General features: G+C 35.2%; 3 protein-coding genes across 3 annotated transcripts; 1 reads left to right on the top strand and 2 right to left on the bottom strand.

The window, feature by feature from the left end:
• The first annotated feature begins 148 nt into the window (after nt 1-148).
• On the top strand, nt 149-2,257 carry LOC111407771 (proliferating cell nuclear antigen). The gene is made up of 4 exons (XM_023037432.1): nt 149-711; nt 1,209-1,361; nt 1,598-1,695; nt 1,787-2,257. Exons 1-4 carry the CDS (start codon nt 393-395, stop codon nt 2,009-2,011), a joined length of 795 nt encoding a protein of 264 aa, XP_022893200.1. The 5' UTR covers nt 149-392; the 3' UTR covers nt 2,012-2,257.
• Nucleotides 2,258-20,340: 18,083 nt separating this feature from the next.
• On the bottom strand, nt 20,341-22,571 carry LOC111408504 (probable S-adenosylmethionine-dependent methyltransferase At5g37970). The gene is made up of 4 exons (XM_023038252.1): nt 22,418-22,571; nt 21,684-21,703; nt 20,827-21,492; nt 20,341-20,688 (listed from the first exon to the last, which is right to left on the bottom strand). The coding sequence occupies exons 1-4, from the start codon at nt 22,569-22,571 to the stop codon at nt 20,341-20,343; spliced, it is 1,188 nt and encodes a 395-aa protein (XP_022894020.1).
• Nucleotides 22,572-26,467: 3,896 nt separating this feature from the next.
• LOC111408503 (probable S-adenosylmethionine-dependent methyltransferase At5g37990) lies at nt 26,468-28,504 on the bottom strand. Its single transcript, XM_023038251.1, has 4 exons — nt 28,412-28,504; nt 27,695-27,823; nt 26,951-27,616; nt 26,468-26,812 (listed from the first exon to the last, which is right to left on the bottom strand). The coding sequence occupies exons 1-4, from the start codon at nt 28,502-28,504 to the stop codon at nt 26,468-26,470; spliced, it is 1,233 nt and encodes a 410-aa protein (XP_022894019.1).
• Between the last annotated feature and the right edge of the window lie 29,150 nt (nt 28,505-57,654).

Raw genomic sequence — 57,654 nt, 5'->3', positions numbered from 1 at the left:
GGGCCCGAGCCTAGGCTCGATCCCTACGAGCCACGAGCCGGGCGGGCTCGGGCTTTTTCCGAGCCGAGCCCCGAGCCGCCCGAGCCGCCGAGCCTTTTTGACACCCCTACTCACGAGCCATGCATGACCTAAGACCTGAAAATTTGTACCGCCACGAGACCTGAAATTTCCAAATCAATGGCGGCAATTAAAATATTTCCAAAACAGCATAATTCTTCCATTTTAACCTACTCCCGCCAATAACCTGACTTAGATTCCCGAGCACTCTTCTTCATTTTCAATTCCCAATCTTATATAAACCCTAGTTCTTTTTCCCTCCCACTTCCTGTTTCATTTTTCTCCCCAATTTGGAACCCTAACCCCTAATTTCCTCCGCTAAATCAGAACCCAACATGTTAGAACTGAGGCTAGTACAAGGAAGCCTGTTGAAGAAGGTTCTGGAATCCATAAAGGACCTTGTCAACGATGCGAATTTTGATTGCTCGGCGACTGGTTTTTCCCTGCAGGCGATGGACAGTAGTCACGTGGCGCTGGTGGCGCTGCTACTACGATCCGAGGGCTTCGAGCATTACCGATGTGACAGGAACCTTTCCATGGGGATAAATCTTGGCAATATGGCGAAGATGCTCAAGTGTGCCGGAAATGATGACATCATAACCATTAAGGCTGATGACGGCAGTGATACTGTCACTTTCATGTTTGAAAGCCCCAGTATGTGTTACATTTAACTTGAGTTTTTAATTTTTTTTCCTCAATCGTGTTCTTCTGGTTTCGTAATTCTTTGTTTGTTATTTTGTTGAAGATTGGAGTATTGCTTTAGAATTGATTTATATGATACGAATAATTTTGTAATGTCGAGGACAGATCAATTACTAATTTGGTTAATTGAAGAAAATTATGGCATAAATGCGAATTTTAGCATGTAATTCAGGTGCTTTTCTTACCTGTTTTGAATTTTCTAAGTTTTCAACTTTTAACAATGATTTTTTTTTTTTGCTCTAGTTCTTTTCTTGTTTTTTTCTTTTTGGTCTCAATTATGGTTTTGAATATACGAATTGTTTTTGCCAATTATGGTTTCTGATTATGAATCTAATTGATGAGAGGTCCTTGTTTTGTTCTTGGTTCGGGATCATGTTTTTAATTTTCTTTTGACATTCTGATTTTTAATATGTTGACTGATTTTTGGTATTGCAATTTTTGGATTACAGCGCAAGATAAGATTTCAGATTTTGAGATGAAGCTTATGGACATAGACAGTGAGCATCTTGGAATTCCCGAGGCTGAGTACCATGCTATAGTTAGGATGCCTTCGTCTGAGTTTGCGAGAATTTGTAAAGATCTGAGCAGTATTGGTGACACAGGTGATCATCAGTGATATTTACTGATGCACTAGTTGGTTATAAAATCCCCTCCATCCCCCTGAATTTTTCTCGGTTAATACAATACAGAAAATATTTAAGGCAGTCACGAGTTAGCCTCATGCACTACAATTTATATACATTGGTGATATACAAGGGCTAATCTATGATACTAATAGCACAATGTTATGATGTGCCTTCTGGATGTTGTTGACCTTTGGATTGATTGTTGATTACAGTGTTGATATCTGTGACAAAGGAAGGTGTAAAATTCTCAACAAGAGGTGACATTGGGACTGCAAACGTTGTTTGTCGTCAAAATACAACAGTGGACAAGGTATAGTAGTTTTAGGTCTCGGATATTGTGAAATTATTGTAATTCCCTTGTTAATGGCATGATGGTGAATGGTTTATTTTCTAATACACAGCCGGAGGATGCAACAATCATAGAGATGAACGAGCCTGTATCACTGACATTTGCTCTAAGGTACTTGAACTCTTTCACCAAGGCAACTCCATTATCGAACATGGTTACTATCAGCTTGTCTTCAGAACTTCCAGTTGTAGTTGAGTACAAGATTGCAGAAATGGGTTATATCAGGTTCTACTTGGCACCCAAGATAGAAGAGGATGATGAAGACACTAAGCCTTGAGTTAATATTTAGGGGTTTTTAATCTCAACACTAGTTCTGTACAAGTCTTGCGTTTTGTATCATTGTTTTTTCTTCTCCTGGTTATGGCTTTTCCTCTTTGAATGCTGACCCTTTGTCCCCATCTCTCTTATTTTTATTAACAAGAATGAGCAAGGAACTAAGAATACTACAATTAGATTCCAATTACTTTTGTTTTTTGACGAATGGATATTGATGAAAAGTTAATGAGACGTGTAGTTGAAGGTTTGTTGGTTTTATGAAATGTAGTTACCATTTGAGAAGTTCATGAAATTTGTGCAGCCTGTGCTCATATCTCCCTAGCAAATGCTCCATAAGATGATCAAAATGAGCTTCATAACAATATACCTTCGAATGTATTTATTACATACGAATATTTTATTCTCAAGCCACAACTAAAGAACTTGAACCTGTAAAATGATTGATTGACATCAGAGGACTCTTTGTAGAACCAAAATTCCTTATTCTATATGCACCCGAAGCAGCTCTTTCTGGTATTCTCCATTCTATGGTTGCATGACTTTGAGGAAGAAGTTTAGCAAGTCGACCAAATGAGTCGGAGGCAGAAATCATCATTATCATAAGCAGGAATCCATGAATTCTTTCCCCGAAGAATCTACACGAGAGCAAATGTACCATCGGTCATCAAGTCGTTTCTTGGGTTTGTTGATCAGAAAATGCCTGTCACATATCACCTATCTCAAAGGCAGGGGTGGATTTGGGCTTGGAATGGACTGGGCTACAGCTCGTGCTAGCTCTAGACTAGATCCAAGTAAAAGACTGGATACATTTTCCTTTTTATTTTGGCCCATGTACATAGTTCCAACCAGCTCGTACTCAAATCCAAAAGAAAAAAGGGAAAATTTCATAAGTAAGAGTTTAAGTATCACACATTTCAAAATTAAGAAAACAAGTTTCGAACTTACAAATCAAAAAATTAATTAGCCACGGATTAATTTTTAGTCATAACTTATCTAATTATGGTCACAATTTTTTTTTATCACAAATCAAAAATTTTATAGATTACATATTATTTTTCGATTACAAATCATAAAATTTATGGGTCACAAAATTTTTATTGGTCACAACTCATTCATTTATTGCGAATTATTAGATTATTTGGTCACGATTAATTTTTTTTGTCACAACTTAATCACTTGTGAGTTACAGATTAACCAATTTAATGATCAAAATTAACCAGATCATTTGTGACAACCACCAACACTTGTGACCACCACCTCGCCATTGTCACTAGCCGCACTGCCACCAAAACCACCACTGCCATAACCACCCCACCAAAACTGGAAGCACTGGCCGCCAAATACATCTCCACCAACTCTAGGTCTACCATTAGCAGTGTCCGATCCACCACCACCACTGTCATTAAACCTATCCCAACATTACAATACCATGGAAAAAACCACCACCAACAAACAAAAATCAACCAAAACCATTGCGGATCCAAAACCATGGCGAATCCATAACCACAAAAATCACTGGTACTGTCATCCACCACCAATGCCAATGCAAATGCCACCGCCACCCAAACCACCTCCACAAAACCAACATAAAACCGCCACAAGAACAACATAAAAACCTAAATCCATCACAAAACCACCAACCCATCACCCTTTAGAGATTGCCACGCACCGGCGATCAGAGCAACGACACTCTGAGCTTGTTGCTACACAAAGCGGAGGAGAAAGGCGATGGGTTCGTCTTCACAGTAGCTGCTCAACTCAATGGATTTGCCACCGCGTCGCCACCCACAAGTGAGGAAGAAAATGGGTAGAAGGCCTATGCTTGGTAGTGGACGAGTCGCCGAAGAACGAGAGACGGGAAAAAGCAGATGTAGAGAGAGACAATATAAAGGAAAGTGATTAGGTTTAGATTGAAATTGAGTTAGGGTTTGGAATGAAAAAGGTATATTAATTAATTACTAAAATATCTGATTTTTTAACGATGAAACATCCAATCTGATTTTAGAATTATGAATATTAAAACTAGGCTCTGGTGTAATTTTCGCAAGAAAAAAAAGGCTTAAACCCAATTGACAATCTTAAGCATCCAAGCCCAATTACCATGTATCTCTCAAATACCCAAACCAATACAAAACATCCCCAATTTACCTCTCATGCGTCTCTTAACTTCCTTAATTTCTATGCGTCTCTAATTTTGTTGATTTCCATTATGTCTCTTTCCATCTCTAAGCAACACTTTCTGGCCCTCCTCGGATTGGACATGGTATTCTCAAAGTTAAGGTTCTTCTTCTTCTTTTCTATGTCCCTCTCCATTATTCTACATCCTTTTTATTTTTTTATTATCATTTTATGTAGCCGAATATATTATCTATATAATTATGTATTAGTCAGTAAATTAACAATGTCCAAAAGTCTATTAGTTGGGTAATTTAGGCTAATTAGCAAAAAAAAATGTCCCCATCATTTGCATTCATTGCTAAAATAGTCCCTATCGTTTCAAATTTGGCATTTGTACCCTCATTTCAAACCTTTCTTGTGAATGTGGTCCTTTCCGTTAATTTCACCGTTAAATAAATGCATAAAATTCACTCACATTATTTGAAAAGGGTAAATTAGTCAAGTCACTATAATTTTTTTGGGGGGAAAGTTCTTGTAGTTTGCATAGAGTTTACACTGTGGCCAACAAAACTCCCCAAATCGATTAAACTACACCAAACCTCACTTTTCCAAAATCTTCCAAAGAAAAGAAGTAGCCCTTTGAACCCATTACACTACCACCTTCCCTCTACCAGACACCGGCAATTGCAATGTCGATGCCGGTAAGTTTTATTTCCTTTCCAATGAATCAATAAACTACTGCCTACATTCGTTATATTGTTCTTTCTTTGTTTTGATTGATACTCATCAGTATATGAAGGGATGATGAGTGTTATAGTGTCTATTGATAAGAATAGAGAGATTTCTTGAAATTCATGAGTCACGACACCTACTATATTTGTTATAGTTATTTCTCTGCCATCCCGACAACTACTATATTTGTTTCACATTCACGAGTCCTTGAAATTCTAGGATATTGTAATGGTAAAATGGATGTTAAGATAGTGTCAAGAATGCGACAGAAATGATCTGTGAAGATGGGTGTGTTGCTGGTCTAGATATGACATGGATGGATCATTAATTATTTTCCATTTAGCTTAACATATTTTCATAGTTGAATTGCAATAGTTATTGAAATTTTATAAACATTTATTTTACATTCTTATTTTATAAACAGATTTATAAATAGATTTGTATAAACAGATTTGTATGTTTATTTACATACTTTTAAATTGAGTGAGTATGAAATGTTTATTCACCAGTTTAGTGAAATCTAGCATACTAATATTGTCTTTGTTCTTTGTGCTAGAATTTTTAGTGTGATGCTTCAGATCAACCTCCAAATGAACATGCTGACGTTGATAGTTGTGGGAGGTCTGATCCAATCAAAGAAGGATGTTGTGTGCCTGATATTGAATGCAGAGATAAGCTAAACCAAGAATATGATTAGGATGATAGTTTTTCTTATGCAAATCAAGATATAATTTGGTCACAAGTGGAGGAAACCATGACATATCATGTTGGATGAAATGTAACTACTTCTGATGTCAATAATACAACTGAATCACATGATGGTGTAAATGAAGTACAAAACGAAGAGCAGCAAGGAGTAGAACTGGATAATGTACTTGTCGATTCTAACTATGAAACAGATGAAGACCTCGTTGACAATGCTGGAGTTGATCATCCAAAAATGAATGTGGATTTTGGTTTTATAAACGAGCAGGAGGTAAGGGATTCAGACACAGACTATAGCGACTCAAATGAACCAAACATTGTGTGGGAAATTTATCTAGGTGAATTTTTAAGAACATTTCCAAGATATTCTTTTTTAGTCTCATTCTCTCTATTCTAGAGAGTCGATTTTTATTTTGTTGTGTCCAACAAACTCTACATGAAAAATGTACTATGTTGTTTAAAATTTTTTCATGTATTTGTTTAAAGGGAAACCAATCAAACAAAGTGTAAATGTTGATCAAAATTTTCTTATGGAAAAGAGCAAAATAAAGATTAAAGTGTTGTTGGACTTGTACAAAATGTCCTGCTCTTTATTTTAACATTCCTAGAGATGTTCTTTAAATGAGGAAATATGCTCTTTAAAATAAAGAGTTTTGTTGAAGATGCTCTAATACTTCTTAGCAAGATAATAAACAAGAGGAATACATATTCAGGTCTCCAAAATGTAATACATTTTTCATTTTTCTTTTTGGGTTCCATTCCCATAGTTTTTAACAATTGACACTAGCTCTAGGTATTATAGGAAACCCTCCAGTCCTCACGACATTTATAATATCCTGCAGTGACGAATCCAACATTGGATTTTAGTTAGGGTGACGTTGAACGTTGACCATTGACTGATGATAGTCAAAGTCCATAATAACGAGGTCATGGACTCGACTAGAGGCAGTGGGGGGATTAGGTGCACAACTAAAACTAGAAGAACTAGGTAGGGACTTTTGTTTTGGTTGAAAAAATTGTTCCATAATCTGCAAAATGACCCAATTTATGGTTCAATTAAAATTAGTTAAAAAACAAAGAACACATTACACCTTGAAAAACAAAGCCTCAATAATCATTTTTCAACTAAAATTAAATAAACAAGCATCAATATATTAACAAAATAAATTAAAATTGGTTCCAACTTATCAATCAAAAATTTTCAAATTACTTATAATCTGCAAAATTCTCCAATAATCATTTAGGTAGGAATTTTTTCTTGAATTATTTATCACAAATCATATTTATAACTCTTAAAACATAAATCATAACTCATAAATGATAAATTAAAAAATGAATCAAAAGAACAAAAATGAGAGAGAGAGAGAGAGAGAGAGAGAGAGAGAGAGATCAGAGAGGCCGACTGATAAATATATTTTATACACTTATTTGGGAGTTTAAATAATGATATTTATAGTTTTTTTTGATGAAATATAGTCTAATTCATATTATATTGTGTCTAATAGGTAAAACTTATGATTTGATGAAGAACTGGAGAAAACAAGTGAAAAATAGAGAAAATGGCGTTATAAAAACTATGGGACTAAAATGTAATAATTCAAAAGTTGTGCAGATTGCGAGATGGTGATTCATGAATGCCAAGAGTCAATTAGGATTGAAGAGAAGCAAACAAGATGAGAAATTATTGAAAAGGATCAAAATGCGCACGTTAAAAAGTTCGGCAAAAATTTGTATCATGCTTAAGTATAGGCCTGCAACCGTTACTTAAGCAATGTGGCAAAATTAATTACTGAGACTAAATCACCTGTGCTATGCTTATGTACCACATGAACCATGCTTAAGCATGGTTCAATTCCAAAAAAGAAATTTTATTTCCTTATTTTACTTTGGAGACTTTTGACATGCGATCTTTTGACAATCTATATATATCATAGCCATCCAAAATGTGGGCAACCCCCCTATTGACCTAAAAGTCACATATTTTACGTATTTTGGAGGTGAAGAACAAGGCGAAATCATCAACCAAAGGCAAATTATACAAGTTTATTGAAGAACATTCATAAATTTTTCAAGATTCAAGCAAAGAAATTGGATTTTTCCACTTTCTTTATTATTTCTTAGTTCAGGTAATGTCCTTTCATTATTTCTTATATAATTTAATAATTAAGAAGATTGGCTAGGTTTTTCAATTATATTGAATGAATGTTTGAACTTATTTTCATTTATTTCAATTCAAGACTTCAATTTAGGAATTTCGTGTTATTGTTTGATTGATTTTACATACCCATTGCACTACTTATTGTTTGATTACCAATTAAGTAGTTAGTTGCTTGTTGTAGTGTATGAATACTCACAATGAGTTTAGAACACGATGAAATCACCATGTATAGTTAGAATTAGGAATAATCTCTCTGACATATGCAATCTTATTGATAATCTAAAATAAATGCATGACTTTTATATGAATTCGGACTAGAAATAGGGATCGTCTGGTGTTAGTAATAGGTTGGGTATTCTTGAAAAAGAGCACTAAACATATTAGTTTTATGGTTGTAAAAATGCATGAATTGGATAGAATGATTATTGAGAATTGAAATAGATGAAAATAGGGAGATACATGAATTCAATACAAGCATTAATATTAGGTTTAATCACTTTTTGTCACTTTCTTAGAATAAAATTAGAACAAATAGTAGCCAAATCACAACTCTTTTGATGTCACCAGACTTTGAATTTAATATATAGTAGCTATTGAACTACAAATTAGACCTTATTTCTCATGAGAACGACAGTCTTAGCTCACAAATCTTATTGTACAATAGTTCCGTATGCTTGCGAGTTTTATGTGAACAAGTTTTTGACGGCATAGCCGGAGAATAACAATTTAATTTTAGTTTAGTAGTTTACATTATATTCGATTTTTAATTAATTAATTAATTAATTATTATTATATATATTTTTTGTGTTTTTATGTTGATTTTGGCTACCAACCCTAATCTCTCTTGTTTGGTATTCTTTTCAAGTACCATTTAGCAGTGCATTCGGGATTCTGATGCTGTCATGATAAAAAGATTTTCACATTGTCACATTTGGGACCCTATCATGTTCCATCTTATACAGGACATAGGATCTTTTTAACCTTGGTTGATGACTATTTTAGATTCACCTGGGTTTACCTATTAAAACACAAATCTGAAGTAGCTACTATTGTTCTGAAGTTTTTTGATATGGTAGAAACTCAATTTAACGCTCAAATAAAAGTGTTTAGGTCGGACAATGCTCCAGTACTTGCCTTTAGTAAGTTTAGGTTGAGAGGCCACTGCAAAACTCAGTTATGGAGTACAAACATCAGCATCTTCCAAATAAAGCAAGGGCTTTATATTTTCAGTCTCAGGCTATTGTCAAGTTTTGGGACCAATTGTGTCTTGACAGCTACCTTCTTGGTTAACAGAACTCATTCCCTTCTGTGGAAACACAAAACCTGATATGAAGTCCTATTTAATAATTTTGCAAATTAGCCTTACCTCAGAGTTTTTGTGTGTTTGGCCTTTGCATGTACTTGACTACTCATAGGACTAAGTTTTAACATCGAGCTAACGCGTGTTTTTGGGTTATCCATCTGGAGTCAAGGGTTACAAACTGTATGACGTTACTTAAAAGCAAGTGTTTATATCTTGGGATATTTTTCATGAAGAGGTTTATCCTTTTCATACTGTTGTAGAGGCAGACGAGCTTATTAATCTATTCCCTGATTGGGTCTATCCTATTCCTTCATTAATTCCTAATTAGGATACTCATGATAGCCCCCCTGACTATGAATCTCTTCCTGCTCCTTTTAATGGAGTTCATCATTCTGACCAGGTAGAGCTACAATCTCGAGTTTCATTCTCTCGGAGCTACAATCTTGAGTTTCATTCTCTCGATGTTGTTCCAGCTTTTCTTACCCCTAATCATTTTTATTCACGTCCTGTTGTTTTGACACCTACTGCTGATCTCAGAAAGTTACAAAGAGTTGTTAAGCTTCCTGCTTATCTCAAAGACTTTCACTGTAACTTGATTGCTTAGAGTTTCATTCCTTCTAGTAGTTCTTATCACATTAGGAATTTTGTTTCTTATGTAGCCTTGTCTTCTTCTTATAGACAGTTTATGTTGAATTTTTTTTTTTCTCAGTTTGAGCCACAGTTTTTTCGTCAGGCTATCAAGTATCCTTAATGGCGTGCAGCTATAAAACTTGAGTTGAAGGCTATGGAACTCAATAACACTTTGTCTGTTGTCTTGTTGCTGCAAAGAAAGCTTTCAATTGACTGTCAATGGATTTATAAGATAAAGTAGAAGTCAGATGGTTCAACCGAAAGACATCAAACACGTCTTGAAGCAAAGGGCTACACACAGCAAGAAGTCTAGATTATTTTGAAACATTCTCTCCATTAGCAAAAATAGTCACTGTTAAAGTCTTGTTGGCTCTTGCAACATGTTAAAACTGGCATTTGGTGCGGATAGATGTTAACGTCTTTTTAAATAACGATTTGTTTGACGAAGTCCACATGGATGTTCATCTTGGATATGATATTCACAACAAGTCTGCCAATCAGGGGGAGAAGGTGATGTGCAAATTGTACAAGCCCATCTAGGATTTAAACAGGCTTTACAATAATGGAACTCAAAATTTTCTCAGGCCCTTCTTCAATTTGGTTTTACTCTGTCTAAGGCTGATTACTCATTGTTCACCAAGGGTTCTAGAGTTAATTTTGTGGGCTTATTAATGTATGTCGATAACATCAAAGTAATTGGACCAAATATTCAAGTATTTGACTCTTTGAAGTTTTTGTATTCTTAGTTCAAGTTAAAGACTCTACGACGTTTGAAGTATTGTTTGGGGATTGAAATTGCTTTATCCAGCTTAAGCCTAATGCTTTCTTAGAAACATTATGCTTTCAGCTCCTTAAGGATATAGGTTACTTGGAGTGTAAACTTGTACCCACTCGGATCTTAAAGTTTCTCTCAGTCTTCATGAATGGGATCTCTTACCGATGCTTCTCATCACAGAAGATTTATTGGTCAATTGATTTACTTTACCTTTTCTCGGCCCGATATTAATTATGCTATTTACAAATTAAGTCAATTCCTCTCACAGCCGAGGTTGCCACATCTCAAAGCAGTGTATTATCTTCTTCGTTATTTGAAGAAAATCCTGGCCAAGGCTTGTTCTTTTCGGCATCATCTTCTCTCGCTTTAAGGGCCTTTTCAGTCTTTTTTCTTCCATAGCGAACTCCAAGCATTTTCAGATGCTGATTGGGGATCTTGTGTTGACAAGAGAAAGTACATAATTGGTTTATGCATCTTCATTGGCTATTCTTGGTATCTAGGAAGTCCAAGCAAAAAGCTACCGTGTCTCATTCATGTACGGAAATAGAGTATCAAGCACTTGCCGCCACAACTAGTAAACTCCTCCGGATTAAATAGTCGTCATAGGATTTTCAAATCCAAGTATTCTCTTGCTCTCCATTTTTGTGATAATCAAGCTGCCATTCAAATTGCTTCTAATCACACTTTTCATGAGTGGACTAAACATATAAAAATTGATAGTGAGTTCATCTGTGACAAGGTTGCAGCTGGAATAGTGAAACTTTTTCCAGTTCGTTCTTAACATCAGCTTGCCGATGTCTTTACTAGACCTCTCCCCGCTTCAATTCTTGTTCTATTATTAGCCAATAAGTCTGTGAAGGATATTTACAATACATTTTGAGCGGGAGTATTAGCTCGTATATAGTTTGTTTCTGTTTCTTAAGTTGTTGGCAACTAGCTGGCTTTTCTGTAATCGACTTTCTGTTATATAGCTATTTATAACTATTTTACACGTATTTTTGACTCAGTCAAATAAAATAAGTGTTAAAATTGGTTAAGCATAAAACCACGATAAGTGATTTTTGCGTTAACTTCGGTCAAATATTCGGACTTAATCCGATAATCAAATTATGGAAATAAATAGGCTAACTTATTCTACTTGTCAGTAGATCGTGTGATATATTTGGAATCTCAAAAGCAATTCCGAATGAGTGAGACATTATGGTCCAATGTTGGAATGAAAAGATGAAAATTGGTTGGGAATTTGCCCAACTCCATCGCTTAACTATCACTCAAGCAGTGAGTGTGCGATAAGACTATCACTCGAGTGACAATTGAGCAATACGTAAGCGACGACCTTTCTGTTTTTTGACGCTTGAGCGATGTATAAGCAACAGGGGAGTGACAATAAAGACGCAACCTTTGGCAAAGTTTGCTAAGTTTTGAGACATGTCTCTTCACTTACAATCTTTACTCCTCTATAAATTTGACCATATGGACGTTGTTTACTTCATCCCAATGATATGCAATCATAGCATATCATAAACTTTCATATTTCGTTAACCAAAATTCTGCAAAAAAAATTGTTCTCATTTCATTCAAAAGGAGCAATGATTTGGTTTGCTGTTTCTGTGTTTGGAGTGCTACAAACACAAGGAGTTACTGTCATCCGTAAACACTGTTGCAGGGCAAAATCGACTTAAGGACAAAAAGATCAACTTTTGCCTCGACTTTACATTCATTATTTTGGTGTTACTTTGTCTAATTTCATTGAGGGTTTAATATAATATTCGTGAATTCTTCCATTTCTTGTCATTACTCTGTCCAAATATGATAAGGTTGGTAAGTTTGATTTTAAAATCATCACTCAAATCCATTTTTTGAAGCAACAATAAGATTCTTCTCGGTTTCTCCATTTCTATGTTCAATAGGTACTGTTAAGTTAAAATCCAATATCAATTAAAATATGAAAGAAGTTCCTTCTGAGATAGAAGGCCAAAACTCAATTAATCTCAAACAGTATTTCCTTGAACAAAACTATCTTGTGAGTATGATAAAGGTTAAATGGCACATTGATTAGATGGCCATAAACAAAGATAGGGGAGCTAGGGCTGTTGAGACAAATATTTTTTCTCGGCATACAGTAGGAATACAGAATTCCCGGCTGACGAAATCTGATAATTAAATCTTCTCCATGATTTCTTATTCAAGCGCATGTCGTGTGTGTGAGAGAACTGAATGGAAGAAACCCTTCCGATGTAAGTGGTGGAGAAGTGAAGAATGTGAACATGTTACATGTCTTTTTATCCCATGGGCAGATCCCAACTTTCTAGCTTTACTCCATTTAATTCAAACAATTGTCCAAACGATTCGGAATAGACAAAATTTTGATCAATATTTTGTTGGTAAATTTATAGTGTATGGAGTGGATTCGGGTTTTCATATACTGTACTTGTGTTGTCGACACCGGATTCACATTTACCGTATTTGGCAATTGCTTACCGTACATGATAGTGTAACTCACCGTATTTGGCAGTGTAACTCACCGTATTTGGCAGTGCAACTCACCGTATTTGATAGTGACGTAACAACAGAATTTTCACACTTTATGATAACTTAGACAACGCAGATTTTGGACAAATTGTTTGTTTTCATAAAATAATTTAAATAACACAGAACTTGAATTTTCACAAACACGATTTCATATCCTGGTTCATATATACAAAATATTATTTGATTAAAACAAATTAAACTACTTGAATAAGAACGGTAAATTATATAATTTGCAGAAACATAAAAGCAGTATAAATTTCAAAAAGCTAAATAAAATCTGAAAGCATGTTAAAATAAATCTGGAAGGCTTATAATTTTGCAAATAATTAAAGCACAGATATTTAAATTGGAAGCATATAAATTACTCGAGGCCTGTATAAACATAGTTTCCTTAAAACAGATTCGCTCCCTCACCGTAAGTGCTTGAGGTTTAGCCTGAGTGTCTGTTTCCCAGGATACAATGGCAAAACCAGCAGAGTCTGAGTACCACAGGAACTACTCCGACGAATTGAGTTTGTGTTAGAACAAAATCACCACAAAATTATACTGGACAGAGACCGAGATGCAGACAGGAAGAAAATATGCAGAATGTTTTCCTCCTATTTTCGTGTGGTTTTTTTTTGTGTATATTGGAACTGCTGGAAAGTGGCAATTTATAGAAGTTTAAATCTGCCTATTAACTCCATAACAATAAATAATGGAGTTGTTTGAGTTTCTGGTAGTTTTGGCAGTTTCAGGAAACTCAAAGGTTAGTTGAAGAAAGTAAAAAATTGTAAAACGTGGACACTCCAAACGGGCCATTTTTTTCTCCATTCGGTCCGACATTCGTGTACGCAGGTCGTATCCGCACACAAGTTCAATGTTCGAAGGCAATTTCGGTTTGTGATTTGCACCCCCTGCACGTACACGTGGAGAGAGCCTCTATGCTACACATGATTACACCATTCCAATGTGCAATCCTATATAAAGTGGTTAATACTTTCTTCATTTTCTTATGTGGGACTAGACACATTTTTCTACATAAACCATCTTCTAATGGTCATCTTTGAGCTCCAATTTCTCATTCATCCATTCATCAATTTTGACAAATAAATATATGGTTTCGATGCTCTCGCGGAGGAGAACAAAGATCGACTTTGATCTTCCAAATTGGACCAACGGGTCCTACCGAAAATTTTGCCAAAGTGAGCTAATTCACTTATTTTTCCAACAATCTCCCACATGAATGAAAATTGGGAGAGACACGAGATCGTGAGACACAAGACTAGGTGATTTAGTTCAACGGTTGAAGCCTGCATAGGATAGGTGGGTATTACCCTTTGAACCTTCTCTTGTAAAAGCATATTTACTTTACTAGCTGACCAGTAGACGTGTTGTCTTTGAACTGTTCTGTCGTTTATGTAAACGATGATATACTCCATATAGGATCCTTCCTAACATAATTTAGTTCTCATTATTATGTTCGTTTTGGCCATGAACATATGCCTGATTCTATGAGAGTTATTAAGAATTGAGCCCCACACAATTCTTTTAGAAGCGGCCCGACTTCTCTCTCACATAGGTGATTTCTTATGACAAGTAACCCACATTACTTGCCTTGAACTTCGACGCATAAGAATCATTAAAAACTTATTGCTTATCCTTTATCCTTACGGACATCACTATTACATCATAGGAATGAACAAGAGGAAACACCCTCTCAGTGATTTGATTAAGCCTTCACAATTAGGTTGTCCCTTTGAACCTAGATCTTTGGATGTCCAGTCAACTAGGTTGGATTTCCTTTGTAATGACTTATTCATTCAAGGCCTTATGTCCCATTCCTTTCGATGATTTCCCAACTAACTCTCTGTTTAATCCTTTGGTTAGTGGATCCGCAATGTTATCTTATGGTATTGTGTCTACGACGTATATGTCTAGACTTACCATTGTACATGTTACTCTGTGCTTTTCCTATTGTTAATTGACTGTCACAATATAAGCAAATTGTTGGCACAGGTTTTGACCATCTTGGAATATCCTCTAAGAAGTTGTGCAACCATTCAGCCTCTTCACCACATTTATCTCGAGCTATACACTCAGATTCCATCGTAGATCTAGCTATAACTATTTGCTTAGAGGATTTCCACGATATAACAGCACCTCCCAATGTGAATACAAATCCACTGGTGGACTTTGAGTCTTTTATATCAGATATCCAATTAGCATCATTGTATCCTTCAATGACTGCTGGATATCTGGTATAATGTAGTCCATAATCACGAGTATATCTTAAGTACCTTAGTACTATTACTATTCCTTTTCAGTGATCAGCTCCTGAATTACTCGTGTATCTACTTAGTTTACTAACTGTGTAGGCTATATCTGATCTTGTACAACTCATCAAGTACGTTAGACTTCCAATCACTCTCGAATATTCTACTTGAGAGACACTTTCACCTTTGTTTTTAGAAAGATGTTGACTCGTATCTATCGGTGTTCTAGCCAAGCCAGTATCATTCTTATTGATATTTTCCAAAATTTTGTCCACATAATGTGACTGACTTAGAACAAGCCCATTTGATATTCTTGAGATTTTGACTCCAAGAATAACATCAACTAAACCCATATCTTTCATGTCAAATCTCGAATTCAACATAATTTTAGTGGATTCAATCATCTTTTTGTCACTACCGACAATAAGCATGTCGTCAACGTAAAGATCTTATTGATATTTTCCAAAATTTTGTCCACATAATGTGACTGACTTAAAACAAGCCCATTTGATATTCTTGAGATTTTGACTCCAAGAATAACATCAACTAAACCCATATCTTTCATGTCAAATCTCGAATTCAACATAATTTTAGTGGATTCAATCATCTTTTTGTCACTACCGACAATAAGCATGTCGTCAACGTAAAGATATAAAATGACATAACCCTCTTTAGTGTCTTTGACGTAAACACATTTGTCACACTCATTGATTTTAAATTCACTCTCTATCATGACATTATCAAATTTTTCATGCCATTGTTTGGGCACTTGTTTCAAGCCATATAGTGACTTCACCAATTTACAAACTTTCTTTTCTTGGCCTGGTGACGAAAACCCCTCGAGTTGTTCCATATAGATTTCTTCTTCTAAATCTCCATTTAGAAGGCAGTTTTAACATCCATTTGATGTACTTCAAGTTTTCGTAAAGCAACAATCGCAAGTATCAACCTAATAGATGTTATTCTCGTCACTAGAGAATACGTATCAAAATAATTAAGGCCTTCCTTTTGTTTGTAACTTTTTATCACTAATCTGGCCTTGTACTTTTCAATAGTTTCATCTGTTCTCATTTTCCTTTTGAAAATCCATTTATAGCCTAGTGGTTTGCTTCCCGGAGGAAGATCCACTAGCTCTCATGTATGATTTTGCAGTATGGAATCTATTTCACTTTTAATGGCCTCCTTCCATTGAGGTTCTTCTGAGGAATTCATAGCCTCTTGATAACTTTGAGGTTCACTTTCTAGCATATATGTTATAAAATTAGGACCATGCGTTTTTTCCGTCCTTTCTCGTTTGCTAGGTCTAACCTCAGTCTCCTCTTCTAGTTCTTCGTCATGACTATTTTCAGTCATAGTCTCATATATTCGTTTGGAGGAGCTTGCTTCCTTTTTGGACTTGTACATGAATACATGTTCAAAGAATGAAGCATTTCTTGGCTCTAATATTGTGTTTTTGTGTATGCCTGGGACTTTAGAATCATACACAAGAAATCGATAAGCACTAGTATTGTGTGCATAGCCAATGAAGATGCTATCTACCGTTTTTGGCCCTATCCTTACCTTCTTTGGTGTTGGAATGGCCACTTTAGCAAGACACCCTCACACTCGTAAGTGTTTATAGGAAGACTTTCTTCCTTTCCATAACTCATAAGAGGTCTCTTCCATTTTCTTTCGGGGCACCTTATTTAAAAGGTATTTGCTGATAACACAGCTTCTCCCCACATGTTCTGAGATACCCCTGAACTTACTAGCATTGCATTCATAATTTCCTTTAAAGTTCGATTTTTTCGTTTAGCAACACCATTTTGTTGCGGTGAATAAGGTGTTGTAATTTCATGTATGATTCCGTATTGTGCACAGAATTCCGCAAATGGTGCTTCATACTCACCACCTCGATCGCTTCTTAATATCTTGATTTTCTAATTAAGTTGAGTTTCAACTTCACTCTTATAGAGGACAAATTTCTCTATAGCTTCATCTTTACTTTTTAGAAAATATACATAACAGTATTTGGTGCTATCGTCGACAAAAGTAATGAAATACCTGTTGCCACCTCTTGTCTGTACAAGTTTTAAGTCACATATGTAACTGTAAATTAAAATCAAGTGGTTATGTGTTTCGTTCAATTGATTTAAATGATGACCCTGTCAATTTTATCTCAACACAAGTTTCACACTTATGTTTTGAATCAATGTGGAACTCGGGTATGCAATTCAAGATAACTAGTCTTCATAAAGTATCATAGTTAATATGTCCTAGTCTACCATGCCACAAATTGGAAGACTCAAGAAAATAAGCAGAAGAATTTGCTTTATTCATTTTTGGTTTTACAACCATTACATTCACCTTAAACATACTGTCGGAAACATAACATTTTCCGACAAACATTCTACTTTTTGATAGAATGACTTTGTCTGACTCAAATACAATGCAAAAATCATACTTATTCAAAAGCGACACAGAGACTAAATTCTTACGAATTTCTAGCACATAAAAAATTAGTTTCTAAAATTAACAATATAAGAAATCAATTTTTTTCTTTACGAATCTGTTTTAAGTTTGTTGGTAAATATAATCGGTAGTGTATGGAGTGAATTCAGGTTCTCATATACCGTATTTGTGTTTTAGACACCGGATTCACATTTACCGTATTTGGCAATTTCTTACCGTATATGGCAGTGTAACTCACCGTATTTGGCAGTGCAACTCACTGTATTTGACAGTGACGTAACAACAGAATTTTCATACTTTATGATAACTTAAACAACACAGATTTTGGACAAACTGTTTGTTTTCATAAAATAATTTAAATACCATAGAACTTGAATTTTCACAAACAGGATTTCATGTCCCGGTTCGTATATTCAAAATATTATCTGATTAAAACAAATTAAACTACTTGAATAAGAATGGTAAATTATATAATTTGCAGAAACATAAAAGCAGTATATATTTCAGAAAGTTAAATAAAATATGAAAGCATGCTAAAATAAATATGGAAGGCTTATAATTCTGCAAATAATTAACGCACAGATATTTAAATTGGAAGCATATAAATTTGGAAATAAACTTTTAACCCGAGGCCTGTGTAAACACAGTTTCCTTAAAACAGATTCCCTCCCTCACCGTAAGTGCTTGAGGTCTAGCCCGAGCGTCTGTTTCTCAAGATACAACGGCAAAACCAGTAGAGTTTGAGCACCACAGAAACTACTCCGATGAATTAAGTTTGTGTTCGAACAATATCACCACATAATTATACTGGACAGAGACCAAGATGCAGACAGGAAGAAAATATGCAGAACTGCTGGAAAGTGACAATTTATAGAAGTTTAAATTTCCCTATTAACTCCATAATAATAAATAATGGAGTTGTTTCAGTTTCAGTTTCTGGGAGTTTTAGCAGTTTTAGGAAACTCAAAGGTTAGTTACAGAAAGCAAAAAGTTACAAAACTTGGATACTCCAAACGGGCCAATTTTTTCTCCGTTCGGTCCGACATTCGTGTACGCAGGTCACGCCCACATACAAATTCAAGGTTCGAAGGCAATTTTGGTCCGTGATTTACACCCCCTGCGCGCGCACGTGGAGAAAGCCTCTATGCTACACATGATTACACCATTCCAATGTGCAATCCTATATAAAGTGGTTAATACTTTCTTCATTTTCTTATGTGGGACTAGACTCATTTTCCCGCATAAATCATCTTCCAATGGTCATCTTTGAGCTCCAATTTCTCATTCATCCATTCATCAATTTTGGCAAATAAATATATGATTTCGATGCTCTCACAGAGGAGAACAATGATCAACTTTGATCTTCCAAATTGGATCAACAGGTCCCATCGAAATATTTTCCAAAGTGAGCCAATTCACTCATTTTTCCAACATATTTATACTCTAAGGAAGATCAAAATATTATTTTCGCTTGCAAATGCTTCTTTGTTTAATCGAGGATCAAAAGCGTGGCCCACCTAACCATGATACCAAAGCAATATATTTGTTTCATTTTTCACCAAATAGTTGGTGCAATTTCATTCCAACCCAACACCAAATTTCGCATAATTTTGCTGCAACACTATTCACTTGCACCATTTTACACTAAATTTGATAGAAGTCTTTTTTGCCCCCTTTTTTCATTTTGCACCAACTGATATCAAGAGTATTTGTGTCATTTTACATATTATAGTTAAATTTTAATTCATCTATTTATTATTAATTGTAATAAACTTTAATCCTGCAATCAATAATAATCGAGGAATGAATTAAAATAAAAGAACTCAAAAGTTTAAAATGCAACATTTGTGGGATGAATATACGAATTTTGATAATTAAATTACGACATTAGGTTGACTTTGTCATATCATAATATTGGGATTCGAAATGTACCACGTTATTTTTTAATAACATAATTTAGTATTTTTTTTTAGTTTTGGTATTTTTATTAATTGTACTATATTTTAAATTTTTTTTAATGAATTTAATATTTTCGTAAACGAAACATAATTATTCATGTAGCAGTAAATTAAATAAATAAATGATTTTTCAGCTATATAAATTGTTAAGAATAAAAAAATGAAGAAAATGAGTAAATACTGTTCATTTGGTGCAACTTTTAGTGTAATGAGTCAGAGATGATTTTTAGTTTGGTGCAAAATAATGCAAATTTTGGTGTATGGGAGATGGTCTTAGAGGAGATTCTATTATGACGTTGAGTAGATGGAAATGGCTCGTTTGGGTGCATTAATATTAGAATTTGATGATTAAATTCAGCTTCTAAACTAGTCGAATTGTTAGTTTGATCATTATAAATTTTAATATCATACACAGATTAGGTTCAAAACTCTAAGGCCAACCTTGTTCAAAAAACTAGCTTAAGTGTCGATGGTTAGTCCATATTTTTGTATATGTGAGATTCCACCGTAAAACCTTCAAAATTTTATTGAAAACATTTATACCTACATTTATTACATCTTTCAACAAAGAACAGCATATGATGATAGTAGGACTGCGAGACTGAAGAAGCTGTAGTGAAGAAGATTCACACGAATGCATTGAAAGAAAAAGAAACAAAGTTAAAAGACCAATCCCATCATCTATATTCCGTAGGAACTATTAGATCGAGTGATCAAGTCATCCATTTGCACTTGAGGAGTACAAATGTCATCGTAGAATTCTCATCAGGATTTGATAGAAGTTTAGACAATTCGACTTTTTGTTCATATCCCCCGCACAAATCATCCATGATTGAACTTCCAAAATGAGCCTGTAGAAATCCCTCGATCAATGCTCTTACGAACATGGCAAATGATTTGGAGTCTTGAGTAGTGAAACGCTTTGGTGGATAGTTAAGCATTTCCATTCTTTCTATACTGAAATCTTGATTTTTTTTTTCAATCAAGGCTATCAATTCATTATGAGTTGGGAAATACATAGGCATGTTGAACGAGTCTACTTTAGCCGTGTCAAATAGTCCCTGAAACAAAATTTAGTGAATAATTTAGGACGAAAGAAGGTTTTATGAAGAGAATGATTTCCATGACCGTAAAGAAATTAATTTTGAGCAAGGATCAAATTAAGGCAATTCTTTAATAAATCAATTTTCGATGTTTACCTCCTTAGCCAAGTCCATGAGGCAAGAACCCAAAAGTTCGAGTGATTGAAAATGGATATTAGAGATGTTCTTAGTATGATTCGGCTTAGAGCAAACAAGAAGTGTCATTAGCCCTCCGAAAACCAATTCATGTGCCCTTGCTTTCAAGAATGAGTCCAAATCCTTTGCAAACTGAGCTGCATAAGCATTGAACACTTCATTTTTATCGCCATGATACAAAATTTTCCCTTTATTCCATGCAGGAGATAAGGGATCAACCACTTCTTTAGGCACCTCAGAAAGCCAATGGAGTGTAAAAGATGAATAAGCAAAGTGAAGTGACGCCTTAGGGAACTGGCAATCGTGAAATGAACCGGGAACTCCAGCTGCATAGTACTGTTTCTTTTGTGGAAGTGAAGCAAAAAGTGTATTGAAATCATTGGAGGTTCGGTCATTAAAGAAAACCTGAAACTCAGGCATCTGATGAGAAACTGATAATTGTTTTTCAATTTTTTTCTTTATTGTTTCAACTATGATTTGCATTGCATGGAATGTATAAGGTCCCGTAGAGCACCCGAAATCCGCAATGCGAATAATATTTGTGGAAGATGAAGAGAGCTTTTCTGTGTCAAGTTTATTGCTAATTTCTTCTTCGATGATTTCTTTTGCAACCTCAATTGCTCCTTTCTGTATAAAAACCAGGTATAGAATTAATTATTTTAATTATATCGAAAACTATGGAATCAAGGAAAGAAAGATCGACATACTTGAAAAGATGAGTTCTTTGCATAGCTTTAATATCCATCTTCTCCTTTCATGGCATAGAATTGACCTGCATCCATCTCTCTCTCTCTCCCCCTCCCCGGATCTCAACTTACAAGAAATATTAACCATTCTCCTGTTTCCATTTATAGAACAAGTTGAGTCAACGCCTTGCTCACTTTCTATATATGTCTGGTGTACGTAGTTTTAGAATATAAAGACTAGTTAATAATGTTATATTATTAATTATTGGAATATGTTACTTGTGCATAATGTGGTATCCATAATGGTATCCACCCCCTCAGATGGAGATGGCCCACTTTGAATAAACTATATTTTATTTGAAATGTGTCTCCCTCTATGTGAGAAAGGTGGCACTGTTATAAACACCATAATATATTTGTAGCATAACCCTTAATTATTATGGAAATCTCTATTGATGAACCACGTCAAAATGTTTTTGCCAGACCACCACACATTTGCATCTTCCTATTATTTCAATTTTTTTTTAAATGTATACATAATATATATGTGAATTTAGTCCTTTTCAATTTTTTTGACCCCCCGCCCCCCTCACATTAAGATCTTGGTCCCATTTTTTGGATTTTAATTCCATTTCGAATTTATTTTTTGGTTTCTCAATTAAATCAACCACTAAATTAATTTATATTAACTTGATTGAAATAATGTGCATTAATAAGAGAAAATTACCTAATTTCCTACATTTAAATTTTCAAGTTCAAAAATTAGATCGTAACAATTTTTTTAAAATAAAAAATCAGGTATATTTAATATAGCCTCACCAACCACCACAACACACCCCATCCCATGAAATCAATCTACTCCATACCCACTATCTGTAATTCAATTGATGAAGCATTTGTAATAGGGCCCCTCCTATCCAAACCCGAATAAGGAGAATCATTGTTGTTGTAAATAGCTATATTTGCAGAGGCCGTGAGCTTAGTACTCATAAGGGAAGAAGGCGGTATCCAACTACCCATTTACTACGTGAGTAGGGCCATCCTAGCAACGACAACGCGTTATACCGAAATGGAGAAGCTCGTTCTTTCCATAGCAACCGTCTCCAGGTAGTTTAAGGCTCTATTTCTAGGTACACACCATAAAAGTAGTAACCAATTTTCCACTCAAGTAAAATTTTCAGAAACCCGATTCCTAAGGAAGACTAATGAAATGGGCCATAGGCTTAAACGAGTTCGACATTGTGTACAATCCCCTAAATTACCACAAACTATCAGTCACTCGCAGATTTTATGGTAGAGTTTACTGAGATCGAGAACATCGAAATGGCAACGGAAGCATATGACACCCCTAGGCTGGAACCTATTTGTAGATGGCTCTTCAAGAGAGACAGGCTCAGGAGCTGGGGTGTTACTAGTGAGCCTGGAGGGACACAAGTTCAATTGTGCTATGAGGTTCGATTTCAAGCCCTCCAATGATGTAGCTGAATACAAGGCGTTATTAGCAAGCCTCGGGTTATCATAAGAGATGCAAGTAAGGAAACTGGTGGTTAATAGTGACTCACATTTAGTGATTTGTCAAGTTAAAGGCAACTTCATTGTGAGAGATAAGAGCATGGCTGGATACCTCAAAAAGTTTACGGGGCTTCCTTCCTTCCTTGAAAAGTTTGAGTTGACTCAAATACCACGAGCTGAAAACAATCATGCCAATACTTTTTATTGAAATTGGCCAGTAGCAAGGATTTGGACCTACTCAAGGTAGCATAGATTGAGCATTTCGCTAGATCTCTATCTCCAAAGCGAAAGAAGTAATGCGGAATGAAGGGACTCCATCGTGGATGCAACCTATCATTGCCTGTCTAAAGGATCATATAATACTAGAGGACAAAGACTAGACCAACAAACGCAGGTGAAAAGCTGCTCACTTTGTGCTCCAGATCAAATTACTCTATAAGAGAGGCTTATCATCACTTCTCATTAGATGCATTGGAGGGTAGGAGGCCAATATTATGTTCTCTATTAAATTCATGAAGGAGTTTGTGGAAACCACACTGGAGGTCCATCATGAGTACGGAAAGTACTAAGGTAAGGGTATTGCTGGTCGACTCTAAAAAAGGATGCCCATTAGTCTCTACCATTCAAAGGCTGCCCTCGCATGAACTAACTCTTATATCTAGTCTATGGCCCTTCTCTAAATGGGGGATGGTAGCCACGCAATTGACACCATTGATTACTTCACCAAATGGGTCGAGACTGAGTCGCTGACAAATATCACTGAGGCCAATACATCCAAGTTCATTTGGAATAATATCATCTGCTAGTTTAGAATTTTCCACTTGCTAGTAAATGAAAATAGGAGACAGTTCGACAACAAAATGGTTAGGGATTTGTGTGAAGAGCTAGGAATCAAGAAGCACTTCTCTTCTCTCGATCACCCTTATGCAAATGGCCAAGTGAAGGCAGACAACAAGACATCAAGCATACCTTCAAAAATAAGCTTGAGGCATTGAAAGGGGTGTGGATAGACTAGCTTTCCCACATACTGTGAGTGATTCATACCATAAGCCGTACAGCAACGCAGAGACCCCATTCCCTATGGCATATGGAGCTAAAGCTATGAGCCTAGTTGAGGTAGGACTACCTTCATCTCTTTGCATGCACTTTAATGAGATATCAAATGATAAAATAAGGAGGTGTGAATTAGATTTCTTTGAAGAAAGGAGAGATGATTCCCAAATAAGGCTTGCCTCTTACCAACAGGGGCGGATCTAGGTTCCACATTCAGCTAGGGCGGTTGACTTTGACTTTGACTATTGATTGTTGACTGTCGATAATCAACATCATATTAAAATTTGATTAAAAAATCACAATTCTTAGTAATAATTCATAAATCCTAATTTCCTTTGCTACGACTATATGAATTAAACATTGATTCACTCTCACTAATTACTAATAACATGTACAACACTCAAGCCAGTCAGCACTTCGAGTCTCCAAATCTCCAATAGAGTCACTCAACTCAAATCATCCAAGATTCCAAGTGCTCAACTGTTAGATATTTTTCATCATTTTGCATGTGTTTAATTTTTTTGTTTTGTAAATGATTTGCCATCCGGATTAGTGTTTGCCGCTGAGCAACGGGGTTCGACCTGTCCGGTCAGGTCGCGGGGGTCGAGGGGGCAGCGCCCCCGTGGGGGCTCGGGGGCAACGTCCCCGAAAGAGAATTTTATTTTCAAAAGTTTTTGAATAGGTGCATCTGTTCATTTTTAACAGTCACTTTCAAGGGATACACCTATTCAAACAGTTGCCTCAGTGTCTATAAATTCTGGGCGAATTCTCATTTGCAAACACATTAAAAAATTTATTCTTCCTTCTTTCTCTTGGCATCAATCAGTTATCTTCGAGTGTCTTCTTGGTTGGATCAAATAGTCACAATTTGAATCAAACACCTCCATTGTAACTGGGTAGTGGGTAACCGGTTTCTATATAATGGAACTATGGAAATGGAAGGGACCAACCGACCAAGGGTTTGCGATTTTGGGACTAATTTCAGGTTTAGGAGTTGGGAGAAATGTCAATTAAAACCAATATATCCAAAGATCCATGGACTATCCGTTTTAATGGATTCAATTTCCATATTTGGGCGAATTTTTTTTTAAATAGGCCCAATTTCAGTTAGATTAGCCCAAAGAAAAAATTAATAAAGTGGTCGCACCATTCATTTCAAAATACCTAAAAAATTTCTCTTTCTCTCTCTGTCTCATCTCTTCCAAGCGCAGAATCGTCGCCTGCAGCAGCCAAGACTTGCAGACCTCGACAAAAACATTGTATTGTCGCCATTGCACGGCGTTAAGAGCTAACGCAGAAGACGATCAGTGACAGTCATGACACTTCGACGGCGTTGTGAGGCTGCTGACAGCGAATCCGATGACTCGCAGTGCGTGGTGAGGCGCTAATGATTTGTGTTGACGAAAAGTGGTGGCAGTGTCAGGAGTAATCGACTTTGGCTCTATAACAATTGATGGACGAACATTACCTAACCACAATCCATTACATGTTCCTTAAGTCTTCTCCGGTTGAAACTGAGTTCTTCCTCCTTCTCCTCCTGGCTGACTTGCGCCATCTGCAATTGCCATCCCGGCGGCCACTGAACTGACTGAAGTCTCCGGCGGAGCCAGCACGCGCGGCCGTGCCCCCTCGCTGGGTGCTGGCTCCGCGCCTGCCTACCAATAAAAAATGGCTAGATATTACAATCCAAAGTCAGAAAGAGGCCATATCGAAGAGGAGATCTCATGTCAAGAAGAGCTTTCCTTTTCTCCAAAGAACCCAATGTAGCGATGGATGCTGGGTCCTAACTGGGAGGTCCATACTGTTTATCTGAAGAGCTGAGGCTTTGGGACCTATAAAATTGAGAGCCTGGATGGAAAGGAACAACCCCATCCCTGGAATGTCGAGCACTTTAGAATGTAAGTGGCTCATTTGGGGGCATTAATATTAGAATTTGATGATTCAATTTAGCTTCTAAACTTATCGAATTGCTGCTTCTGAACTTATCGAATTGTTCATTTGAGCATTATAAATTTTAATATCATATGCAGATTAGGTTCTAAAATTTAAGGCCAATCTTGTTAAAAAAATTAGCTTAAGTCTCGATGGTTAGTCCATATTTTTGTATATGCGAGATTCCACCTTAACACCTTCAAGATATGATTGAAAACATTTAGACTAACATTTATTACATCTTTCAACAAAGAACAGCATATTTTATAGCTAATACTTTTTATTTACGATAGTAGGATAGCAGGACTGAAGAAGGTGTAGTGAAGAAGACTGACACGAATGCATTAGAAAGAAAAAGAAACAAAGTTAAAAGACCGATCCCATCATCTATATTCCGTAGGAACTATTAGATCGAGGAATCAAGTAATCCGTTTGCACTTGAGGTGGACAAATGTCATCATAGAATTCTCATTAGGATTTGATAGAAGTTTAGACTCTTCAACTTTTTGTTCATATCTCCTGAACAATTTATCCATGACTGCGTTTCCAAAGTGAGTCCGTAGAAGTCCCTCAATCCATGCTCTTAGGAACATGGCAAATGATTTGGAGTCCGGAGTAGTGAAACGCTTTGGTGGATTGCTAAGTATCTCCATTCTTTCTATACTGAAATCTTTATGTTTTTCAATCAAGGCTTTCAATTCATTAGGAGTTGGGAAATACAGAGGCATGTTGAATGAGTCTACTTTAGCCGTATCAAACAGTCCCTGAAACAAAGTTTAGTGAATAATTTAGGACGAAAGAAGGTTTTATGAAGAGAATGATTTCCATGACCGCAAAGAAATTAATTTTTAGCTAGGATCAAATTAAGGCAATTCTTAAATAAATCAATTCTCAATGTTTACCTCCTTAGCCAAGTCCATAAGGCAAGAACCCAAAAGTTCGAATGACGGAAAAGTGATAGTAGAGATGTTCTTAGTATGATTCGACTCAGAGCAAACAAGTAGTGCCATTAGCCCTCCGAAAACCAATTCTTGTGCCCTTGCTTTCAAGAATGAGTCCAAATCCTTTGCAAACTGAGCTGCATAAGCATTGAAAACTTCATTTTTATCGCCATAATACAAAATTTTCCCTTTATTCCATGCAGGAGATAAGGGATCCGCCACCTCTTGAGGCACCTCAGAAAGCCAGTGGAGTGTAAAAGACGAATAAGCAAAGTGAAGTGACGCCTTAGGGAACTGGCAATCGTGAAATGAACCGGGAACTCCGGCTGCATGGTATTGTCTGTCTTGTGGAAGAGAAGCAAAAAGTGTATTGAAATCATTGGAGATCCGGTCATTAAAGAAAACCTGAAACTCAGGCATCTGATGAGAAACTGATAATTGTTTTTCAATTTTTTTCTTTATTGTTTCAACTATAATTTGCATTGCATGGAATGTATTAGGTCCTGTAGAGCACCCGAAATCCGCAATGCAAATGATATTTGTGGAAGATGAAGAGAGCTTTTCTGTGTCAAGTTTATTTCTAATTTCTTCTTCGATGATTTCTTTCGCAACCTCAATTGCTCCTTTCTGTATAAAAACCACATTGGCATTAATTATTTTAATTATATCGAAAATATGGGATGAAAGAAAGAAAGATCGACATACTTGAAAAGATGAATTCTTTGCATAGCTTTGATATCCATCTCCTCCATTCATGGCATAGAATTGATCTGCACTCATCTCTCTCTCTCTCTCTTCAGATCTCATTCTACAAGAAATAATAACCATTCTCCTCTTTCCATTTATAGAGCAAGTTGAGTCAACGCCTTGCTAATTTTCTAGAATAATGCACTCTCCTCACATGAGGGGAGGGGCCACGCCCAATTAATGCGTGGGCCCCGTCCCCATGTGAGGGGCCGAACACCGAGCCTTACAGTTCGGTGTTTGTGTAGCATTCTTGAATTTTCTATATATGTCTAGTGTAGTTTTAGTTTATGAAGATTAGTTAAAAATGTTATAATATTAATTATTATGGATATCTCCTTTAATGAACCATGTCAAAAAACTCCATCTACAAGAAATGTTTTTGCCAGACAACCACACATTTGCATCTTCCTATTATTTCGATTTTTTTTAAATATATACATAATATATATGTGTATTTTGTCTTCATATTCAAATTGTTCTTGTCCCCCCACATTAAGATCTAGGTCCCCTTTATTGATATATTTACAAACTAAATTTTAATTCCATTTCGAATTTATTTTTTGGTTTTTCAATTAAATCAACCACTAAATTAATTCATATTACATTTAAATTTTCAAGTTCAAAAATTAGATCATAATGAATTTTTTTTAAAAAAAAATCAGGTAGATTTAATACAATCTCACAAACCACCACAACCCATCCCCATCTCATTACATCAATCAACCCCATACCCACTGTCTGCAATTCAATTGACGAAGCATTTATCATAGGCCCCAACTCTCCAAACCCAAAGAAGGAGAATCATTGTTGTTATGCCTAGTTGTATCTGTAAAGGTCGCGGGCTTAGTACTCGTAAGGGAAGAAGGTGGTATCCAACTGCCTATTAACTACGTGAGCAACGCCATTCTATGAGCGAAAACGCGTTGTGTATGGACATGGAGAAGCTCGCTCTTTTTTTTAGCAACTGCCTTCAGGTAGTTAAGGCCCTATTTCCAGGCCCACACCAGTAACCAATTTTCCACTTAGGTAAGTCCTTCAGAAACCTGATGCCTCAGGAAGGCTAATGAAATAGGCCATAGAGTTAAGCGAGTTCAACATTGTGTATAAGCCCCAAACTGCCATATAGGGCCAATTAATCGCAAATTTTGTACTAGAGTTTAATGAGGCCCCGGGCATCAAAATGACAATGAAACTTGATACCCAGCCTGGAATCTATTTGTAGATGGCTCTTCAAGAGAGACAAGCTTAGGAGTTGGGGTTGTGCTAGTGAGCCTGAAGGAACACAAGCTCAATTGTGCTATGAGGTTCGATTTCAAGGCCTCCAATAATGTAGCTGAATATGAGGCATTATTAGCAAGCCTCCGGTTATCAAAAGAGATGCAAGTAAGGAAACCGGTGGTTAACAGCGACTCACAATTGATTATGAGTCAAGTTAATAGCAACTTCACAGCAAAAAAATAAGAGCATGGTTGCATACCTCAAAAAGGTTATGGGCTTGCTTCCCTCCTTTGAAAAGTTCGAGATGACTCAAATACCATGAGCTGAAAATGTAAACGCCCCAACTTTATTGACTTAAATTTTGGAGTGTTACCGATATCATTTCATAAACATATTTGAAGCAGAAATATATAATTGAAAATTTTAAACTCTTAATTTATTGAACATTAATGTATTGAATTAAATAAATGTAGCGTCACGAAATTAAGAACATTTAATGAAACTAAGGAGAAACACAAAATATCCTAACAAATTTTGTTGAATGTTTTCTTGAAAATTTTACTTGGCAACCTGCACACCACTTAACCATCATCCACGTTTTACCGATTTAACTTGAAATGTTAAAATTTGAAGGAATGAGTAATTTAAACTCAGTAGGAAACGCGCGTCCAAAATAATATAATAACTTTTTAAATATAAATTTATAACATTCCATGCCATCAAGAGCAATCGGAGATAAATCGAATGGTCTAACACATTTTTGTGCAAACAATTGAGAAAACTCAAAAGAGAAGACCCACAAGTCAACAGCATTTCATGAAATAAATTACGTAAAAAAAATTATAATATTGTAAGGATAGATCAACTTGCACAAAGTATACAACCTTGATTGATCAAGTTCGCAATTTTTTTTTCTCTGTTGCCTTGTGTATAATCGTGTACCCACTGGTACAAAAATATATCATCCTTCTTTTATTCCAAATTTGAGCACTTATTTAAGGAATACACCAATCATTCTCATGTTACCCTATATAATCCTTCTATCACACTATTTTCTGTATAATTGGTTTTACAATCACTCGCACATGCCTCTCACTCAATAAAATAAAAAGGTAACTTATTTAATTCTAGTCAAAGACAATTGACACCCTTGGTGGCATAAAAATCGTGATGTGCCGCGCATGATGCCGAGAAAGGTCAGTAATATAATATATAATATCATTCCTACAATTAAAGAAAGAAACTTCTGTGTCTTATCCTTATTTAATCTACAAGTGGTTGACATCCCTGTAAAACCCAAAGTCAAAGGAAATGAAAAAAGTTTACCTTATCTACCTAACCTATAGGTCAACCTACCATTCAACTCAAAATAAATAATATAACATTTTCTAAACGGGATAGCATCTCCCTATACATCCAAATTTTGAATTCAATTGAAATTCTAGTGTTTAATAACTTTCTCAAACTATAATATGTTGGTGTTGATTTCTTTTAGTCGATTTTTTCTCGAGCCTAAAATAAATTGTAAAATACGAGCTATCAAACAAGTACAATATTGATATACTAATCATTGCTCTATCAATATCTAAATATTTAACCCAAATAAAATAGAAATTAATACATGTATCACTTCAACCCCTAATTTTCCAAAATATAAAATGTAGACAGAACAATAGTTTTATCCTATAAAATTTTTTGGGGCGTTACAGTCTCCCATCCTTAAATTAATTTCGTCAGCGAAATTATCTTATCTAGGTGAAAAATCCTAGGACCCTGATCTCATCTTCTCTAAACTTCTAAAAATTTACCTTCTTCTCGAAGCTTCGTGTTGTCACATAAATATTTCCCAATCAATCTATTCCTAAGATGGCATTAAAGGAATACTTCATCTCTAAAGGTCATAAGTTAGCTACAAATTCTTGTCCATTCATCTTGGCAATCCTAGTCATCGATTGGTATTAAGCGTATTGTCTAATGGGGTAGTAACTTCTAAAACATCAACGGCTTCTTCGCAAACAGTAAGAGATTTAGTAATAGTATAAGTAAGGAATGAGCAGCCCTGCGAATATAAGAACATAAGCAAGCAATGTAGATATTGATAGGGTACCTGCCATTATGTCTTAATTGTCAATTGCCTCCTGTTGGGTTAAGGCAAACACTCTGACCGTTCCCTTTTTGCTTTGTTCTTTGTCCCGCTTTGGTGGGGGTTCATGCAATTGGTAGCAATATAAATTTTATAGTTCTTTTGATGAAATATAGTCTAATTCGTGTTATATTGTGTCTAATAGGTAAAGTTTATGATTTGATGAAGAATTGGAGAAAACAAGCGAAAAATAGAGAAAATGGCGAAATCAAAACTATGGGGACTAAAATGTTATTCAAAAGTTGTGTGGATTGCGAGATGGCGATTCAAGAATGCCAAGAGTCAATAAGAGTTGAAGAGAAGCAAACATAATGAGAAATTATTGAAAAGGATCAAAATGCGCGCACATGAAAAAGTTTAGTAAAAATTTGTTGTGGCAAGTAAAGGTGAGAGCCGTGTTGAAGAAGATGGATCTTGATGATACTTTGCTGGGTTTGATAGGATGTCAGCAAGCTTGTCTAAGGAGGAGAAAAAACGAAAGGATCAAAAGGCTTTAGCTCAAATCCAACTTCATTTATCCAACAATTTGCAGCAAGATGTTTTGAAGGAGAAGACAGCGGTTGCTTTGTGGCTCAAGTTGGAGCAGTTGTGCATGATAAAGAGTTTGACGAGCAAACTGACTCTAAAGCAGAGGGTTGCATTCTCATCGCATGGCGGAAGGAGGGTCACTGCAGGACCACCTTGCTGTGTTCAAGGAGATCGTTGCAGATTTGGAGATGTTGGAAGTAAAATATGATGAAAATGATCTAGCCTTGGTCCTGTTGTGTTCGCTACCCAATTCTTTTTCGTCATTTCGTGATACTATTCTGTATAGTCATGACACGTTATCCGTTGAGGAGGTATACTACGCCCTATTCTCAAAAGAGAAGATGGAGCTGTTGGTTGGAGATCCTACATCCAGGAGTGGGGATGCTCTTATTACTCATGGTGATCGACGAAGGGATAGATTGAAGGTGAAGTACAGCAATGTGTATTGTTATTACTGCAAGAGGAAAGGACACATCAAGAAAGATTGTGACAAATTGTAGGGTAAAGGTGATTTACATGCAAATCATGCGGGGCAATCAGGTAATTCGATCGAGACTAATATTTCTGAAAATTTTTGTGATGATGGAGATGTGATGTGGGCTATATCTGACGGGGAACCTGAGTAGTGGATTTTGAATTCTGCTTGTTCGTATCATATGTGTCCCAATAGGGCTTTGTTTCAAACATATGAGACGGTGAAGTAAGGCGAAGTTGTCATGGAAAACAGCCAATCTTGCCGGGTTGTAGGAATCGGTTGAGTCAAATTGAGGCTACAGGATGGAACAGTGAGGACACTTGATCAGGTTCACCATGTTCAGACTTGACAAAGAATCTCATATCACTGAGTACCTTGGATGAAAAAGGATACAAATCTTCTGGTGGAGGTGGAGTCTTGAAGGTTCGAAGGGGTGTCCGGGTTGTATTGGAGGGACGGAGGAAATCCCAGTTGTACATCTTGCAGGGGAGCGCAGAACCAGTTCAGAGACATTTGGACAAGTTCAGTACCATGGTGGACATTCAATTTGATATAGTGCCTCTTGGGTTTGGCTCTAGGTCAATTAAGAACTTTGCTCAAGGAAGTGTTGGTGATTCCGCTTTGCCACCAATTTTAGCGGGTACACTGTGTTCTTGTAATGCCAATGGACTCATGGAGCGTAGGTACAGTTTTGGAGATGTCTGTAATGCTTTAGAAATCATTGAAGGCGACAATATTGGCAAGGAACCTTCTGATTGTGCATTTGGTGTGGTTTCTGCTACAGGGTGTGCTTCGACCCTGTCCAGTGATTGTTAATTCCATGAGGAATTTTGGGAACCCGGGTTTGGGTTCGGGTGTCGCGTGTGGACGCCGGGCGGAGGAACATGTTTTAGTGGAGAGTTTGGTTACTGTGTTGAGGAGCTTAACCAAGGTTAATCTAATGCAGACGGATCATTTCTCAAGGTGGAGAAATTTTGGAGCTTCGTTCGTTGTACCGGAATTTGAGTCAAGGTGAAGATTGTTAGAAGTGTGACTCAAATAGGAGTCTAAATTGCATTAGATCTCTTACATTTTTTGGGACTCTTTTAGGGCTAAATTTTATAATATAAATACAAGACTCCTCTGTCAGTTTTATTGAAGCCTTTTGCTGTATTGTACTCTCCTTTCATGGTAAATTAATAAAAAATCGTTCCTTCTGTCAATTCTTCTTTTACTTACTTTAATCTTGTTCTTGGATTATTTGTGATCTTGTTCAATACTTCAATTACAACAAGTGGAATTCATTAAATCTCAATTCCTGCATTATTGGTCAATCGGTCCCAACACCCCCACCTCTCCAAACCTAAAGAAGGAGAATCATTTGTTGTTGTACCTAGTTGTATCTATAGAAGCCATGAGCACAATACTCGTAAGGGAAGAAGGCGGTACCTAACTGCCTATTTGCTATGTGAGCAAGGCCATCCTATCAGTGAAAATGCGTTTGTATATCGACATGGAGAATCTCGCTCTTCCTTTAGCAACTGCCTTTAGGTAGTTAAGACCCTATTTCCAGGCCTATACCATACAAGTAGTAACCAATTTTCCACTCAGACAAGTTCTTTAGAAACCCGATGCCTCAGGAAGGCTAATGAAATAGGTCATAGAGTTAAGCAAGTTAAAAAATGTGTACAAGCCCCAAACTGCCGTAAATGGCCAGTCACTCGCAGATTTCACAGCAGAGTTTACTGAGGCAGCAAACATTGAAATGGCAAAGGAACCAGCTGATCCCCAGCCTAGAATCTATTTGTAGATGGTTCTTCAAGAGCGACAAGCTCAAGAGTTGGGGTGGTGCTAGTGAGCCCGTAGGGACACAAGCTCAATGGTGCTATGAGGTTCAATTCAAGGCCTCCAATAATGTAGCTTAATATGAGGCATTATTAGCAAGCCTCAAGTTATCGAAAGAGATGCAAGTAAGGAAACTGGTGGTTAATAGTGACTCACAATTGGTGATGAGTCAAGTTAATGGCAACTTCACTGTGGAAGAAAAGAGCATGGCTGCATACCTTATAAAGGTTATGGGCTTGCTTCACTCCTTTGAAAGGTTTGAGCTGACTCAAATACCACGAGCTAAAAACATTCATGCCATGCTTTATTGAAATTGGCTAATAGCAAGGATTAGGAGCTACTTAAGGTGGTATAGATTGAGCATTTCACTAGATCATCTATCTCCAAAGAGAAAGAAGTAATGTGGATTGAAGGGATTCCATCGTGGATGAAATTGATCAATGCCTACCTCAAGGATCATATACTAGCAGAGGACAAAGAAGAGACCAACAAACTTAGGCAAAAAGTTGCCCACTATGTGCTCCATATTGAAGTACTCTACAAGAGAGGCTTTTCATCACCCCTCCAACAATGCATTGGAAGGGAGCAGGCCAACTATGTCCTCCGTGAGATTCATGAAGGAGTTTGTGGGAACCACATAGAGGTCCAGCACTCGCATAGAAAGTACTAAGGCAAGGGTATTATTAGTCGACTCTCAAGAAGGATGCCCTCCAGTCTCTAACATTCAAAGGTTGTCGTCGCATGAACTAACTCTAGTATCCAGTCTATGCCCCTTCAACAATTGGGGATGCTAGCCAAGTAATTGTCACCATCGATTACTTCACCAAATGGGTTGAGGTTGAAATACTGACAAAAATCACTGAGGCCAATCTTCCAAGTTTATGTGGAAGAATATCATCTGTCGATTAAGAAATTTCCACTTGCTATTATCTGACAATGGGAGGTACTTCGACAACAAAATGGTTAGGGATTTGTGTGACCAGCTAGGTATCAAGAAACACTTCTCATCTACCCATTATCCCTAGGCAAATGGCCAGGTAGAGACAGTCAACAACACCATCAAGATGCTTTGGACCATAAGCTGCACAACAATAGGAGAGATCTCTTTCTCTATGACTTAAGAAGCTAAAACCATGAGCCCAGTTGAGATATGACTACCTCCATCTCGTCGCGTAAACTTCGTTGAGATATCAAATGATGAAATAAGTAGGTGTGAATTGGATTTCCTCGAAGAAAAGAGAAACTATTCCCCAAATAAGGCTTGCCTCCTACCAACAAAAAATGGCTAGATATTACAATGCCAAGGTCAAAAAGAGGTCATTCCGAAAAGGAGATTTCGTGTTAAGAAGAGTTTTTCTGTCCTCCAAAGAACCTAGTGTAAGGGCGCTGGGTGGGTCCATATCGCATATTTGAAGAACTAAGGCTTGGGACCTATAGAATTGAGAGCTTGGATGGAAAGGCACAACCCCATCCCCTGGAATGTCTAACACTTAAGAATGTACTATCAGTAGGCTAATCATGTGTACCGTGCCTGGATAATTGTTTTCAACTTTATGAACTTATGTTGTTAATAATAATGCTTTTATGTTTGTTAAGAACTTTAACAAATAGACCCCATCTATTGATGGTCCAGATATAATGGAGGAAGTCTATACATTGAAGAGCGACCCCGTTGAAAAGAACATCATCCACCTCAAAATAATAGAAATGGAGCACCTATTATAGCCTACCTTTGTACCAGCGAGGTGAACTCCTTCCATGGATGGCCAAAACAACATGAAAAAAGTCTTTGCACGGAAGGGTGACCTCTTGCAAAAGGACATCATCCACCTTAGGATAAAAGGTACTACTCAACTTCACAAGCCGACCTTACACCTACGAGGTAAATCTTTTCTTAAATTCATAATAAATGGCTTCATGGAATTGTCATTGGCATAGGAGGTTAAAATAAGTAATTGATGATCTTGACGACCCCCGACGATGATATCGAACCCTTGGAAGAAAGGTTCATGTTTCTTTCTTAAGTATTTAAAGTATTAATTTAATTATGGCTCGATCACTAAAAGAGGATTGATCAATTTGTATTATTCATTGAAATTCCAACAGTTGTAGAAAGAAAAATCAAATAGCCAGATGATAAAGATTCTTTATATATATGAAGCGAATTGATTACAAAGGAGAACTACATAATGAACTAGATAGAAATTAAAGGCCTATGTCTATGCAGTAGCTTCATCCTGCTAAGGCTTCGTTTGGCTCTCTCCACCATGAGAACTTTCAGCATCATCTACATGAATGGATGGCTCCGTTGGGAGGAACTCCTCTTTCACAGAAGCCAAATCCACTTGGGGATACAGCTTAATCATCCTTTTAAAACTTCACTATATGCGAAGTTTCTCCATTACAAATTGAGACCGCTACTCAATTGTTTCGTGAAAATGTGCCTCCTCTGCCCCACTCAGCCATTCCCTCAAACTCGTAACCTCAACTGCCAGCTCATTGAGCCTTTAGCGTAAGTCTTTCATTATACAGATGTTTCGAGTTCGAGTTTTGAGAAACGAAAAAGAAACCGGTGAAAAGTAAAATGAGCACAGACTTTTTCAAAATGAACATTACGTAAGAGAATAGTTTGAGTGCATGTCTGAATCTTTACAGTTAACCCTTGAATCTACGAATTGAAACTATAGATCACAAAAGGAGTTGTAAAAGAAGGAAAAATTGCATCATTGACTTTCGATTTATTGTCGTAGTAGCAAACTAGTCTCCAACCTTTAAAATTAAATGAATTGGTTGACCAACTTTTACTACAGTTGCACATCAATCATTAATACATGAATGACCAAATCTCTACCAAATTGCAAGGTACTCTAGCACATCAACAATTATGAAACCAAATTTTGCTTTTCAATGTGGATTGCTTAATCATGTTTTATCTCTCTCAAACAACCCACAACACTTGGCATGACACTGTCAAAGCACATGTGTAAAATTGCATGTTAGCATGGAACTTTCTCTCAATTGATTGAAGCAATAACTTGTAGCTTTTTATGGCAATGGTAGAGTGATTGCGAGTATTCTAATGGTCAAGTTAGTGACTAATGAAAGAGACAGAGATAACACACTCGGATATCAAAATAATAGAGCAAACTCTTTGTCTAAGTGTATAGAATTACATTATACTAGAAATGGCACTAGCTGTGGGTATCTATAAGGAAAGAGGTGGATTTGGGACCATTGGATGGATGGACACGTAGCAGCATCTACTGGCAGAGGCTTTCTCTCCTAGGTATCAATCAATCAGTCCCTAGGTGGGCAAGCATTACTGTTCTCCTTATGAGTGAATTTTGTGACTTGATCTTTTGACGTCTACTACATAAGCATCACATCAATCAATCGTGTAGATCTTATTTTAGCTAGATCTTTGTGCAAAAGATCCCGTAGTTAATGGAGACGAGGCGACGTAATAGTATTTCAACAACACCATTCCACCTCTTACCACTTTACATATATTCCCTTCAAGGCGTATTACTTCGAGCCTCGATCATCGTAAATATTGGGAATCTACTTAACATGCACATCGGAAAATTAAAACAATATTCGATTACCACCACAGAGCCAACTTTGTGTTTGTTAGGAATTAATTTACATGTTTATGAAATCAAAAGTTGATTTTTCATCATGTTCTTAAATCTAGCCATTAAAGTATTTATATTTTTCAAAATTTGATTTTGCAAAGAAAAAAAAATTCGGCTAGGTATTGGCTGCCCTCGACGGCACTTAGCAGCGACTCCGCTGTTGCGTGCAAAGTAGAGCGAAAGCGCTGCTGCTACAACAGCACAGGGCAAGAGCCTGTTGCCTGATAGTCGGTGCCGACAGATAAGTAAATAATTTTTTTTTTTAGGGTTTCTCAAATTGGGGAAGGTAGGAGGCGGGGGCTTATATTGCAATTAGTGTAATTGCAAGCCCCCGCCTGCAATTACAGATATATAGGGTGTCTTTGCAATTTTTTAATTGAGGGCCTGTCATGCGATTTACGAAATTGAGGGACTTGTGTTTTAATTTTAACTTGGGCCAAATTGCAATTTTTGAAATGAGTTTTAAATTTGAACTCAAAAAGGATTTTTAAATTATGATTTTATTGGTTTTGACCCAAGTTTCAATTTGGGCCCAAAATTAAGGATTTATCTAAAATTTGACGACTTTTATATTTTTGTTAAAATTAGATTTTAACTTAAATATTTAATTTTAATCCTAAATTGAATTTTAGGGGTTATGTCTTAAATCAAAATATTAATTCAATATTATTAGAGTTGGACTCTCTAATCTTATGTTAATTAAAATTTGATTTTAATTAATATTACTTCCCCATTACATAATGTTATTAGAGTAGGACTCTAATTTAATAATTAATTAAAATTTGATTTTAATTGAATTATCACACCCTAATTTTTTTTTTTATAGAATTAGAATTGGACTCTAATTCGGAATTTGATTAAAATTTGATATTAATTAAATGATTTCGCCCAATAATTATGGAATTAGAGTTGGATTGTAATTCGGGATTTAATTAAAATTTGATTTTAATTAAACATGTCCGCCATTAAGTCAACTAATTAATTAACTATTTCGATCCATTTATTTAAATAAGTTTTGACGACTATAATTGTTAGATTTTTGAGACATTGCATATAATATTATATATTATATATGGGAAACATTTATGTGATAAATGTTTATTTATGGATGATTATGGACTCGACCATGTGGATGTGTTGAATAGTTGATTTAATTCTTGTCGTTTTATGGGCTTGCGAGCCCTTAATTATTTTGAACCTGCGAGTCCATTATTATTATTATTATTATTATTGTTATGGACATGCGAGCTCTTTGTTATTTTTGGACCTGCGAGTCCGTTATCGTTATTATTATCATGGGCTTGCGAGTCCAATTTCATTTAGGCCTGTGTGTCAACTAGTCTATGATACATGTTATAGCTGTACTAATTAAAGGCACAAAGATTCAAGTTTAAATGATTTGTTAATCACAATGAGTTGTAATTGTGAGATGCAAATTAAATATGATTGTATCTTGAATAATTCATGGTCGTAAGTAATAATAAGATACAGATATCGTTATTACGAATAGACCATCACCATGACAGTTCTTGCTTATGAAGTAAGTAGCTGATCTCACAAGCTAAAGTGTGGTGACACTTAAATGGACATGTGGATATTTTGTTATAGAACGAAATATTAGAGACTCGCTAAGAGATTCCACATGGATAACTATCTAAGTGTTAGTGGTTAATCTCTAACGTTCGGTTGTGGAATTGGTCCTTTGACTTAAGGTCGTTATAGTGCCTTGTATGAGGACAGTCATACTTTGACGGTGTTGGATGTTGCTCTGCTAAGGGCCGCTAATACGGCATTGTTCAGGTATATCAGGAACCATGTGAAGGTTGTGAATGACCAATAGAGGATTCATCATTCTTAGATAGAAAGAGATTGTGATCTGTATTTCGTTCAATTAAGTCGATATCGAAATTTTTGGCTAAGGTATACTCACAAGTTAAAAAGGAGTTTTCGACTTATATTGACTTAATATTAGAATGAAAGATGTGATCAATAATCGAGATTGAATTACTTCCATATCTTGTAATTGATCAAATCATATTGACGAAGGGATTATAGTTTCATGGTAAATTAACAGGTTTGGTTTTATCATACCACATGACATTTTTCGTCACATGTGTAGCCCTAATACTTTGTTAGATGTCAATCTGGAACGACGAGTGTGAATTGGTGATAAATTAAAAGGGTGTTTTAATTTATCAATTTTAATTAGATCAAAATAATATTTCACGTTGTCAGGCATCGTGGTCGGGAATCTAATGGGTCGTCAGTCAATTAATTAATATAACAATTGTTGGATAAATTAATTAATTGGGTTGGTTATTTTTAGGCACGAATTAATTAATTCACAGACCATATTTAATTAAATGGATTAATTAAATATTGGACCGGACCATGCCAAGCCCGTTTGGGCTTATATAAATACATGGCTAGAGTTTTCAATCTATGGAGAATCTCATAATTCTTGCTAGCACAAGAGGAGAAAACTCTGGTGGCTGCAATTTGTTTTCTGTGTGAAATTTATTGGAGACTGGATAATTGGACAGTTGTGAGAGGCAGATCCAAGTTACTGGAACAAAGATAACGCAAAGGAGTTTGCAAATCTAAGAAAAGGTATACTTTTTATCACAGTTCATATTTAAATACAAAGATGAATCCTGGTGGGAATTGAAATTGTTTTTATTTCCGCTAAGCATGTTTAAGTAAATTCCCAACAGCAAATATACACGTAAACCACTTCACCTCGATGCTTCGGTGGTGCAGGGTGACGTGAAGTGCAAACCTTGTCATTCGCTTAACTGGCTATCATGTTGGTGTCGATCTGGAGTCTCATCATAAGAGGTGTAACAAAAATCTGCACAACTAACAAAAGTTTTACCTTCTCAAAACAGTGTTTAAAACATGATATTCATTAATAACCATGTGAACAATAATATACCAACCATATTTTTTTTTCCTTTAAGAATATTGTCCATATATTCTCCAGAGTAGTCACTCTAATTTTTATTTATAAATTCTTTGAAAATGTATTTCATTCTTAGATTGTGTTTTTAATTATATGTGATTAAAATTAGTTCGTTGAATTTGACAACGAACGAAAACATATTTTACTGCTGATACATTTTTTTATGATAGGACTGCATGAAGGAAGAAGGTGTTCCGACTATAATTTGCCTTACATTGAATGTGTTTGCCTTACATTGAATGTGTTTGGGCCTGTAGAGAACCCGAAATCTGCTGAGGATTAAAGAAATTCATAGCAATATATGGACATGGTATTTTCACAAAAAAGTCAAAACCCAAACTGCGGAAAAAATATTTTCTATAAGAATTATTTGAAAGACAAGTGTTTCACAAATTCACAGCGAATTTTCTAATTTCTACATATATATATTTTTTGTAGTTTTTGTTTTAAAAGATAAGTTATTATTATTATTATTATTATTATTATTATTTAATTAATTAATTAATATGCAATGTAGTGTTGAATTTAACAAATACATTATTGACACTACTAACTATTCCTTCTACAATTCACCACTCCCTTTTTCTCATGCTATGGCCGTGGCTAGTGTTTTGAAAAGCGTAAAGTGCAATTAAACATGGAATTGAAGCTACAAGCTTTACGAGCTTATGTGAGGCTTAGACATAAAAAATGTTTTATTATTTATAATGTTATTTTAAATTTTAAATTTTAAAAATTATTTAATAATTAAAATAATATATATTAAACATCTAAAATTATAAAAATAAAATATTTACTTAATAACTCTTATCATTAGTCAATTATACACAAAAATTAGAATACTTTTCATAGTTTTAATTTTCAATTAGACAAGTCCTACTTAATAGATTTATACGAATTTCATACATGCTTTTGAAATTTGTAATAAAATGAGTCTGATTTTAATTACATAATGTAGATAACACCATAACTTCAAATCTTATTTAACTATTTACATAGAATCATTTTTAACTTTTGTACAGATCAAATCTTTTAAAAACTTGAAATTAAAGTCAAATACAATTTTTTTTAAAATAACAATCAACTAAAGTTAAATAAAAAACTTTAAAAAAAATAAATAAAATGCGTCCAGGAAGACGAAAGAAATGAAGGAAAAAATTCATTCACTTAGAAAATTGAAAAAAAAGAAGCTTCTATGCGTGAAGTAAGGCATTTTGCCTGAGCTTCAAGCCTAGGCAATGCCTAAGCGCCGTCTAAGCGAGCTTTCTAGAACATTGGCAGTGGCAAGCTTATCTAAAATGGCGATGGAGAATAAATTTTACAATAATATTCTAGATCCTTCTCTAAAACCAGCAGCTATGAAAAATCTAAAAAGTTGGTGATGATTATTTAATTCCTCCATTCAGGACCAACTTTTTATTTTGACTTCTTTTTTCTTAGTCATGCTTAGCATTATCTCAATGAATTTTAAAGTTTTCAATCCTTCATTCAACGCAGCTACAACTTCAAATATATGTGGCTCTTCTATGCTTTCCTCATCGATTTTTAGACTAGGATTTTTTATACTTGATTTCTCATGTCTATTCGACTTCTTGTAATTTGCTTCTGTTTCTTTTATGGTGTTTGCCAAGAATGTGTTTATTTAAACATTTCTTTCGAGTCAAGTAGTTTTTCCCTCTGAGGAGTCCACAGAGAAGACTCTTTATGAACTACGATATCCTTTCCAAAGTCATCGAACCAATCATCTTTGAAATCTATTTGTTTAGGAAGAACCACAACTAATGATGGTTCATCCTTTAGACTTGAATTGATTCTCTTTTTTCAAGCGTGTTCAATTATAGTTGTGGTTGCCTCAGCATTCCATTCTTCTCCACTATTGTACTTCTCTTCCTTGTCGAAGATTGCTACATTACCTTTTGTTGGCTCATTTTTAAATTGTAATTTCTAACATAATGACCTCAGTTTCCACATACAGAGCACGAGCCATTAGTTCATCGATAACCTTGACCTCTCTTATTGCTATTTTGTTGAGATCCCCTTGTCTCGTTACTTCTTTAACCAGTCCTTTAAATTTATGTTCTTTTAATTCTTTATTATTTTGTTCACGAGGTCAACCTCTTCTTTTATAAGTATATATTGCTTCTTCGACTTTTTTATTTATTGAGACCCCTAACATTTGCTTGATCGACGTTTCTTGGTCGGCTAGCAAATTTTCGAGATTGACCAGTGCAGGTTGCTCTGATCAGCCTTGTATTGCAGTAATAAATCCTCTAAATTTAGATCTCAATCCATATATGATTAATCTTCTCGTTCTAGACTCCAAAATTTTACTCATGGCGTCTAACTCAAAAATTTCATGATATAGAAATTTCATTTTATTAAAATATTGACTTACCGTCAATTCTTTTTGAGTGATTGAAAGTAGCTCATTTTCCAGAAGCCGCAACCTCAGATTATTTTTCTTGGAGAATAGTGTGACCAGAATGTCCTGTTCTTCTTTTGGTGTGTTTTTATCATTTATATGCTCCAATTCTTCATCAATTGTTGTCTTTATAATGAACATGTCCTTAATTGCTTTGGTGGTGTCATGTCATTTCTACCGAACTTTTCCACAGATCTTGCCATTGGAGGTACAACTCGATGCAAGTTTGCCATGTTGTATAGCTCTGATTATTGAGCTTCTTTACTCCACTTACCACTTGTAGGTCGTTCATCGTGATTACTTCATCGTTATCAAGCAAGCTTTATAAAAGTATCATAATCTCCCTTCGTGCTTGACTCTAGAAGCTCAAAACAATCATCCCTGACCACCTCCCTCTGATACCAAATTGTTGAATTTCAACTTATAAATAAAGTGATTTTATTATTTCAAATCACTTACACACCACTACTTACTATTTTAATATCTAACAAATACAACATTTACAATACTATTGACGCCACTAACTTTTCCTTCCACAATTCATTACTTTCTTTCTCTCGCACTATTCTATCTTCCTGTCTTTTACTCTCTCTTTTACACACACACTTCTATGTCGGTGGCTGGCTCATCTAGAATCGTGGTGGAGAATAAATTATGAAAAATATTCTAGATCCTTTTCTAATGGCGGTAGCTATGGAAAAATTTGGAAAGTTGGTGATGATTCTTCAAACAATTCACACGGTTGGATATTATGATGAAAATTTCCTTTTGATGAACCTTGTCAAAAAGCTCTATCTATTCTCCAAATTTTTTCATCCTTGTTATGCCTCGTTCATAAGACCCCCAAATCGTAGGACCCTCGTACCATATCGAAGCACCACGAGGCTATTTTGATCAAATCCCTTTTAGGATGGCCGAGCTAATATGTTTAATATATCTACCAATCTCACTAGCTTACCCTACAAGAAGAAATCGAGCACGAGGAATGCAAGGCTATAATAGAAATTCAAAACAACATCTCCCAATGGGAAACCACATTATAACCACGAGCGTTCTGGTGGTGAAAGCCATCTTAAAAGGAACTATTCTACAGCTTTGACTTGAAAAAAAGGCCATGGTTCTTGAAGAAAGAACAACTGTGAATATTGAATGTGTATCACTAAAGGCTTCTTCCGACACAAAAGTTATTGCTTTACCATGAAGACTAGCAACTACGGTTCTTACGATAGGAATCGACAGAAGGAGTTTTCTGAAGAAGACTAACTCCAGGAAAATGTCAACACCTACCACCTACCACCAACATCGAACGAAGCGGTCGCACTATAGCACTTCTGGCAAGAGAGGTGAGGGAGATGGCTGCAAACATAAGGAATATATACTAACAAAATGCCACCAAGCAATATTTACTCATGCAAATGAAAGGACAAACTAGATACCAAAGGTCTCAGCAGGGGACTATCCTACAAAAAGAGGAGAATATTGGGGGCTACTCCCAGAGATATCGAAGGGAGCCTAGCCCTATCGAAAGGGAGGTGGAAGTGGATATATCTATAAATTACACTTCCAGTCGACCTGGTGAAGGCTTAATGATAAGTGCAATTTCTACACTTATTCGGGCTCCTAAATGATGATATTTTGTTATTATTTAGATGAACTAGCGCCCAATTTGTTATTTATTACTTTTATTAGGAAAAAAAACTTGTGTTTGGATGAAGAATTGGAAGAAAGAATGAAAGGGGCTCAATCAAGTCAAATACAAAGTTTGGTGACTAAAATGTAGTGCTTCACAAGTTGAGTCGGATTGCAAAATGATGATTTGAGAATGCCAAAAGTCAAATGAAATTGAAGAGAAGTCAATAGGATGAGAAATTTTGAAAAAGGATCAAAACGCATACGTGAGAAAATTCAGGGACCAAATTGCGAAATTGGCCCCCAAATGTTATACCATGCATACGTATGGGGCCTGTAGATGAGAAATTTTGAAAAAGGATCAAAATGTATACATGAGAAAGTTCAGGGGCCAAATTACACAATTGGTCCCTAAAAGTTGTACCATGTGTACGCATCGATCATACGCAAAGTTCCAAAAAATCACTTCAGAGATCAAATCAAGTGTACTATGCGTACATAGCAAATAAACCATGTGTACGAATGCTTAAATTTCGAAAAAAATTTTGTTTCTTTATTTTGTTCTGAAAACTTTTGGTATGCGATCTTTTGGCACCCTATTTAGACCATAAGCCATCCAAAATGCGAGGGAGCTAATTTTTATCTATATGAGCCAACTTTTGAGAGAAATAGAGAAAATTTACATTGAAGAACGAAGAATTCATTTCTTGGATTCGGATTTGAAGATATTAATTAAAGATTTCCAGATTTTCTTCACAGTTTAATGATTCGGGTGATGAATTCATTTATTTTCCTTGTATTTCTTGCATTAATATGCTAGGCTAAAATCCTTTGTATTGGATGAATGACAAAACTATTTGATTCTTATTTTTGAGTCAGGACTTTTTGTTTTTATCTTTAGTCTTGCGTTGTGATCCCATTAATATAAATAATTACACTGTTTTAATGTTTGCTCACCATTAGGACAATAAGTTGCTTATTCATAGTGTTGAAAAACTTAAAGTAGGCAAAACACTATTTATGGAACACACGGGCAATAAATATGACGAATAGTAATTATAGCGTGTGCGATCATGTGTGATAATCCTAAATATCAATGCATGTTTTTCCAAATGAATTTGAACTAGGAATAGGATCATCTCATGGTAATCATATGGTTATTTTATCTTGGGAAAGAATAGGAAATAAAATTGGAGTTATCGATTGTCACAATTGTATGAATTGAGTTAATTATCACTAGTTGAGAATTAAAACTTGATTAGTAGAGTCAGAGATTCAATATGTTCACTCAGACTTGATTGTTAAACCAATTTTTATTGATTTTAGAGATCGTGTTACAAAATATAGTTAGATATCTACCAATTTTTTAATTTTTTAATTTTTTTTTTACAATCACGAGTTTAAGTTTATGAAGTACACTAGAAATTGAACCTTACCCCCTATGGGAATATAACTCTCTTATCACGATTATTATTTGTACAATGAACCTATATGCTTGTGGGATTTTGTTGAACAAGTTTTTGGCATCATTGTCGAGAAATAACGATGTTAATTTTAGTTATTAGATATTTTAGATTCATTTTTATTTTTATTTATTTTTTGTTTTTAGGCTGCTATTACACTGCTCGATTCTTTTGTATTTTGACTATTTTCAGGCGAATTTGGTATATGCAAAATCCTGACAGGCCAAATCTCATTTCGATAGATCGTGAAATCGAAAGGACATTCAGAAATCACATAAGTGTGCAACGTCGAGCAATGAAAATGGCCGATAATTCGAATCAACCACGAAATCAGACCCAACTTCGGGAGCAAAATCGCAACCAAGAGGGTGTTTGGGAAACATTTTTATGTAAAAATGTATTTTTGAATAGTAAATTGATGAGAAATGTGTGGTTGAAAAATAAGTAAAAGTTTTTGATTTACGTGTAATATTATTTTAATAAAGAATGTGTGGTTGAAATGAAGAGAAAGAAAAATGCATTTTGAAAAAAATGGGCACCAAACGGGGCCATGAACTAAGAGCTATCCAGAACGAAGTTTCTTTTTTGGTTAGAGATTATGTAAATCCGATTCCTGCACCTATGCAACCTGCCATGGTATATCCTCCATTCGGGCAACTTAATTTCCACCTCAGACCAGATGTCAAAAATTTATTTCAAAATCATCAAGATATCAGGCTCTTTAGAAAAGCCATGGAGAATCCTCATGAACGTATTTCAACATTTCTCACGATATGCAAAGTGATCAATCACGAAGGGATATTAACAGATGCATTTGGAATGTGGTTATTCCCTCATACCTTGAAGGATGTCGCAAGAGAATGGTTCATTTGTTTACCTCCAGAGAGCATACAATTATGGAATGAAATGATTCAAAAATTCACCATGAAATTCTTCCCACCTTCTCGAGTTCACAAAATCAGGAATCAAACCGACATTTCCAAGCAGATAGATTACGAGAGCTATCCTGAGGTATGGGAGCGGTTCAAAAATTTATTGAGGAAATGCTCTATCCTTTATATTCTTAAGAAGGCTTAACAGTATATCTTATATTGCAATCTATAACAAGAGTTCAAGAATATGATAGATACTTCAGGGGGAGTCGATGATGAACTTTGACATCGATGAAGCCTAAGATTTGTATGAAAAAATAGCAAAAAATCAGTCGATGTGGCCAACCGATACGAAAGCTTCAAAAAAGATAGTAGGGCTACACAACGTGGATGTAGTGACAACACTGGATGTGCAAGTGTAAGTTCCTACAATGAAAATAGACATGCTATCTTAATCAATTAACATGGTACACCAATCACCGCCTGTTGCAAAGGTTTTGTGATGGACCACACTACTACACGCTATCTCTTGGCTTCTATACATGTTAATCAGCCTGAGAAAGTGAGCTACATGCAGAATGTTCAGAGAAATCCCTACTTCAACACTTATAATCCGGAGTGGAGGAACCATCCGAACTTTTCATGGTCTAACAATCAGGGACAAAGACAGGGACTATGAGAAAACAATTAGAATAGACTATCAGGGTTCCAAAAGTAGCAACAATAGCAAGTGAGAAAGCCATTATTGGAAGAGTTACTATCTTAGTACATTACTAAGATTGAAATGAACATTCAGAATCAGTAGGAGTCTATCAAGAATTTAGAATAACAGGTGGAACAGATCGCAGTTGCAATAGCTAATAGACAATCGAGTACCGTACTGAGCGACACAAAGAAGAACCCATGGGAGTAGGTATTAGTAGTTGAGGTGGTAAATTATGCCACTATTGAGCTCTCGTCATTCACTCTCATCAACCCTATCAAGGCTTTTGTGCCACCCATTACATTTCCTCAAAGACTGCGAAAGCGGTCAACAATGCAGTAGGTTTAGGCTATCACTAGTAAGAGTTGTGTTCAGTTGCTAGAAATTATTACATAAAAGAAGGAGATAGAGAACACTCAAATATTTACTAAGGGCAAGAAATAAATGGATTAATCTGATGAATCAACACAGAATGTTCAACAAATGCCTTCAGATAGTCCACACGTTAAGGTAGAAGTTCCAATCAAAGCACTTGCACACTTAGTCCCATTTCCTCATAGGTTGAAAAATACCAAGTTGGAGAAGCAGTTCGCAAAATTCTCAAAAGTCCTCAAAACGCCGTATATCAATGTCCCTTTAATTGACGTGATCCTGCAAATTCTAAACTACTCCAAGTTCTTGAAAGAGATATTGAATAAGAAATTGAAGCTGCCCGAGCATGAAACAATAGCTTTATTTGAAGAATGTAGCATGGCCATTTAGTACAGGATTCCTCCCAAACTTAAAGATCCAAAGAGTTTCACTCTATTTTGCTCCCTAGGAAATTTACAAGGTATTAATTGTTTAATTGATTCAGGAGCAAGTATTAACTTAATTCCTTTGCCTCTTTACAAGAAATTGGCATTGTGAGATACCAAGGCTATTTCTATCATCCTTCAACTAGCGGGCAGATTGCTGAAACACTCCTACGGGATAGTCGAAAACAAGCTTATCAAGGTGGAGTTTTTTTTCTAGTGACTTTATCATTATTGACAGAGAGGAGGCATATCAGATGCCAATGATCCTTGGAAGGTCATTTTCATTTGCAAGCCTAGCCTTACTATTGGCACCTAATCTTCTTATATTTGTTTGTTTTTTCCTTAATGTAATTAACACAAACACTTAAGTCTAAAAAATAAAGGGGATCAATAATTGCTTTTGACAAAAGCTTTTCCTTTCACTTCTGAGAGATTTGACTTAATTGCTTGTGCCATAATGAAGCAAAACTCTCATTGTTTAATTTATATTTGATACCGTATGAATTTACATGCAATGTTTTTTTATAAGAGGTAGCCATTTTAAGCAAATATAAGTTATCATAATCGGATAAAAACTTGTCCCCATAATATTCAAATTAAGAAAAAGATCAAACTGACTATTTCAAATTGAATAAGAGTAACCAAAATTATCCAATATAAAAATAGAAACCAAATTTCGTCCAAAAACAATACCACAAATATCTCTTTCATATTCAAATAAGAAAGTATTTAATAATAATTTAGAAGTCCTTATTGCCTTTACTTTAACTAGTTTGCTAACGTTCTACATAGATGAATCTTTTATCATCAATTGACTTTAGGCTGTTTAGGCAACCATGCTAGACGCGCTTATTGGAATAGTGGTACCAAAATTTATCCACTAAGTGTGTCTATGTATTGAAACTAAATTAACCTTAGAATGGACAAAAGGTATTAGTGTACTTTACTTTATGTGCCAAGCGTGTTATTTAGTACAATCTCTCTTCATGTGTTCTAGATTTTTGCTAAAGTAACAATTACATAATTTATTCTTTTCAGGCTTTTGATGTTTCCTTCGAACCAAATCGAATGCATATTTCTTATTCTTTAACTTGTCCTTAGAAGTATTTGCCAAGTGAGTAATATTAGTTTTATCTTGCTTTAGCCTGTCTTCTTCTTGTACACAATTGGGATGAGCTCATTAAGAGTCCATTTCCCCTTTTGACAGTTATAACTGCTCTTAAATTGATTGAATTGAGTAGGAAGAGGAGTCAAAACCAAATGCACAAACAAGCAATAAATGGATCAAGTTGTGATGCCTTTAGTTTTGAAGCATAATGAGACATCTCTATTATATATTTCCTGATGTTTTCTTTACCCTTATACTTTAGTGAAACTAATTTCGTTAAAGTGTGCTAGTTTTAGCCGTATTACCTTTTGCAAAACATTTTTTTCAATTTCCTTAAGAAACTCCTTGGCCGTAGTTACCTTCGCATCCCTGAATGTTACTATAGTTCCAAGCTGTATGATCATAAGCCTCATGCGATTTAAACGATCCCACTTATCCAAGCCCTATTTTTCTTCAATGGAACTCTTATCGGTAAGCGTAGTGCTTGTTTAGTCCTTAACGCAAGATCTAGATCTATGTAGCCAAGAACGATACAAACGTTCTCTTTCCAGAAGCATAAGAATTGAATTGATTAGTTGATAGGTATTGTAAAAGTAGATGGATTAACAGAACGAAGAATCTAAACCTAAGTAATGTTTTTACATGGAAATTCGTGTTGGACAATCTATAATTTCAAATAACGGTTGGTCCCATCACAAGAGACTAAGCAATACATTGACATTTAGTTTTTGGACTGAGATATTAATTTGTAAGTGATATTCTTGATGTAGTAATCAAATATTAACAATAAATCTGGTCTAAAATCAGTATATCTTTATACCAACTCAATGCTCACATAATGGAAAACTTTACTATTATCATAGATGTACAAATAATTTAGTCAAGTATTAACCTTCCTTTGGCGGTGAATAATAGGATGAATTATATACACACAACTGTCCTAATATTCCAAATAAATTAATTTAGGTAAGACATGTTACTTTGGCAACATATTGCTTCAACTAATATATTTTAGAAAATTAGTAATCCGAAAAAAAAAATTTAGTACCAAGTGTCACATCCTAAAGGTTCAAGAAATTTAGGATTTGAAATTCACATCCCAAAATTTAGAAAACTAAATTATGAATTTCAACATTAAAATCTTTCCTATAATCTCAATGGTTTTAACATGGATTACACTGATATTTCTCTATTAAATCACTTTAATTGGGCTCAACTTTAATGTCCCCATTTGGTAACAATTTTTCACCCCAAAAAAATTAAATTTTGAACGTTATTTCACTATTTTAGCTATCATTTTTTACTTCTTCACTCACTAGTGGGACCCACTTTTCTGTCAAAAAATCAATTTTCATAATCATTACTGAACATGCCAAATTACTTATGTAGGCTTACATGACAAATTAATATTTTTTTCCCAACATGATGTTCACTCCTAAATATATTGCCTATTTTTCACCTTTCCATGCAATGCAATACTACATTGAAAAAGTATACAAATTCTTCTCTTTGTACGTCTAATCACTACGAGGGCTCAATATCTTCTTTTATAGAGCAAGGGAATGTACTTCCTACTAACGCAATTCATTCAGCCGCATTTAGAACCATTTTTCTAGATTTGTTTGGTGTATCTGTTAGAAATTAAGGACAAGGTTATACGACACAATATAAAATAACAATTACAACACTAGAAGAATACAAAAATGATTGACAGAGGAACGAAGAACTTATTATAGTATGGAATATAAAATATTATATTTTCAACATTGTCTAACTCATACAAGGTCGTATGAAAGCCATACAATTCATAGACTATCTATAGGACAAAAAAACAATATATAAACATGGTTGGAAAGAGGATAAAAAAGTTATAGTTGCACGTCGCTAAGCGAAAATCAAGTGCGATGCAAGCGGTGGACTGAAGCTTTCAATGGCGCACAGGCCGTGAGTTTCAGGTCTGAAATTTGTTTCTTGATGTCTAAACAGTTGCTGCGTCAAATTTCAATTATCAACTTTGATCTCTCTTTAACACCTTTTTCGACCGAAACACAAAACGTCTGACAGAATTTGGGTCACATTAACAAATCTTCATTTTTGCACAAATTCCAATGCTATTAACAAAACTTCAAAAATTCTTCACATGGAGACAAATTTCACTGTAAGGAATAAATTAATGGCTCTTCAAAAAGAACTTATCTACCAAAAAAATAAAAAAACTCTCCAATAAAATTCTTCTCCTCTTTCACAAAGTCCAAATAGGACAAATCCAATAACCAAATTTAAACATTGCTCAGCAGAATTAAGTCCGGTACAAAATTTGCTCGAATTATCACCACAAGCAACAAAATCACAAATAATTTAAAAGTTATCAGACAAGGCAAAATCATGTCCTGAAGTAGAATTAACACATCAAGGGTCTTTGCTAGACTCAACATCTTCAGCTATACTTAAAGCATACACAACTAAAACAAGTTCACTTGCCTTTGTGGAGACCTAATATCTCTCCTGGGCAATTATCAACAACTTCTAAACTTGACTAAGCTGTATTCTTCAACATAGATCCCAAATCAAATTCTAACGGTACTGTACCAAATTAAATATCTATCAAGTTATCAAACCTCTATTGATTGATCTTCTAAGATTTTGCACAATCTTACAAGACATATAATTGGGACTTTCTCTGTCCATGTAATACAACATGGGTAGCTTTACTAACTTTTAGGACTCAACCTTCACCTGTGTACTTGTACATTTTTGAATTAGAAGTACTCAAGGAGATAAGATTTTCTCTTCAAATTTGGAACAGCCTCACTTCATCCAGTGTCCTAATTGTCCCCATCAAACATCTTAATTTCGACTCTTCCAATACCAGCTATTTTATAAGGTTCATTATTACCCATTACCATAACACCTTTTAAAACTGTTTCATATGTTGAGAATAAATCTCAATTGGGACACATATGAAAAGTGCAACTGTATCAAGAATCCAATTGTCGTCAAGTTTGAAGTCGCTGTCTGAAATAACTAAAATCTCTTCATCACTGTAGTAATTTTCTACAACATTAGCTTCACTTGAAGGTTCTATTTGTCTTCTCATCTTAATAGCTGCCAATTTTTCTCTATTTTGCAACTTAAGCAATCCTTCTTGAAGTGCATCTTCTTCTTGCAGTAGTTACAAACTTTATTACCAGAGTTAAAATTCGAATTGCCCATCACATAACCATCGTGAACAAAAAGACATTCTCCTTGAGCCTCGGATCCAATAAGATACTTCATCTTTTCATTTGAAAACAAAGTACCGTATACTTTTTCAACGATGAGAGTATCGGGACTATGTAATATTATGCCTCTAAATGACGTCCATGAAGCACACAATGAAAACAACAAAATCAACCCTAAATACTTTTTATCATACTTAACTTCCAAGTTTTCAAATCAGCCACAATTTCTTTAAAGGAAACAATTTCAGAAATGTACATTCTGTCGCACAGTGAGAATAAAAATGCTACTTCAACTACAATTTGCTAGTTAGACTCTTAGTCATGCACAATTGCTCAAATATTCAACCATAATGGAACGACGATTCTCTACTTCAAAATGTCCTAAAAAATATGATTCGAAAGATGAAGATAAATATGTGATAGCGCCTTTCAATTCTTGTGTTGTTTTTCTTCCATCGACCAACTTGAGGGCATCTTGTCAAATTCCAACAAAGCATCATCTAAATCTATTTGAATTAGCACTGCTCGCATCTTTACCTGGCATAACGAAAATCTAGTGCTGAGATCCAAAAGTGAAATATCATACTTTATGGTTGCCATTACAAGAACAAAAACCTCAAATAAATCAAAGCTTAAGCTCGGATACCACTTGCTATAAATTAAAGACAAAGTTATATGGCAAAATATGAAGTTGTAATCATACTACTAGAACAATTGGTACAGGAATTGAGAATTTATTATAAAATGAGAAATACGAAATATCGCGTTTTAATATTGTTTGATGATAAGTGTATTTTATACACTTATTTAGGCCATTAAAATTGAGTATTTGTTGATGAATTTGATGAAATATGGCTTAATCCTATGTATATATTGTGTGTAGGTTACAATCAATGGAAGATATGAGAATAAAGAAAATAAGCGGGAAAAAACGACTCAATTACATCAAGGGCAAAGTTTGGGGACTAGGATGCAATAATCCAAAAGTTGAATTGGACCAGAAAAGATACTTTGAAGATTGATAGGAGTCAATTGAATGCAAATTGGTGTAAAAAAGGAAAGGGATATGGTTAGAATATTACCATAAATCGACATCAAATCATATAAGATACCTTCAAGATTTTTGGTCAACTTGAGACCCATTTTTCGGATGGAAAACGTTTGAATTGGAAAACATGTACATCTAGAAGAATTGTAGCTATTTTAACTAGCTTTCTAATTCACTTTGAATCATCTAAATTGGACACTAAAAGAGAAAATTATGATCAAAATACTGAAAGCTGTACAGAGACAAAATTACATGAGCGTGAAAGCGACTTTCCTTATTTGATTCAAACTCTTTTGGAAGACAATTTGAATGTGAATTTGAACCTAATTTTTATCATCTTGGAAGCGAAAAAAAAAAGAGGAAAAAAAGAGAGCGGGATATACATTGAAGAACAAGACTTCATCACTTGGATCCGAAATTGAAGACATAAAGTGGAGGATTTCAGATCCTTTTCATATTTAATGATTTGGGTGATGTCGTTCTTTTATTTTTTCTGTTTTTCCTACACTAGACTAAATATCTTTGTATTGGATGGATGACAAAACTGATTGACTCTTAGTTTTTAATTCAAGACCTTATGTTTTTATCTTAATTCTTGTGTTGTGGTTTCTTTAATATGCATATCTATATTGTTTTAATGTTTGCGCGCCATTAGGACAATAAGTTGCTTATTCGTAGTGTTGAAAATAGGTAGAATACTGTTATTGAAACGCATGGACAATGAATGTTAGGAATAATATTTGTGACGTGTGCGATCATGTGTGATAATCCTATACATCAATACGTGTTTGCCATATGAATTCGGACTAGGAATAGGATCGTCTCGTGGTAATCATATGTTTATTATATCTTGGGAAAGAATAATAAATAAATATGGAATTATCGATCGTCACAATTGCATGAGTTGAGATAATTGTTATAGGTTGAGAATTAGAACTAAGAGTTGATCAGTGGAGTCGGAAATCCAATACATTCACTCATCTGAATTCTAAAACAAATTCTCAACAGTTTTTTTCAATTTTTAGTTATAAAACTTAATTAGTTATTCAAACAAACATCAACTTTTAGTTAATCACACGAATTTAATTATATCGAATACACTGAAATTAGACCTTATTTCCTGTGGAACGATAACTCTTTCATCACAATTATTACTTGTACAATGAACCCGTACGCTTGCTAGATTTTGACGAACATTTGATTGACGAACATTTGACTCTTACAAAATCATATGAAAGTCATACAATTCATGGACTATGTATAGGACAAACGATTATGTTATGGTTGGAAAGAGGATACAAAACGAGCCAAAAATAAGCAAAGAATTATTTTTTGAATAATGCTGCTGCTCGAGAAACAACCCACCATTAGGCGAGCTCTGTGTGGCACTTCTGTGAAAATCAAGCACAAAGCGAGCAACGGGCTGGCGCTTTCAATGGCATTCAAGCGCTGAGTTTGGGGTCCAAAATTCATTTTTTAGTGCCTAGGCACTTGTTTGGGCTCCCGATTGTTCTTCCAAACTCCAATTATCAACCTTGAGCACTCATTAACTCCTTTTTTAACCGAAGCACAAAACATCCAATAGAATTAGGGCCATTTATTAATAGTATCTTTATGTGTGTGTATATAGTGCTGATACATTAAAAGATAATGTGTATTCATAGATATTAAAATGATGACACACAATGTTGGAGTTGAAGACAAAATAAACTCGATTTTATTCTAAAGAAAGTTTAGGAAAAGTATAACAATGAAAACTCAAATACAAAATACAAGGTCAGAGCTTGTTCAGTACTATAGCTGATATGACTAGAGGCAGTAAAATTGCTTGTTATAAGGCCTATAAATAGGTGAGATCATTCCCTCCTAAGGGACAAACTCAGCAAATCCTTTGTTACATTATTTTTAGTCATTAACACATAAGAACACCAATTTACATGATAAAAATTTTAAATTGAGGAAATAGAAGAATTTCTTTTGTGGTTTTATATAGAAGAAACGAATCAAGTTTTGATGCTATAGCCAACTAGAGACATTGATGGAGATAAAAGAGATTGCATTTGATAATTGTAATTAATACATTTATTTAGACAGTCAAAAGTGAAAATTTGAAAGTATTTTTAAGAAATTATTGGTTAATCTAATGTAAATATTCCTTTTTAAGGTAAAACTCGTCGTTGGACGAGCTTTTGGATGAAATGAATGGAAATCGAGCAGAAATGACGTGTTTTGAGCAAGATTCAGAGAATGTGGACCAACAAAGCATGAATTGGAAGATACATGTATTAAATTACAATTACAAATTGGGACTTCAGCTGGAGGGAAAGACGAATTGAGGATAAAAATATAAATGAGCACAATTTTACCTTGTGATCGGAAGGGGACTATCTATGCGATCACAAGGTTAAAAGAGAAATTTGCAATAATAAATAGGCTATGTCGTGCGATCCCAGCTCTCCATACCATGTCACCAAATAATACAAATTTGAGTATAATATTTTCTTTCCTTTTTTTTTACAATTTTTTGGAAAATAATTCGGCCAAAGTTTTGACCAAAATTGAGATGCAAAATTCGACATCTTCATATATTTAGTGGCGAAAAGAAGACTACAAAGAGTTTGAAAGTATTGATCCAAAGATTGAAGATTTAAATCTCAGAATTGAATACTAGTAGCAAGGGAAAATTCGAAATTGGTTGAAGATTTAAATATAAGGCCCTCAAGGAAAGCAAAATTGATTCTTCTTAATCTCTTTGCATCATACTTTCTGGATGATGAATAATAAAAAAATTTGTTGTAATTGAAAGCATTCAAGGGAAGCAATATTTATTCTAAGAAATAGGACTTAAAACAGGAGCTGAAGATCCATATCTCATGAGTTTTTCTTGTATCCAGAAATTTAAGAAAAATCACATGCACTATCTCTTCCTGAAGATTGTGTCGGGTTTTACAGCTAGGAAGAGTTTTTTGGATGGAACAAGAGGCATAAAGCAGGGAGTGTGCTTTTCCACAGTGAAATTAGAATGGGGAAACCATTATTTAGAACTTGCCACATCTCCACGTCCGAAATGAGAAATTAAACTTTTATCCCAAATTTATACTTAAATAAATATTTGAACTTTTAATTATTATTTATAGGTAAAACAGTCCTTAATTTTCAATTTTTATAGTGATTAAAGTCCCAAAACGACGTTAAATCAAACATGCGAAATTGCAAATATATGACCAAAACATACGTACAATGACCTTTTAGCACTCTTATGTAGAACTTAAGTTTTAATATCATTTTTTATAACTCTTGTTAATGGTAGTTGTTACGCCTCGCCACACGTGGCTCTACGTGTTCGATCCACTATAGTTGTTGGGCCATTCAAATCTAAGCATCCTGCATAATGGTTGAGGTCCTGCAGCTGAGCTGCCTTGCAATGTGGCCGAAGCCAGTGCCTCAACATGGGCTTAGGACAGTATAACCGAAGCCCACTTCGTCGAGGCAAAAGCCTTCGAAGCCCACATTGTCAAGGCACAAGCCCTCAAAGCATCTTCCATTATCACTCCTTCCAAGAGATCTTCTTCTGCATAGAAATTTTATTCGAATGACTGATGGAAGTGTAAATGTTAAGTCTTGTCAACAAAGTGGCAGATCTGCCTGAGTAATAAATATATAGTAGGTTGGCAAGTCAAACAATGATGCCTAGGATTAGATGTTTGAAGTCAGGAGATGATGCCACGTGTATCTTGTTCCAAGGGCCACCATTTTACTTGTATCACTACAAATACTCCCCTATGTGACCCCTTTTAGAACTAATGCAACTTTGAATACAAAATACTACTTTTTATTTTCTCTCTTGCACGATGACGACATTTACTTTAT

This window comes from Olea europaea, chromosome 13 (assembly GCF_002742605.1).
Source record: "Olea europaea var. sylvestris chromosome 13, O_europaea_v1, whole genome shotgun sequence".
Taxonomy (NCBI): domain Eukaryota; kingdom Viridiplantae; phylum Streptophyta; class Magnoliopsida; order Lamiales; family Oleaceae; genus Olea; species Olea europaea.
The sequence above is the reverse complement of the archived record's forward strand: the minus strand, read 5'-3'. Positions and strand labels throughout refer to the sequence as shown.

What these genes read in the sequence shown, in the direction of transcription:
- LOC111408504 (XM_023038252.1), bottom strand. Translation starts at nt 22,571, where the DNA reads ATGGGTAGTTGGATACCGCCTTCTTCCCTTATGAGTACTAAGCTCACG. An exon ending in AATTGAATTACAGATAGTGG is followed by an intron (nt 21,704 to 22,417) that starts GTATGGAGTAGA and finishes AAATGGAAACAG; the next exon opens with GAGAATGGTTAATATTTCTT. An exon ending in GAGAATGGTTAATATTTCTT is followed by an intron (nt 21,493 to 21,683) that starts GTAAGTTGAGAT and finishes GTTTTTATACAG; the next exon opens with AAAGGAGCAATTGAGGTTGC.
- LOC111407771 (XM_023037432.1), top strand. Translation starts at nt 393, where the DNA reads ATGTTAGAACTGAGGCTAGTACAAGGAAGCCTGTTGAAGAAGGTTCTG. An exon ending in TTTCATGTTTGAAAGCCCCA is followed by an intron (nt 712 to 1,208) that starts GTATGTGTTACA and finishes TTTGGATTACAG; the next exon opens with CGCAAGATAAGATTTCAGAT. An exon ending in AAAATACAACAGTGGACAAG is followed by an intron (nt 1,696 to 1,786) that starts GTATAGTAGTTT and finishes TCTAATACACAG; the next exon opens with CCGGAGGATGCAACAATCAT.
- LOC111408503 (XM_023038251.1), bottom strand. Translation starts at nt 28,504, where the DNA reads ATGATAAATGCTTCGTCAATTGAATTGCAGACAGTGGGTATGGGGTTG. An exon ending in TTGTGGTGGTTTGTGAGATT is followed by an intron (nt 27,824 to 28,411) that starts GTATTAAATCTA and finishes ATAAATGGAAAG; the next exon opens with AGGAGAATGGTTATTATTTC. An exon ending in CAAAGAATTCATCTTTTCAA is followed by an intron (nt 27,617 to 27,694) that starts GTATGTCGATCT and finishes GTTTTTATACAG; the next exon opens with AAAGGAGCAATTGAGGTTGC.